Genomic DNA, 70,545 nt, shown 5'->3' with positions numbered 1-70,545 from the left:
ATTAGGTGACATACTATAATGCCACAAGTGTTCATAGTCATGGCTGTCAGTCTGTCCCCTGATGGCCACACACTACTGACCCTGTGAATCTGGGGAACGTGCCGGATGGACTAGTGACTAGGGTGGGCCACTCCCCCAGGGCCTTCCCTGCTCAGATTTGCAGCGATGACGGCCACTGATGGCGGTTTTGTTCGCACTGGTGAAAAGAAAGACGCGAAGGTGTCCCCTTCTCCAAGCGAGCACTTTCTAGGCCCTGAGGGTAGGGTTGCTGGAGGAGATGCCCTCTCCAACCCGAACCCGAGGGGTAGGAGGTGCGGAAGTCCAGCCGTTTGGCGCCTCAACCACAAGATGGCGCGCAAGAGCAGAGAGACAGAGGGACATCCGCGAAATGAGATCTACAGCCAAAGTCCCGCTCTTTCCTCCTCGCTCTGCTCCCTGGGAACCTGAGTCTCGGTAACCACCCCTGTCCTCAGTGTTTGTCAGCCTGAAGAGGAAAATTTCAGGCCAGAGAACGCTAATTTGGGCCTAAAAGAAGCAAGGCAATAAACCTGCTCATCAAAATAAGGCAGGGAAAGAAATGCAGCTCAGGATAGAGTGCTGGCCTGGCCTGCGGGAGGCCCTGGGTTTGATCTCTTGCGAGTGGGTCAGGGGAGGGAGAGGGAGAGGGAGAGGGGGAAACTGGCCGATGAACAGGATTTCCAGGGCCAGCACTCACTAGGCCCCAGCCTTGAGTACTGGTGGTTTTTACAGCCTCCCACAGACAAATTGTGAAGAAGAAACTTGGCAGGAGACTTGAGGGGTGACAGAGTTAAAAAAAGAATGAAACAAGGCCCCTGGATGGGCAGCTTAAAAGAAACCCTGAGTGTGGCCTAGAGGCCAGGAAGGAGACTGAAGACTCTTACCTTGACCTGGTCGAGCACCACAAGAGGCCCATTGACGCTGCACACGGTCCTGTAGGCTGGGGGAGGGGGGGAGGGGGTCAGCGTCTCACCTCCAAATCCCACTGTGTTCTACCTCCACGGAAAATGTATGCATGTGTGCACATGTGTGCGCACACACCCGCACACACACACACATTCACCGAGACACATTTACTGAGAGACACACACATTCACACATACACACAGACAGAGAGAGAGAGAGAGAGAGAGAGAGAGAGAGAGAGAGAGAGAGAAGCATCCTGTCTCCTGCCCTCTGTGCACCCCCACCTCCTCCTCAGCCTGGGCCATCAGGGTCATTAGCTGTGACAGCGCCAGCCACCATTGCTGTAAGGGTCAAGCCCCTGCCACAGACCCCCCACTGTCTCAACACCTGCAGGATGCTGGAGGAGGGCATGAGGGCAGAGGCCTCCTCAGAGTCCTGCCCAGGCCTGCTGAGCCCTCCACCCCGTGTGCTTCCCCCCTGGCCTCAGCCCCCGCCTCACCTATTCCCTCTTCCCAACTCCACTTGAATGTTCCAAAGGCGTCTGGGGCACAGCCGTGGCCTCCTGGGCCCTTCCCCAGGCCCCCATTGCCATCCCTTCACCCTGCACTGATGAGCCCTGTGGGGTGAGGGGTGCTGCCCCCCTCCACTTCCTCCACCAAGCCCTGGCCAGGTCCCACCAGCACACTGGGCATCCTAGTGGGTAGAGGAGGGTGATACCAGGAAGACACACACACACACACACACACACACACACACACACACACACACCCCACACTGAGAAGAAAGCTCAGCTCCAGGGTAAGATCCAAGGACAGTCAGCTAGGAAGCCTGTCTCTGGTCTTCCTGGGGTTAGCTCAGGGGCTCTGAGGAGGCTGTGGTCCCTTGATTGGCAATGGAGTACAAAGCTAGTCTGTCCCAGGGATTCTATGGAGCACCAGTAACACAGTGGAGACCAGTAATTTGCCCAAACCGGATGCGTGGGGTGCTGAGAAGGAATTGGGTCACTCAGACCACGGAGCTCAGGGGAGGTGGGCACCATGGGCCTGGGACTGGCATGCTTGTGGCACATGTTGGGAAGGGGCTGCCCTGGGCCCTCCATCAGCCCACACTGGCCCACAGTGTGCCTGACCCCAGAAGAAGCCAGTGTCCCTGTCCACGCCTTCCCGGTCACCAAAGCTGTCTCACAGCACATCCACCAGAAAGCAAATGCACAAGGCCATTCTCCCGCTGGTCTTTGCAAGGACCCTGCTACTGTAAGGACTACCTGGAAAACTCAAGGCTGAGCCCAGGATTGCCCGAGTAAGACGCTCCGTTCCCTCCCAGAGCTACCTACTACCCCTGTATCATCTCCCTGCTGTCTTCCCTCAGCCCCTGAAGGATGTCCACCTTTATCTGAGGCAAGGATCCAGGAGAAGCCCCTCCTGGTGAAGGGCTAGCTCCTCACCCTGCATTTGTCTCTCAGGCTAGCCCTACCACCCATGCACAATGGCTCCCTCTCAGCCCCTCCCCCTCCCCTGCGCTCACTCTCACAAGAGGACTACTACATCATCAGGCACATTCCCCTTCTTCCATATCCAGGGTCCTTGGAAGAAACCCACAAGGTCCCCCACTGAAGGGCTTCTTACAGATCAGCCCAGGCTCTGCTCCTTCCCTCTCACTTCCTGTTCCCTGGGAGTCTTCCCTCCTCCCTTCCTTTCTTTAAATCCTAGCTGTTGAATGCCATCCAACTGCTGCTAGCAAGGCAGATAAAGGACAACTCAAATGTAGAGCCTAATGTCCAAAGGCAGGGACAGAAAGAACATGGCATTGTGAAACTACGAGAAACTACAGGGATGTTTAGGTGGGAAAGATCAGGATGGCCTAGTGAGATGAAGGTGGGGTGCATGGGCCACATGGAGGGCAAGATGGGCAGGTGAGGTTGGTGCAAAGCCAGGAGGCAGAAGAGATGAAGAATGGGATGGGCCAGGGACCAGAGTGAATGTTCAGGGAAGAGGCATTCTCAAGTCAGGGGACGGAGTTAAAGGGAGCCTTCCAGCCAGCCCCAGCGAGTTGAGGGAAGTGCCCATGGCAGAGTTGAAAGAACCCTGATTGCTACCTGCTCAGTGCCTTAGGTGACAGAGAGGAAGGAGGTGACTCAGGACTCCTCTAGGCTGGCTTCTAGTGTGGGGAGAGCTGTCAGATATGGTCTCTGCCATCCCTGCTCAGCACAAGGCTGGCACTCCGTACGTTGGGCTGACTGAGTTCCGGAAGGCACTAACTGGTTCTATCAGTTCATTATTCCCTTATGTCCCCATCAGACCAACAGGTATCCCCACCTTAGCCTCAAACCGAATGGGGGTCCTGATGCCCAGCACAAGGGCCACACCCCCAGCTGCTGCCTGCTGAGGACCACAGAGGAAAAGAGGAGAGGAAATATGTACAGTCTTGAGGGTGGTGGTTTGGGGGGCCACGACAGACACTCTGATGGAATTCACACTGTGAGGATGGTACAGAGCGGAGCTGGTGACACCAGCAGAGACAGGGCCGGGACCAACACCCGACCAGGGTGGAGAAACTTTTGGACTGGCAGGTGCGTGTTTCCAAGCCTGGGGAGAGCTGGCATTTTGCTAGATCCACAGAGATGGGGAAAGACAGCAGTGAGTCTGGAGTCAAGAGTCTCCAGGGTGTGTGGGCCAGAGTAAGTGGCTTGTCTCCAGAGAGCGAGAGCCACAAAGCCCAAAGGGATCACTTTTGGTTTCACAACCTTGGGAGACAGCCTGCTCCCAGACTTCATGATTCACGGCTCATCCTGAGAAATCTCTGTTAATCCTGAGGTCCAGCAAGTCCACCTGGAGAGAGGGTACCTGGAGATGGAGGTTAGGGGCTGGAGGCTGGGCGCCCTGCCTGATGCCAAGGGGGAGGGACAGTGCTGGGTGGCCTGCCTGGCTCTCTGGGAGTCAGGTTGGGAGATCTTAGCTTCCCTTAGGCCAGACCACATGGCGACCACTGTGAGGTCTCTGAGTCTCCTCCACTCAGCACCCCAGCCTTCTTTCCAGACTGCAGGATCCACCCTAGCTCAAGGCAGGAACGGCAGAGTGACTGGAGGAAGGCACAGCTCTCTCTGCATTGAGGCCCTCACTCTAGAAAACTCAAGTACCATTTTCTATTCAACACGGAGACTGCAAATCCTTCAGGCCGCGCCCTTGCCTACCTCCTGCAGTGCTTCTCACAATTCCTCCTCTGGAAATCCCCAAGACCACAGACTGGTACCCTGAGGGATTGTAGACCCCAACACAAGACCAGATCTTTTCTCAGAGCCATCGGGTTTTATTGGATTTTTTATTTTATTTATTTATTTGTGTGTGTGTGTGTGTGTGTGTGTGTGTGTGTGTGTGTGTGTGTGTGTGTGTGACAAGGTTTCACTCTATAGTCCAGGCTTCCTTCAAACTCACTCTTCTATCGCAGGCTGACCTCAAACTCGTGGCAATCCTCCTGCCTCATCCTCCTGAGTGTTGGGATCATAGGTGTGCCAGCACTCCCACCTTCGGGCTGTCCAGTTAGGACTCGGGCAAAGGGAAACTGAGCCACGGAGATGCCTTTGACTGGTGGGCACCCTGACTGTGCCCCTTTCGTGGAGAGGCAAGCTAAAGTGGGCAGGTCCAGCTGGCGCTGGGGCCCTCGGGGATTCAGGCACTGCCCACCCAGGGATGTCCCACTTGACCCTGAAGACAGACACAGGGTGATGAGCTGCCAAGAGAGCCCTGGCTCCGCTGACCTCAGGGCATTCCCTCAATGGGCTTTTCCCAGACTTAGCAGACACTCTCCCCCCTCAGCTCACCCCCTCCCATTGTCTCTGACACTGGGGGCTGCAGTGTGGAGGAGAGCTCCCTACCCCCACCTCCCCACAGCCCCGTCAAAGGCTCAGCAGGGCTCCTACTCGGTCCTAATTAGCGCCTGACCAGCTACACCTGCAGTGTCCGGTCTCCCTCCCCCAGCAGGCTGGAGGCCAGGGTGGGGGCAAGCCTGGGGCAGCAGGTCCTGCTCCTCCATGCCCCCCCTGTCCCAGCTGGGGGGACTAGGGGAGGGGGTCCCTACTGGAAGATGGGGGTCTTAGAGTCAGAACCTGCTTGTTCAGACTCCACTGTAACTACCTCCCCTTTGGCTCTCAAACCCTGGAGGAATGGCCGGACCTGGCCCCATCCCTCCAACTAGGCTGTCACTTGTCCTTTTGCACCTTTGCACGAGCTGTGCTCACCCCCACGTGCAATGCTGCACATCTACCCAGTGATCCCATGAAGCCGCACTCACTGCCTCTATAATAAGCCAAGGAAGGCACTCGGAGTCTGGGCAGTTCCGCTGAAGGAAGGCCCTGCTTCTCAAGGTGGCTGTTGCCAGCACTCATGTCCAATCCCAACTCTGCCCTCCTCCTCCTCCTTTCTGGCCAGCTCTGTCCCTCAGCATTAAGTCACCCTTGCAGCTGCTGTGCCCTGGGATGACCAGACTACCTCTATGCGAGACTACAGGAGCCCTGGGGCCCCTGACCTCTGCACTGGCCCATCTCCTAGGCTCCCTCTCCAGTTCTCCAGCCTGAGCTTAGGGCCTGGAGTTTCAGAGTAAAGGGCCTGGCTGGAGGAGGAGGAGGACAGAGGGGGCACAGCATCCTTGTTTTGGGGGGGCAACAGTACTGGGGAGGGGACTCCAGACACTCCTACCCTTGGGCTCATTCTCCTAGGAAGAACTCCACCCAGGTACCCAAGATGGATGGAGGGGTATGGGGAACTAGGCTGAGCCAGGCTAGGAGGGTGTCCTGGAGGGCTAGCCCAGCCCCTAGGCTATCCACAGCCTTTGCTCTGTCACTGTGGCTGTGATCTTGTTGTCTTGGGTTGGGGGGGTGGGGGGGTGTCAGAACCTGCAGGGTGTTGACAATAAATAAGTGGCTGCCTGGAGGAAACCGGTGAGAGGCTGCTCTAGCTTGAGCCCTCCCACCTGGAAGAAAACGTGGGGTGAGGGGAGGCAGCATAAAGGTTGTACCCGGAGATCCTTGCAGATCCCTGCAAGGCCGCATTCCAGAAGGAAAGCTGAGCCTGGAGGTCCAGGCCCCTGCCCCACCCAACCTGGCAGCTCTCCTTTGCCCACAGGTGGTTGGGCCTGCAGGGGCAGGGTATCACATGGCCCAAACCCTGGGCATAATGAGGCCCCCTCTCGCCACTGATTTCTGGGCCCTGGTGACTCAAGTTTTTGCCTGGGGGGCTCTCTCTAGACTCGGTATGTCCATGAGGCAGGGCCTCCAGGCCTCCTTGAGAAACCTGGCTTGCCCGCTTTCGTCTTTTTCCCCTAGCTGGTGCGTGCTGTGCCTGTCTCGCTCAGCCTCAGCTGGGCTGGGCACCCAGGGCTCTGCTCCCTGAAGGCTGAAAGGCACTTTACTTGCTCTGAGCTCAGCTGGTGGCTACCCTGTATGTGTCCACACCTCCCCTGTGGGGCCGGGTAGCTTTGCAGTCAGGGTGAAGAACGGATGGCTGTGTCTAGCTCCTTCCCCTCACCCAACGAACACACCCTGTTAGGAGCCTCAGGCTCTGCTCAGCCGAGGCCACTCAGGCTGGTTTACTCCAGTGAGCTGGGCTGCCTGAGACTTTACCAGGCTAGGGAGAGTGACCTTGGACAAGAACATGGGGGGTGTTGGAACATGGGGCCCTGTGGACCTCGCCAGGTTTTCTGTCCCTGACCTGGACTTGGCTCACCCTTACAGATCAGACACAGACAACGTGAGAAAGACACGCCATGTGTGAACAGGTCCGTGCTCTTACCCCAGCCGAATACACAGATTGCCACAGCTATGTGTGTTCTCATACACCATGTAAGCATAAAGCCACGCGTTCTCTCCCCTTGGACACACGTGCACACCATATCCAAGCGTGCACACACATACACACTCACCTCACCTCCACCCTGTGTGTACAAGCATGCACACACACACACACACACACACACACACACACACACACACACACACGCCGTTGCACACCCCGCCCCCACTCCCCGGTGGTGGAGAATGCCCTTCTAGTCCATGCTTCTCTATACAGATTCTCTCCCCTAGGAAATGATGCAGGCACAGCACACTGGTTACAGAAGTCCTCAAGCCAAGTGCCCACTGACAGTACTGCTACATATGTCCCTGCACACCCATTTGCCCACTCATACATGGCCACATGTGTTCTTGTTCCCTCCCTCCCTCTCTCTCCTGTCTCTGTCTCTCCCTCTCTCTCTCCTCTCTCTATCTCTGTCTCCCTCAAGCTCTCTCTGGACCTTGGGTCTTAGACAGGATCCTGATGATAACAGTTGCTCCTCAGCCCTCTCCTCCGCCTGAACGGGGGGCTCCATCCCTCCACCTGCAGAGGTGACCTGGGCATAGGCTGTGCCACCACATGGCTCCCCTGGACCCAGAGGTACCCCCCCCCCGCCCCGGTCTCCTTAGGTCTCGGTCCTCCTTTTCAGAGGCAAAAGCGTGATCCCAGCAGCCCTCTCCCCTCGCCAGCTGGACATGAATACTCACTGACACGGGGGTGGGTGATGTAGTTTCGGGTCACAACCTGCACATGCTCTCGAGCTGTGACTGGGTCGCAGCCATTGCTAGTGAATCCCCCAGGCCTGGTGTCTGCGTTCGTGGCCATGGTGTGTGGAGAGCTGGCGTCAGTGCCTGAGAAAACTGGTGGCGACTCTAAGACTTCAGTTCCAGCTGGAGCAGGCTGCTCAGCCTGTGCCAGCGGCCACCCCTCCCTTCCTTCTGTCCCTGCTCCCCCCTCCTCTGCCAGGTTGACTGTAAACAGGGAAGCTGGCACGCACCAACTCCGAAAGTTTCTCAAGCACAGGCTGAGCAGATCCTGTAGTGGCTGGCCCCCGGGTGCCAGGTGCTGAAGGCTCACAATGACAGACAGAGCGAGGTGCACAGCATTTTCTAACTTCTATGCCCCCTGCCCCTAGTTCCCACAGTGAGTGTGGCTTCAGCATTACCTACTTTCGGCAAGTCCTTGTCCCTCACCATATCACTCTTTGGTCTCCTCATGCTCTATTTCTGGCAGATTGTCTTTTCACTGTCCTCACAACCTGCACCCTTTGTCCTGAGCCATACTGGGTGCTCCTTCCTCTCCAAGTCCATCACCTTGTCATCTGTAAAGGCTCATCTCCTGGCCAGTCACAGGCCACCTCCTGCAGGAAGCTGCCATGTTCCCTGGTCCATTTCAGGTCTCTGCTCTCTCTCTCTCTCTCTCTCTCTCTCTCTCTCTCTCTCATCCCATTATGTCAAAGAACTCTTCTGTTGAGGGCTGGGTGTGGCTGTGAGGGATCAGCGTTCTGACTGCATGCTTCCACGAGGCTACACCACAGGTGAAATGATGTGAGCTTCCGCCCGTGGTCCCAGCATTACTTTTCTGTGTGATAAACGCTAGGTATTAAAAATTGCTACCATTGTGGGCAATTAGGTGTGATGGTTAACTTTGACGGCCAGCTTGACAGGACTTAGAAGCATCTAGGAAATATACACAGCCCTCCCAACTCCTGCCATCCCCATGCCTTTCCTACCATACCGCAATCTCAAATCATGATCCAAAATAAACTTTCCCTTCGCCAAGTACTTCGTCATAGCAATGAAAAAGTAACTAATACAGAAACTGGCACCGGGAGTGGAGTTGTGACTACGAACCTGGCCACATGGTTCTTAGACGTCTGCAACTGGTTTGTGAGAGGAATGCGGAAGAGTTTTTCAGCTACAGTCTGGAGGAGCCCTAGATTGGTGTAAGGAGAGTGACATTGGCCATTCTGGTGGAAGACGAGAATGCTGAAGAGACACATAGACAGTTGAATCCCAGCACATGACGTGTCAGAGGGAAACAAGGACTTTATGATGAAATGGGCTAGATGTGATTCATATTATATTCTGGAAAAGAATCTGAACGTATTCTGCCTGTATCCTGAGAATTTGAGTGAGACTGAATTTAGAAGTGATGGATTGATCTGTTTGGCAGAGGAAATCTCATGGAAGGTATGGTGGTTTGAATAGGAATGGCCCCTGTAGCCTTATATGTTTGAATGCTAGGAACTTAGTTGGTAGAACTGTTTGGGAAGGATTAGGAGGTGTGGCCTAGTTAGAGGAGGTGTGTCACTGGGGCTGGGCTCTGAGGTTTCAAAAGACTAGCACCATTCCCAGTGTTCTCTCTCTCTCTCTCTCTCTCTCTCTCTCTCTCTCTCTCTCTTTCTCCTTCTTCCTGTTTGTGGATCTGTGTATGAGCTTTCAGCTGCTGCTCCAGCACCATGCCTGTCTGCCTGCTGCCATGTACCTGCCATGATGGTGATGACTCTAACTTTGCAACTGTGAGCCCCAAACAAACTCCTCTATAAATTGCCTCTAGTTGTGGTGTCTTATCACAGCAATAGAAAAGTAATTAAAACAGCAGGACAGCATTCAGGCTGTAGCATGGCTACTGCTCACTGATCTTATGCAGTGAGAGAGAGCAGCATGTATGCAGAGCAAAGATACGAAAAGTGTACAGTTTGTCAAAGGGAGAGAGTTTAATGTTACAGTCAAAGCAGGGTTGGAAGCAGCTGGGGTTGTTAGAGAGGTTAGGGCCATCATAGAGAAACATGGCACTCTGCACTGGAACAATAGGAAATGGGCTCTGACGGCAAGACCACCCACCCACCCAACTCTCCAACTTATAAAAATGCAAATTCATTTGAAAGAAGAGAGCCTGAACTGAGGAACCCCTACAAGTTTTCTGAGATCTGACTGTGGAAGAGCACAGAGGCCACCACAGCATCAGCAGAAGGGGCCAGACCACATCTCAAGCTGATAGCAGAACGTGGCAGCAGCAGCCATCTGTTGCTAGTTTGAAGGGCATGCAAAATGCAAGGGCTATACAGGGCCACGGAGGTTTGCACCATGGTCCTAGAAAGCTGTTGAGGCCAGGTCACGTGTGGCAGGTTTGAATCTCCTTCAAGGAGGCCCTGAGAAGCTGTTGCATGGAACTCTGAGGGTAAAGCTTAAGTTGTAATGGAGGTGCTAGGGCCATGAATATCTGTTGAGTACAGTTGTAAGCACAGCATGGAGTTAGCTCAAGACAGGTGCTTACGTGTGCTGCAAGTGGCGGAACGAAGAGACAGAGCTACCTAAGCCCGTTGGCACCTCTGTATCCCTGCCTGGATACCTGGTCCCAGATGCCAGAGCCCCAGGATGTGTTTCCTCTGCTGGGTTCTGGTCCTGCCTTGGCTCATTCTTTCCTTCTTGTGTCTTATGCATCCCTTTTGGAATGGAAACACTTATTCTGTGCCACCATGTATTGAAAGAGTGTCATTTTTAAAAGTTGGCTCTTTCAGTCAAGAGTTTGTCTGATCTCCACACTTTGACCAACTATGGAATGGTGAAGACTTCAGGAACTCATGGAGATAGACTAAACACATTGCACACTGTGAGATGAACATAAGCATTTAGAGACCAGAGCTAGAATACTGTTGATTAAAAGTGATGTGTTTATGTGCCAAGTTAGTGGGGTGATGCTGCTGAGTAACCTCGACTGTCACCTTGATGGGAGGGGGATGATGGATAACCTCAATCGTCAAATTGATGGGGGGGGGGATGCTGGATAACCTCAAATGTCACCTTGATGGGGGGGAGCTGGATAACCTCGACTGTCACGTTGATGGGATTTAGAATCACCCCTACTATATTCATACCTCTGTGCAGAGCTGTCAGGGCATTTCCCGAGTTTTAAATAAGGAGGGGAGGGCGACAACAATCCTTGGGCTGGGGGCCCAGACTGAAGAAAAATGAGAATGTGAACTAAACACCAGCGTTCACGCCAGCTTCCTGACTGAGGCTGCAGTGTGAACGACCACCTCACTTCTGGGGCTTCCCACAGATGGACTTTCCCACCAAGCTGAACTGCACCTTCCTGCAATCAGCTGAAATAAATCTTTCCCTCCTCACCTTGCTTCTGCTACACACTTTGTCCTGGGAACTAGAAAAGCCAGTGGCACAGTGGGTGAACGACTCCCCAAGAGTCTATGATTATTACAAACAAAGGTTCAATGGAAGCACCATGAGCAGAATGGGACTTTTCTGAGTGCTGATGCTGCAGAGGCCTCTCCCCAGTCCAGCCTTGCTCCAGCGTACCTTTGATGCCCTCTCAGACCTCCTTCCACCTTGCACCATCCACCCCTTGAAGGACTTACTGCCCACCCGAACAAGTATTTTGAATTTGAAAGAAAAGCTCCCATGGGAGAGAGCTTAACCAGAGAAAGCACAGATGTTGTGGGGCTGTGAGTCCAGATGAAAGCTGTGTAAACGGTGGACCCACGCCTGTGACACCAGCCCCAGGCCCACCCCTTCCCTTTTGAGGTTCCCATTTTGCTGCACATTGAGGACAAGGACAGAAGGGGGTGAGTTGGTGCTGCTGGGACCAGTTCCCTTCTTTATTTCAGTGAGACACACACGCACACACATATGCACACACACACTCACACGCACATGACACACACATCAGAGAGTACGTTGGGACCAAAGTCATTTGGTACAGTCTCTGAGCTGAGGGCGGGTGGAGAGGAGCATGCTGTGTCCACTCCTTCTCTTCCAGGCCTGCTCAGTACAGTCCACAGGGGCCAGGAGGTTGGGGTCGTGCTGTGCTGGGGACTCAGTGTCACACGGGGACGGGACTCTTAAGTGTCAGCTTTCTTGCCACTTTGGCCAGGGCTGCCTACTTTCTGTTGTTCTAGCCTGATGTAGGGCTCAAACGCTGAGGACCCCAGTTTGTGGCTGGCAGGCAAGTCCAGGAGCGGAGCTGTGGAAAAGCAGATGGCTGGCAGAGGGGACGATGCTGAGGCCGAGGGCACTGGATTGAGGCTTGGGGAGGAGTTCCTGGGGTCACCCAAGGAGGTGCCCCTGTGGCAGGCAGGAAGGCCTGGCAGGCCGGGGGTCAGTGCCAGGAGGCTGGGGGCCCTGGGCACGGAGAGCAGCCGCCCCTGTTCCAGAAGTCGCAGAACGCTGGAGGTGGCAAAGGCCTCAGAGGCAGAAGAGGATGCCCGCTTCTCCAGGTCTCTGCTCTGGTCCTTCTTCTGCTTGGTGCGGCGATTCTGGAACCAGACCTTCACCTTGGGGGAGAGGGCACACGGGGATTCCGGAAGGGGCAAGAGGAGGAGCAGGAGGCGGAGCCAAGAGAAAAGGAGAGGGAGTTCAGAGGTGGGGTGGGGTGAGAGGGCACAAGGGGTAGGGGGGAACAGGAGGAGAAAGAAGGGCAGATTGTTAGTGTGCCTCACAACAACCTGGACTGAGGAACTGACTGGAGACCTCAAGTCTCAAAGTATAGACACCCCTTCGCTGCTGCTCTGACTCTGGCCAATGGGAGCATATTGGCAGACGGGAGGTGGAGTCTGGGGGTCCGCTGAAGGATTGGATTGCCCCTTCATTGCCAACATACTTTGCTCTTAGCCAGGTATCTGGTCTTAGACATCACTTATGTGTAGGTAATTCCCAACACTACCTTACGCCTAGACCTCTAAACTGAGATCCAAGCCAGTCAACCAACTGCCACGTATTTATTTGTATTTATTTAGACGGGGTCTCATGATCCCAGACTGGCCTTGAATTTGCTATGTAGTTGAGGGTGACCTTGAACTTCGGAACCTCCTGCTGGGATTACAGTGCTGAATTATAGGCCTACACCACCGCATCCAGTTGTACACATTGCCAGGGATGCCACCCAGGGCTCGGGGCACGCTAGACAAATACTCTGCCAGCTGAGTTTCTGCCACAGCTTCGCACACATGAGCAGGGACAGTATGCGGAGGAGGAACGGTGGCCCCGAGGCCCCGGAGGGAAAGGCTGGGGAGATTTTCTCAGCCTTTCCGGCTTTCATAGGACCTGGGGGGGGGGGGGTGTCCAGACACTTGAGTGGCTCCAAGAGAAGGAAGTGAGAGAGAAAGAGAGGCTCCCAAGTCACGACTCCTGTGCCGGGGAAGCTGAATGTCTCACAGGGAAAGGTACGAACCCATCCGGGGGTGACAATGACCAGGGGTATGGCGAATGCAGAGTGACAAAATTAGGGGACCGTGGTCCCCACTGCACCCTGCCGTGGCAGAGTTCTATGAGCAGAAGGGGAGGAAGACACGGGAAGGGTCTCCCAGCAGGCAGGCTCTAGACACGAGGAGAGAAGGCTAAGCGGGGCTGGGCTGAGGCTGGGACCTGGCATTCTACCTGTCACACGTGGGCTCTTAAGCCTGGCTGCGCACAAATTTCCTGCGCACATTGTAAATCCTAGTGCCCAGGGCTCATTCCAAATCCTTTCTGTCCAAGTTGGGTCAGGATGGAGATATCAGGATTTCTTTTTTTCTTTCTTTCTTTCTTTCTTTCTTTCTTTCTTTCTTTCTTTCTTTCTTTCTTTCTTTCTTTCTTTCTTTCCTTCTTTCTTTAATTTTTAATTTATTTTCTGTGCATTGGTTCAGTGAAGGTGTCAGATACCCTGGAAGTAGAGTTACAAACAGTTGTGAGCTGCCATGTGGGTGCTGGGAATTGAACCCAGGTCCTCGGAAAGAACAGCCTGTGCTCTTAACTGTTGAGCCATCTCCCCAGTCTCTCCTGCCCTGGTGTTGGGAGTTCTAGAAAACCCTGTGGGTGATTCCAGTGTGCTGCAGGTAGATCGCCTTCAGGACCCGAGCCTCTGTGTTTCTCCTCATCGATCCCAGGGCCCCTGGAGGCTGGTTCCTGGGGCTCAGTGACTTTGAGACGAGCTCGCCAAGAAGCCTTTTATTCCTCTGGCCGCTTGTACTGATTCTTTCAGACTCTGCTCTGTCTCTCTTCTGGGAAGCCATTGCTGGCAGACTCCTGAAGGGCCAGGGCATGGCCCTGTTTCCCAGGAACTGACTGCCCTGCTGGGCTCCTTAGTGCTCTCCAGAGGTTCTCTGCAGGCTGCCATCTTGGATCCCTGGAGCTCAAGGAATGCTTGGTGACTTCATGTCCTGCTATTTTGCTGGGCCACAGCAGGGGCATAGTTTCCAGGACTTTTTTTTCTGGGAGAATATCTCCTTGGGCCTGAGGTTAGGGCTCGATTCTAAGGCTTGTTCATTTGAAAATGAAAATGCCATTAATAATTTAGAAATCAGACAAGGTCTCCCTGTGAAGCCCATGCTGGCTTTAAACTCTGCATCCCCCTGCCTCAGCCTCCTGAATGCAGGGATGATAGGCATGCACTAGACCTTTGTCCTTCAAAGGCCACTTCCTGAGACCATGGGCTCATACAGAATCTGGAGTGTGAAGGCGGCTTGGTTTTTCCTGGCCTATGTCCCTCTAGTCCGCTGCTTTGGGCTTCCAGGGCAGGGACAATGTACTGGGACTGCAGACGATTGCCGAAGAGCCGTAGTAGCACTTATTTAAGCCGATGACTCCGTCAGTCCTGAGGTTTGGCACTTGTCCTTAGCCCGTCCCTTGGCCAGTTGAGGGAGAGGACCACCGAGTCAGGCTCTCTCACCTTTCCTTCCATCTAAACCTCATCTCTTCCCATTCCCGGTTCTGGGCTTGTTTGTTTATGTGGTTTGAGACAGGATCTCATGTAGCCCAGACTGGCCTCAAGCTCATTTTGTAGCCAAGGATGACCTTGAACTTCTGACCCTTTGGCCTCTACCTCAAGAAGGGTAAAGAGACTCTCCTTCTCTTTCTTCCATTTCCACATAGGGACATGGGGATTACAGATGCTCACATTTGGATTTTCAATGGGTCCTCTGGGGATTCGAACTCAGGTTGCTAGGTTTGCCCAGCAAGTGCTTTTACCCACTGAACCTTCTCCCATTTTTCTCCTTGCTTCTTGCCTTCCTCTCTTCCCCTTTCCTTCCTCTCTTCCCCTTTCCTTCCTCTCTTCCCCTTTCCTTCCTCTCTTCCCCTTTCCTTCCTCTCTTTTCTCTCCTTCCTCTCTTTTCTCTCCTTCCTCTCTTCCTTCCTCTCTTCCTCTTTTCTTCTCTCTTCCTTCCTCTCATCCCCTTTCCTTCCTCTCTTCTTCTCTCTTTCCTCTCTTCCTCTTTCCTTCTTCTCTCCTCCTCTCTTCCTTCCTCTCTTCCTCTTTGCTTCCTCTCTTCTCTCCTTCTCTTCCTTCCTCTCTTCCTCTTTGCTTCCTCTCTTCTCTCCTTCTCTTCCTTCCTCTCTTCCTCTCTTCCTCTTTCCTCCTCTCTTCCTCTCTTCCTTCCTCTCTTCCCCTTTCCTTCCTCTCTTCATCTTTCCTTCCTCTTTCCTCCTCTCTTCCTTCCTCTCTTCCTCTTTCCTTCCTTTCTTCTTCTTTCCTTCTTTCCTTTCTTCTTCATCTTTTAAATTTTGTTGCTCTGGGATAGGGTCTCGCTGTGCAGTCCAGGCTGGCTTCCAATCCTTTATACTTCAGCCCCCACCCCCTGAGTGCTAGGATTGGGGGGCATGTGTCACCCCTCACAGCCCAGCCCTCTTGTTGACACTATTGGCGCTGCCTTACCTGTGACTCTAAGTTTTCCCCTCACGTGTGTATGTTCCTCCCATGTCATGCCCCCCATGTCAGCTCTTGGCCTCATACACCAAGACAGTCCCCAGATACCAGCACCAAATGGCGGAAACCTGGCCTGACTCTCACCTGGGTCTCAGAGAGGTTCAGCTGGCGGGCCAGCTCCGTGCGCTCTCGGCCCACCACGTACTGGCAGCGCTGGAACTCCATCTCCAGACGATACAGCTGCTCTGCCGTGAAGGAGGTGCGGGTCCTCTTGGGTCGGTCAAGGTCCAGGCCCTTGGGCAGGACAATTTCTCTAATGGTCCCCTTGGCATCTGCAAGGGCCATGAAGGGAGCCAGGTTAATTCACTGTGTTAGATCATCTGAGGGGTTTTTTGTTGTTTTTTTTGTTTTTGTTTTTGTTTTTTTATTTCCTCCTCCTCTTCCCCCATCTTCTTCACAGGGTTTCACTGTGTAGCCCAGGCTGACCTTGAACTCATGGCCTGGTAAGATCCTACCAAGAATCCTCAGGTCCCTGTCTGAATACTTGATCTCAGGGAACTTGCTAAGCCTCTCTGAGCCAAGCTTCCTCATCAGCCCCATGAAGGGAGTCAAATGTCATGGGTATGGAGAAAAAGACAGATGGATGGATGGATAGATAGGTAGGTGGGTAGGTAGGAAGGTAGATAGGTAGAGATAGAGGGAAGTCGAGGGGGGGGGGAAGGAGGTGGGAGAGTGAGGTTGGCCATCATGGCCTGGGCAGGAAGGACTCACTGTGGCTCACCCCGGATTCTGTTCCCTTTGCAGAGTAACTAGCTGGGACAAAACAGACCGAGTCCTCAAGTCCAGAGAAGATGGATTAGAACTGAGTGTGGTCAGTCACAGAAGGCTTTCTGGAGACACGGAGCCCTGGTCCCTCCTGGGGTCCAGAAGGATGTTAGCTGATATGATACAGAGGGCAGAAGAGAAGCTGGAAACCCCAGGAGGGGCCCAAAGGCTGGTACCACCCTGCTAGGCTGCTGGGTTATCTTCCCGCCAGGGAACTAACCCACTCGCTGTGTCCCTGTACAGCTGAGCCAGCTCAGGCTTTAGGCCAATATCTTTCACACAGAACCCTCTTTAGTACTTTGGGGTCCGTTTAAGAAAGGCCAAAAGCCTACAGCCCACGATCACCACAGAGGGGAAATGCTGTAATCTAAGCTCCCCACCACTGATGTGAAACCTGTTAGCACAGGGAATAATCAGACGGTGGGACAAGGCAGCACTGTGCCGGTGGGATCCACCAGGCACACAAGGAGGTCAGCTGCAGTTCCCCGCAATGGAGGAGCAGCAGCCTGGAAAGCTGGCCACCAGCTCAGCAGGGCACGGTGCTGCATGCCTGCAAGCTCAGCACTTGGGAAGTGGAAACACGAGGACCAGAGGACCAGGCCAGCCTGGGATACAGACCCTGTCTCCAAACAAAACCAACACCCGACAACAACAATTGAGCGACTCTTGCTCAGGAAGCCCCTGCAACAGGCCATCTCCTGCAGCTGCAAGGATCCTCATTTCCACCAGGGGGCGCAGAAACAGGTTTTGCTATGTGCTGGGAAGCTAGAGGCTACTAAACAGGCTTCTTACACAGTCGTCCTAAGAAGGCGGAGATGCGGCTGGAGATACCGCTCAGCAGTGAAAAGCAACTGTTGCTTTTGCGAAGAACCTGGGTTCTGTTCTCAGCACCCACATCGGGGGACTCACAACACCTGTAGCTCCATCGTTGGGGGATCCTACACCCCCTTTTGGCCTCATGGTATGATACACATGTGCACATATGCCCCCACAGACACATACCCATAGTTAAAATATATTTGAAAGATATGAAAGCAGGAGACTTGTGGGGAAGAGGGAGCCCAGAGGTGTGAGGGTGGGGCTGGCAGGGTAGTGGTTTTAGTCCTAACACATTGTGTACACGTAAACAGGCAACAGTAGCAACAAAGGGGTCAGGTTCTTCAGCCCCTGCCCTGGGCCGGGGGTTGGTCTTGAGTTTGAACCTTCCCAGTGTCTCCACGGAGATGGAACTGTCATTTCCCTACTCTATAGACGAGGAGCAAGTTTTAAGTGACTTCTTGAAGAAACACCCTGATTAGCACACTCCTGTAATCCCACCACTACGGTGATGTTAGCAGGAAGACTGCAAGTTCGAGGCTAGCCTAAGCTACACAGTGAGAACCTTCTCAACAAACAATAACAGCAACAGCAACAAGCAGGGTCTGGAGATGTAGTCCAGCAGAGCGCTTGCCTAGCAGGCACAGGGCCCTGGGTTCAATACCCAATGTGCAAACAACAGTTCCCAGTCACTCTCGTCTCACTTCATGAACATGCTGTGGGACACCCTTAACATAGCTGATAAGTTTCAGGCAAGACTTTAGCAATGGGCAAGAAGCGATCTTCTGGAAAAGCCCATTGTTCCCTTGGAGAGCGTGAGACAGGGTGTCTATTTGGGGCTGCTGCCTGCCTTGCAGCCCCCAAGGACTGTAGTCTTCCTTTTAGAACTTCTGCTCCAGATAGGTAGCCTCAGCCCCTTCTTCCCACACCCATGGCCTGGCCTGACCCTTACAGCTCCTGTTTGCTCCAGTGGCTGTTCAACCTTCAGGGTGTGCTCTGGCTCTGGTCCCATCTTCATGTGCAATCAGCCTTGGAAGCAGGCGAGTGGAGGTGGGGATGGGATGGTGTCGGGGAAGAAGGACATCATTGCTCAGAGGGGACCAAACCCTGCCAGCCCAGGTCCCATCCAGGCTCGGAGCCCAGTATGTCTGATGAAGGTCTTGCTATTGGTGTGTTGTAGGGACCATGGGCCTCTTGGGACTCTCCCTCAGGGCCACTACACAAGAAAAGCAACCACTGAGCACCACCCGGCGTCAAACCACACAGGAGAACCCAAGGAAACGTGTTCCACATCACCAGTGTTTGGGGAAGCGGTTTAGAGCCACAGTGAGGTGTGCCTTTTAGAACAGAAGACATCACGAATGCTGGGGCGCGGGGGGAGCAAAGAGGAAGAGAAAGGAAAAGGATGCTGAGCATGCCAAAGGCCACGGAGGATGCAGACACCGGATCTCTGGTAAAAACACGATCCAGCCACTCTGGAAGCCAGCCTGTGGTAACTGAGAGAGTTAAAGAAACAACCAACCAACAACCCGGTGACTGTGTTCCTGAGTGTTTGTCCTGGAAAAGTGAAACCTTATGTCCACACAAAGACCTTTACACAGCGGCTTTTCTTTTTGCCTTTTTTAAAATTAAGATTTACTTATTTTTATTTCATATATGTGAGTGTTTTGCTTGTATTCATACATGTGTGCCTCGGAGGCCAGAAGAAGTATTTGATCTCTTGGAACTAGTGTTGTGAGCTGCCATATGGGTGCTGGGAATCGAACCCAGGTCTTCTAGAAGAGCAGCCAGTGCTCTTCACCGCTGAGCCATCTTTCCAGGCCCTGTTTGTTTTTGAGATGGGGGTCTCATGATTCTAGGCTATCTACAAACTCTCTAGTAGCTGAAGATGACCTTGAACTCCTGATCTTCCTGCTGGAATTACAGACATAATCCACCATGCTTGGTTTGTTTGGTGCTCTGAATTGAGTCCAAGGCTTCATGCATGATAGGCAAGCAATCGACCAACTGGGCTACACCCTGGCCCCAAATTTCCTTTTGATGGCTGTGGTGGTAATCTAATTGTATTGAAATATTATTTTGATTTGTACTGGAATATTAATTTGATTGTATGTTAATAAATAAAGTTGTCTGGGGGTCAGAGCTATTAGAGCCATAGCAAGAGTGTGGCGGTGGTGGCACACGCCTTTAATCCCATAAGATATCTGTGTGTTCAGGGTCAGAGCTATTAGAGCCATAGCAAGAGTGTGGCGGTGGTGGCACACGCCTTTAATCCCATAAGATCTCTGTGTGTTCAGGGATACAGCCAGCATTGGAGACATATGTCTTTAGGACCTAGGGGGCTGTACATTCAGACAGTGACGAGGCAGTCATGTGTTTGGGTTTACAACCAATGAGAAGGCAGAACAACATACTTTAAAAATACGAACCGAGAGGAAGTAGGTCTCTTTTCGCGAAGCTGGGACAGCAGGAGGAAGGGTGAGATTTTAGCTCTGAGCTCTGACCTCTCGGCTTTCTCTTTTACATTGTTTCTGTGTTTCTTATTTAATAAGACGGTTGGTTACATCTACAGATGGCCTCCAAAGGGGACTAAGCAAGTGTTTTTTCAGCAGCGGGCTGGTTGGAGAATCTACTTAGAAGTGAAGAAGGGTCACTGTTGACAAAGTTGATGTGCTCAGGGAACACAGTGAAGAAGCCAGAGCTGGAGAGGGGGCTTGGAGCTTAAGAGCACTGGCTGCTCTTCCAGAAGATCTGGGTTCGAGTCTCAGCACACCCAGAGCAGATCACAATCTTTGGTAACTAACTCCAGTTCCAGGGGGATCTGATGCCTTCTTCTGGCCTTCTAGGCACTACGTGCATGTGATAGATATACTTGCAGGCAAAACACCCATATACATAAAAAAAATAAATGGAAGCCAGTTCCCAGATGTCATGTACACAAGCTTTTGTTTATATAACATCAGAATGACGAACTGGTGGAGGGGGGTGGGGGCAGAGCAGTGACAGCCAGGGCCTGGGGCAGGTGAACGATTTGACCACACAAGGGGAGCATTGCAAAGCCCTTGTGGGCCAGGGGTGGTGGTGCGTGACTTTAATTCCAGCACTTGGGAGGCAGAAGTAGTGGATCTCTGTGAGGTCAAGGACGGCCTAGATTACACAGTACAATTCCAGGACAGCCCAGGCTTTACAAAATAAAAAAATTTTAAAAAAATACAGAAAGACTGGAGAGATGCTCAGCAGTTAAGAACACTTGCTGCTCTCCCAGCGGACTTGGGTTCGGCTGCCAGCAGCCGGTTCACATCTCACAACTGCCTGTAACTCCAGCTGCAAGAGAACTGGCACCCCTGGCCCCTGAGGGCACCCACATTTCTGTGCCCATACCCACACACAGATATCTGTAGGATTAAAAATAAAATAAGTCTTCAATTTTTTTAAGAAAGAAAAGAGAAGCCCTTTGTGGTGGGGGCAGTGGTTCTTTATTTCAGTCATATTCTGAACCCATGCATGTGACAAGGCATCACAGAACTATGGCAGACAGAGATGAGTGACGCCACACACAGATGGAGCTCAAGGAAGGTCTATGGCTCAGTTTCTCAGACTAAGCACCTGGCAGTTTTCTGTGTGATTTTCTTCTTTGTTTTTTATTTTGTTTTGTGTTTTTGAGACAAAATCTCCTGAAGTCTAGGTTACCCTGGAACTCTCTATGTAGCTCGAGCTGGTCTTGAACTTTTGACCCTCCTTGATTCTGCCTCTGCGCTGGGATTGTGTGCTGGGATTGCGTGTGTGCCACACCACTCCTGACTCTCTCCTGGATCTGATAATGTGCCGTGGATGTTTGTGAGACACTCCCGAGGAGGGGAGCCAGGCTGGCTGGTGGCTACTTCAGATCTTTCTGCACTAATCCTGCAACTTATTGTGGGCCTGTTGTTGATTTCGAAATATGAAGTTAACCACCACAGAGACAAACTACAAAGCCAGCATGGACTGGTGTCAGCCAACGCACAGATTCACCAACAGAGAGAGAACCCGGTAATGGTTCCCTGTGTCTCTGTGGGCTGTAAGATGATTTAAAACAGCACACGCCTGCCATTTCAAAACTTATTTTAATGTTTACTAGAAAAAACTTAACCCCTGCGTAGGTTAAATTTGAATGAGAATAGCTCCCAGGGGCTCAGAGGTTTGAATACTTAGCCCCCAGTTGGTGGCGCTGTTTGGGTATTTGGGTAAGTTTAGGAGGTGTGGCTTGGCTGGAGGAAGTGTGTCACTGGGGGCAGGCTTTGAGGCTTCAGAAGAATCTGAGAATTCTAGAACACACTTTCTGCCAAGTAAGTGGTTGCAGTTCAAGATGTGAGGTCTCAGTTTGCTAATCCAGCTGTCGTGCCTGCCTGTGGCTATGCTTCCCTGCCAGGGTGGTGATGAACTCTAATTGCTCTGGAACCACAAGCCCAAATAAACCCTTCCTTTAATTAGCTGCCTTGGTCATGGTGTCTTATCACAGCAACAGAAAAGCAACTAATGGACCATGATTTTACATGGCTGGGTGAGGCTAAAGTGAGTATTTAATTTTAGAGGTGTAGAGACGATGGCTCAGCATATAAAGTTGCTTGCACACACACACACACACACACACACACACACACACACACACACACACACGGTGGAAGAGAATCAGCTCCTGAAATTTATCCTCCGACCTTCACATATGCCTCCCCCGATTAATAAATAAATGTCAAGAATGCACTATACTAATATATTAAGTAAAGAAGTGGAGTGTGAGTGTGACAGGAATGGAATGGTGTTCAATGGCAGTCCTGGAACAGGCAATCGGATGGAGGGCACACTCACTGTCAGACATGTGTGGACAGCAGTGGAGCGGTGGTTAGGGCCATTCTAAAACTAGCCACGGCCACCCAGCCCCGCATGTGTGTGCAGTGCCCACAGAGGCCAGAAGAGGTTGTTGGATCCCCTAGAGCTGGAGTTAGACGCGGTTGGTTGTGAGCCACTCAAAATGGGTGCTAAGGACTGATTTTGGGCCCCCTACAAGAGTGGCGAGTGCTTTTAACTGCTTAGCCATTCCTCCAGCCTGTAAGGGACATTCCAAATGAGGACAGGCTGCGCTTATAAGAGAGCTTAAATAGACTGGTGGCCACAAATCATCTATTTGGAATAAAATTAAGTGAAAACTTTTTCTCACACCAAAAATATCAAGTTTCAAGTAGGTCACAGAGCAAGTGACCTATTATAAAAAGGTGAATTAAAATGGTAAAAAAAATTAATATGGTAAAGACATTACAAAAATATGGCAGGTATTTCTTTTTTTTTCTTTCAGATTTATTTTATTTCATTTTTATGCGTATAAGTGTTTGGCTACATGTATGTCTGTGTACCATGTGTGGACCTGGTGACCTAGGAGCACAGAAGAGGGCATCAGATCTTCTGGAACCTGAGTTATAGAGAGTTGTGAGCTGCCATGTGGGTGCTGGGAATTGAACTCAGGTTTCTGTTCTTAACTGCTGAGCTGTCTCTCCATCTCCAGGACACTTTCCTATGACCTTGCTTGTTAGGAGCTTGCCTGTTTTTTAACACAGGGTGTCTTAGCCCTGGCTGTCTTGGAACTCACTCTATAGACCAGGCTGGTCTCAAACTCACAGAGACCCGCCCGCCTCTGCCTCCAGAGTGCCAGGACTAAAGGCATGTGCCACCATGCCCCATTCTATTAGGAGTTTACTAAGCAGACAGAACACAAGAGACTGGAAGAAACACAGAGGATGTGTCTGACTCCATTAAAGTCAGTCTGAGCAAAACACCAAAGACCAAAATATACAATAAACTCTTGGGTGGAAATACTGTTGAGCAGAAATTGCTCCATGGGCAAGAGGAGTGCTGAACGAGATGGGGACCTGAGTTCGAATTCCAAGCACCAATCTCGGCAGGAGTGGGGGCCTAGACAGGCAGGTCCCTGGAGCTCACTGGCCAGCCAGCTAAATAAATTGATGAATTCCAGGTTTAAAACAAGGTGAAGTGGCTAGAAAGAAGGCTTATGAGTTAAGAGCACTTCCTGCTCTTGGAGAGGACCCAGCTTTGGTCCCAGCACCCACATGGTGGCTCACAACTATGTCAAGTTCTAGAGGATCCAAAGTCCTCTCAGGCTTCTGTGAGTTCTCTACCTGTGTGGTGCATGTATATGTATGTAGGTAAATACTCACACAAAACAAAAGATAAATAATAACAACACATGGAGAACGATTGTGGAAGATATCTAATGTTGACTTTTGGTCTCTACCCATGCATGTATGATACCCCATAGCCACACATACACAAACTAAAACCTCAAAACATAGGCTTGCATGGCAGTGCACACCTTTAATCTCAGCACTCAAAAGGCAGAGGCAGGTGGATCTCTATGAGTTCCAGGCAAGCCTGAGCTACACAGTGAGACCCAGTTTCAAAGAAACAATGAAAAATTCTTTTTCAAAGTACCCTAAATGTTACCCACAGGGAGATGACTGAACACACTGTGACCCATACTATAAAACATCTGGTAGAAGTGAGAAAGAGTGAGGGAATGGTCATGTGACCTGACACAAAGTGCAAGAAAGTAACATAAAATAACACATTTAGGGGGCTGAAGAGATGGGTCAGCAGTTAAGAGCACTTGCTGCTCTTGCAGAGGACCCAGGTTCAGTTCCCAGCACCCACATGGCAGCTCACAACTGTCTGTAACTCCAGTTCCTGAGAATAGAAGCCTCTTCTGACCTCCCCAGGTACTCCATGTATGTGGTATACATACACATATGCATAGTGCAGATGCATACGCACATGCAAAGCTGTTATACATATAAAATAAAATATTATTGAAAAATACATTAAAAATAAATAACATGTACAGTATTATCCCATTATGTAAATAAGAAAAGTCATATCTATTTATTGGAGCAATAGATCTTTATCAATGTGCCATGCACTGTTCTAGAATCTGAGGTCATAGGGACCAGCAAAGTAGACAAGGTTCTGTTTCCAGAGGTCCTGTGTGGGCAAGGAGGAGAAGTAATAAATTTAAATTAATTTTAATTCAATAAAAAAATAAAATTTAGACAAAACAACAAGGTAACAGTGGGAGCAGAGAAGATAAAAAAACAAACCTGGAAGTTACAAACCCACTCTCCAGGCCAAACAGAGCCCCTCTGACCCCTCTCCCACGGGACCCCCGACCATGGCTCTCCCTTGCTTCACTTCCTACCTCGCCCCAGGAAGGCCCCTTTCTTCAAGAGGCTGCTTGTGTGTGGCTTTGTTGTTATTCATTTCCATTTTGTTTTTCTGAGACAAGGTCATGCTCTGTAGCCCAGACTGGCCTTGAACTCAGCAGTCTTCCTGCTTCAGCCTCTGGAGTGCTGGGTTTACAGGCCCATACCACCATGCCTAGCTTTAATGTGTTGACTTCTAATTGAGACAAGACTCTCCCTACCTTGATCCAGAAATAGAATGTTGCCACTATAAAAATTCCTTGTAGAGGGGGCTGGAGAGATGGCTCAGAGGTTAAGAGCATTGACTGCTCTTCCAGAGGACCCAGGTTCAATTCCCAGCAACCACATGGCAGCTCACAGCTGTCTGTAATTCCACTTCCAGAGGATCTGAAACCCTCATACAGACATATATTAAATAAATAAAATAAGTAAATAATAAGGAATTAGAAATAGTTTTAAAAAATTCCTTGTGGAAAATTCACTCTCATGTTTACTGTGGAAATTTAAATAGTTAAGGAAAAGTCTTTCAAAAAGAGGCAGCTGGGTGGTGGTGATGACGGCAGCGGAGGCGTACACCTTTGATCCCCGCACTGGGGAGACAGAGAGGTGAATCTCAGAGTTCGAGACCAGCCTGGTCGAAGTGCCAGGACAGCCAGGGCTACATAGAGAAATCCTGTCTCGGGGAAAAAAGGGGCAAAATTTAACATGTTGGCGACCCCTGCCCATCCAATTTTATTGCAATATAGCTGGCCATCAACAGATGAATGGACAGAGAAAATGTAGTGGATATCCACAACAGAATTTTGTGCAGCCTGAAATAAGAATCAACTTACAAAATTTGCACGAAAATGGATGCAAACAGAAATCATTTTGTTAACTGAAATAAGCCAAATTCAGAATCCTCATCTCTAGATATATATTATGTAGATATATGAAAGCATGTATGTACATATAAGTGTATACAGGATTAAAAGTAGAAGCATGGCTTGGGGAACAAATGGGAATAATTGAAGGGAGAGAAATGGAAAGGAGGGAGAAATTGGTCAAAGTCCATGATCATGTATATGAAAATGTCTTTTGTATATACGTATGTGTGGATATTCAAGTGTGTGACGGCCAGAGGTCCATGTCAGGTATCTTCTGCTATTATTTCCACCTTAGTTTTTCAGATAGAAACTCACAATGAACCTGGAGCTCATGGATTGGTTAGACTGTTGGCAAACTCCAAGGATCCTCCTGTCTCCACTTCCTGGCACGGGGGATCACAGCCCCCCTTTGCCCCCGCCATGGGTGCTTTACTGAAAATCATCTCCCCAGCCTCAAAAGAAAATGGCACTGTGAACCCATCACCATGTACAGTGTGACCATGACAATAAAAATCATCCAACCAAAGCTGGGTGTGGTGGCACACTTGAGAGGCAGACTCAGGAAGACCTCTGTGAATCTGAGGCCAGCCTGGTCTACATAACAAATTCCAGGACAGCCAAGGCTATACATAGAGAGACCCTGTGTGAAACAAATAAACAAATACATGTTTTGTATTTACAAAGTTACACACACACCACCACCACCACTACCACCACCACCACCACCACCACCACCACCACCACCACCACCACCACCAACAGAAAGAGGAGAGGATGCCTACACAGCCACACAGCAAAATCTGTTCTGAATCCAGACTCACTAAAGTGGTGTGACTTCGAGGACAACCTCGAAGCAGATCCACATGCCCTCAGGGATCCTGAATATTCTACAAAGATGGCATTTCAAATTAGTTGGAGGAAAGACAGGACTGTTAAAGACGTGGGCCTTGGACAGTTAGCTCATTGTTTGGAATAAGGCGATCCATCTGACATTGCATACAGTACCAAATTAACACTTAAATATGAAAAAAGGAGCTTCACAAATCAAGGAAGAAGACAAAAAGCACTCAGAGGAAAGCAGTGGCCAATAGAGTGCTTCTGAGCACTTGTTTCTGCAGGGAGTGAGAGGGTTAGACCCAGACCCAGAGAAGAGTCTGGAGTCAGAACACACCCAGGGCCAAAGCTGGCCAGTCCGTGGAAAACTGAACACATCATCCAGAGAAGAAGAAACACAAGTGGTTAATTAAAGTGAAAAGTGCCGTGTGGAGAGATGGCTCAGTGGTTAAGCACTGGCTGCTCTTTCAGAAGACAGGGGTTTCATTCCCAGCACTACATGGCAGCTCACAGCTGTCCGGGACTCTGGTTCCAGGTTATCGGGCACCCTCTTCTGACCTCCATGGATGCTGCACACACGTGTGGTGCACAGACATACATGCAGGCAAAACACTCATATACATAAAGTAAAAATAAACAAATCTTTAAAAATAAAGCAAAAAACGAGAAAGTGCTCAGGCTCGCGAGTCACAGAAGGGACCGGGGGAACAGCTTGAGGGTCCTTGGGACTTTTGAAACATTGTATTTCTCAGACGAGGAAAACTGCTGGCCAGAGTCAGAGTAATTAGGTTCTCTGAAGCTGCTAATAGAAACACAAGTGGATACAACATGAAAAGTACTTGGGGGTAGGGGGGCGGTGGACTGCAGCCCCATTCACAATAGCTAAGATACAGGATCTGCCGAGGTGTCCATCAACAGATGAACAGATAAATAGAACATGGTAACACAATGGAGTTTTATTCAGCCATGAAGAAGAATTAAATTGGGGGCTGGTGAGGGCTCGGTGGGTCAAGGCATTTGCCACTGGGTCTGGTGACCTGGTTTCCATCTCACAGATCCACACAGTGGAAGGAGAGAGCAGACGCACAGGAAGTTGCCATACAAGTGCTGTGGCTTGCCACACATGCACACAGAGATTTATAAAAAAAATGAGTTCTCTTTATTAAAGAAGTATGCTTAAAATTAAAGACGTCATTTGCTGGGAAATAGATGCAGCTGGAGGTTATTGTATTAACTGAAGTTAAGTAAAATAAGGCGGAATCAGAAAGACAAAAAATACTTGTTCTCTCACACTTTGGGGTCCTAGAATCCTTCAGACACACTGGAAATTATATATGTATGTGCACACATACACACACACACACACACACACACACACACACACACACACGACATGAAAGCAGAAGAGAGCTCTTCCAGCCTCTTTGGTCTCGGTGGCAGAAGCAAGGAACACCATCCTTTGGAAAGCGTCACAGTAAGATGCACACACGTGGTGCCACCTCCGTGGCTCTGCGGCCTACCACCTTCAGAAGCCGACCTGTGGCAAATGTGGCTATCCTGCCAAGCGCAGGAGAAGGTATAACCAGAGTGCCAAGGCTAAGAGATGAAGCACTTCAGGGCTGGGCGGATGAGACACCTAAAAGTTGTCTATGGAAGATTCAGACGTGGATTCCGTGAAGGGACATCACCTAGACCCCAGAAGGCGGCTGTGGCAGCATCCAGTTCATCTTGAGGATTTCAGTCAGTCATAAAATAAATGTTCTGGTTTCAAAAATGAAAAAAAAAAATCAGAAGAGAAGTAAGAGGAAATCGGATGGCAGGGGAGGAGGAGAGGGAACTGAGGGTGTACTGGAGAGCTGTCGTCTGTGCGAAACCAGTAACATAAAATCAGTACACCCAGTAAACAAGCAAACAACAGTACATACGAGGCCCTCCCAGAACCCTTGAAGAGCCTCTGTTCTAAAGAAATGCTGGAATTTGATGAAGTCAAATCCACCGTGATGTAGTTTCATTAAAAAGCAAAACAAACAAAAACCCTCAAAAGCTTGATAATAGACTGGTCAATGAAACTAGTGATTTTTGGCTACTCTAGAGCCATTGGTAAGAATGAGGAATGTCTTCACCTACTAACCTGGATGGACATTCACCAGATACTGTCAACTGCAACAGCAAGTCTGTGTGAGGTTGTGTATATATGTATGTGTGTGTGTGTGTATCTATGTATGTGTGTATGTGTGTATGTATGTATGTGTGTGTATGTATGCATCTATGTGTATGTGTGTGTGTATGTATGTGTGTGTGTGTGTGTGTGTGTGTGTGTGTATTTATTTATATATTTGCAGAGTAAACTCCCATGTGTTCCTGTGTACTCACACAGTAGCAAGTCTGGCTTGCAAACCCCCACCCCCACCCCCGCCTTCTGCTCCCTCTTGGAACTAGAAGTTGATCAGAGAAGGAAAATTTCTTCCACCATCCTTTGTATAATTTTTTGAAGTATTTAGTTTGCTTTGAAGGCAAAATAATTTCCCCCCAGTACTAAGGCTGGTGCCAAGAGCCTCGAGCAAAGGAACAGGCGCTCTCCCACCATCCTCCAGCGTTCCTCCCGACTCGGAAGATGTGTGTTTGCGCATATTCAAGGACTCAAGCAAATGCAGATCAATGTTTAGTTAGGGATTTCTTAAACAATGCAGTTTAACAACTATTAACATAGCATTTGCATGTCATTGAGTGCTGCTGGTGAAGAAAAACGCCAGGAGGGTGTGCACGGACCAGTGTGCCCAGCACCCTTTGCTTTCCCTTGCTCCCTTGCTCCCTTCCCTTCCCTTCCCTTCCCTTCCCTTCCCTTCCCTTCCCTTCCCTTCCCTTCCCTTCCCTTCCCTTCCCTTCCCTTCCCTTCCCTTCCCTTCCCTTCCCTCCTCCTCTCCGTGTCCTCCCAGCCTCAGTATGTGTGCTGCTGAAGCAACACCAGCACCGTTTTCTATAAGTGACTTCAGTGTCTGCATGGGGTTGTGTGGGATGGATTCACCCCTCCACAAATTCGGGATTTCCACATTCTGATTCCCTCCCTCCCATCTCCATTTCTAATCAGGAACTAAAATCTAGAATCCCCAAAGGAGACAGCCATTAGATGTGATGACAGTTTCAATTTCAAGTTGCAAACAAAATAAATCTCAGAACGATTTAAAAAAAGAAAAAGACCGGAGGGATGTCTGCAACACAAGCCACAAAGGGGGTTTGTCTCCTCGGTGTATAAACAGCCCTCTCAGGGCTGGAGAGCATCAGCCATTGGGAGCAATTCTAATCTAGCAAAGGCCCAGGTTCCACAACCAGCACCCACATGGTGGCTCACAAGCATCCGTTGGCACACACAAGGCACACATACACACAAGCAGGCAAAACACTCACACGCACAAGATAAGTAAATTTTAAATTTCTAAAAAGAGCTCTTTCAAACAGAAGCCAATTCAACACAGTTGTAATTATGTGCACAGCCGAGAAAATAAAAATGCAGAATAAATATTACCGGGTCTAGCCTCACTAGCAGTCGGAAACTGTGAGGGTTTGGTTTTGGGTTTTGGTTTGTCACTTGAAAACATTTTACTCTAAAAGCGCGACTCTTAGGGAAGGAAGCAGTGAGGTGACACATGCATTTTTGCTTGCTGGGCATGTGAGCTTGCACGTTTTGGCATGAAATATATAAATACCTATAATAGTTTTGTTGTATTTTTAAAAAAAAATTTTTTTTTTTAGTTTCTCTGTGTAGCCCTGGCTATCCTGGAATTTACTCTGTAGACCAGACTAGCCTTGAACTCACACAGCTCTACCTGCTTCTGCCTCCCGAGTACTGGGATTAAAGGTGTGCACCACCACTGCCTGGCATGTTTTTAAATTTTTGCTTCTAAAAATTTATCCTGTAATTATAACCATACCATGTATATGTGAATAATTTCAATTATTGTAAATATTTTGTTATGATAAATTTCAAACATATGCACATTAAACAGAGTAGTATAACGGGTGTTCACTGTCTCCCAGTGTTCACTATTATTATCTCAGAAATAGTTCTATTTCTTTGGTATGGCCATACTTGGCAAAACATCACATTACTTCACCCACAAAAAGACCCCTCTAAGACACTTAACCAGAGAACTATTACTGCAATAAAAATGAACAACAATTCCATGCCAGGCATGGTGGGGCCAGCTGCCCCTCCAGCACTCAGGAGGCAGAGGAAGGAGAATCCAGGCAGGTTCAGAGCCAGACACCACTTTAACACAATGCAAAACAGACCGACAACCACAAAAACCAAAGTGACAATTAATACAATGCATGATCCCACTGTGGTTATATTTTCCATAAATGAGATTTTAAAAAACTGCTTGTTTAATTAAGATGCAGCCTTGGGGCTGGGGAGATAGCTCGCTGGATAAGAGAGCTTGCTCTGTAGGCTCAGGGACCTAAGTTTGAATTCCCAGCACCCACAAAGAAAGCCAGGCTGTGTGCCTGAAGCCAGAGACAAGTGGATCTGAACTCATCAGCCAGCCAGCCTGACAGAAATGTGCAGCTTCCAGTTCAGTGAGAGACTGTTTTAAGGCAATGAGACAGTAGGAGATAGGGGACATCTTGCCTTGTCCTGCTCTGACCTCTGCCTGCACTTGTACTAGGTGCTTAGGGCATGTGCACCCACATTCCCACAAATAAAACACACACACACACACACACACACACACACACACACACACACACACACCACAGAGTTTGGAATTGTGAAAAAGAACCAACCTGAATACCCATCAGCAGAAAATTAGTTAAATAAATAACATGCTAGCTACACAATTGCACACTGTATTGTTTATTAAAAAAAAAAAGAATGAAGGGATTCTAGATATATTTCCACACAATATTTACTAAATAAGAAAAGGAGTTTGTGAAAACATTTTCTGATTTTGCAATACATAACTCGCACACTTCTGTTTTTCGGTTCCTAGGGGCATCCTTGGAGTAGACATGACCATGCAGGGAAACAAGCAAGCTTCTCTCTGTATATACATGGCAAGGCAAACCAGCTGGACGGACTACATGATTGAAAGGACATCTTACACCAAAGAAAACAAAGGCCATCATAAAATTGAAAAGCAAGCTATAAACTAGAACAATCACAATAATATTGCGAGTATTCGGGTGACTATAATACAGGATTTCCTCGGACTAATAAGGAAAGAAGTATTTGAAAATATGGTCAAAAGGAAGAGTCAGCAATTGTCAGCAGAGGAGATGCTCCTGGGCTCACGGGTGTGGGAAGACACCCAGCTTCACTAACAAAGAAGTTAAATGCCAGCTACTCCAGGGTCTAAATGATCCACAATATTTAGGGATGAGGCACAGGGAGGAGTGTGAATTACTAGACCTCTTTTGCAGAATAATTTGACAACAACTATCGATCTGTAAGCAGGCCAGGTGTGGTGGCTCTCATATACAACGAGGAAGTGGAGATAAAGATTCCAGAGTTAAAGATCAAGTTCAGATACATAGTAAGTTCTAGGCCAGCCTGGTTACATGTACACAATGTCTCAAAAACCAAAACTAGGGGCCAGCCAGATGGCTTAGCTGGTCAAATGCTATGCTGCCAAGCTTAAGGACCTGAGTTCCATCTCCTGGTTCCACATAGTAGAGAGAGCTGACTCCTATAAGTGGTCCTCCAACCTCCAAATACTCACACTCATACTTACAATAATAAATAAATAAATAAATAAATAAATAAACAAAAACTAAACCAGAGGCTGGAAAGAGGGCTTAACAGTTACTAGTGAGTACTACTCTCTTATAGAAAGAGTATATGCTCTTGCAAAGGACCAGAGCGTGATCCAGTTCACAACTGTCGGGTCTGTAGCTCCCACTTCAGGGGATCCAACAACCTCTTTTGGCCTCATATATGCACAACACACACACACACACACACACACACACACACACACGAATAAAATTATAAAGTATTTAACAACAGCCAGGCAGTGATGGTGCATGCCTTTAATTCCAGCAGAGCCAGGTGGATTTCTGTGAGTTCAAGGCCAGCCTGGTCTACAGAGTGAGATCCAGGACAGGCACCAAAACTACACAGAGAAACCCTGTCTTGAAAAACCCCAAAAAAGAAAAGAAAAAAATATTTAACAACAATAAACCAACCCTAAATCAACCAACCAACCTGACCAAACATACAAAATAGCTCTAGAGAAGGGGACCGGGGAACAGTTCAAAGGCAGGGGGCTTGCCCCGCACCTGAGGTGCAGAGGGGATTTGGAAAGAGTAACTGTCCAGCATTCTTGGTAGCAATATAAATTGCCACCACCAAAGGCAATTAAAGACACCCTTTGACCCAGTAACCCACTTTGAGGAACTCCCTCACAGACATACCCAGCAAATGAAAATAACCAACCAAGCAACCAACAAACAAAAAACCCCAAGTTTATTAACTGCAACATGTATGGAATAGCAACAGAAAACAGTCCAGTGTCCACCAGCCATGTGACAGAGATCCATACGAAGAAACACCATATATTTGTTAAATACAAGCAAGGATTCTTTATGTCTAAAATTCAGTGGGAAGAAAATAAATACACAGCTGTACAGATGTGCAAAAACATTAGACAACCTAAACAAAAATGGCTACCTTCCAGCCACTTGAGGGCTGAGCCAGGGGGCACTGCTAAGAAGTGTGTGTGTGTGTGTGTGTGTGTGTGTGTGTGTGTGTGTGTGTGTGTGTGTGTGTGTGGTGCCTTAGACTTTAAAAAGGGGAAGGAAAGATTTGGGGCTGCTGAGAAGGCTCAGCAGGTCCTAGGCAGAGATCTGGGGAGAGACAGCCTGAGTTCCTTCCCCAGGACCCAGATGGTAGGCAAGAACCAACTCCTGCAAATTGTCCTCTGACCTCTATACATGAGTGAACACATACACATCAAAAAAAAAATTGAAAGAGGCTATTTATGAAGGAAATTTTTGATGAATTCTCTACTTGACAATTAAGTGAAATGTCTTTAAAATCGTGTAAGCCTTTCAAATCAGCAGTTTTGCTGCTCGGAATTTATGTCACTGAAACATTTAAAAAAATCTACACAAAGCCTGGGGGCCTGGGAGTTCATTTCTCTGTATTTACAATAAATTAGACCAAGTGCAAGTCCTTCCTGGTCTACACAATTAGCTCACTGCACCGTCAAAGGACACGGGTCTGGTGGATCTGCACTTTAAGATTTTTTAAAGATGAATTTCAAAATAGCACAGGGAAATCGCCTGGAAGGGGACAAGGGGACGCCGGAAGCTGCTTCTGGCAGCCTTTGCTGCCTTTGGTTCTGTTTCCTGTGAAGCTTGTATTCTGGAATTAAAGCTCTCCATGGGCTAGTGGATGATGTTGAGTGAGGCCGGCCTAAGCTGGACCTTGAGAGTGTGGGATCCTCCCTGCCAGTCCGGGAAGGCATCCCGCAAACCTCAGCGTTAGTGAGGAGGTCAAACCTGGGCAAAGAGAACAGTTCCATTTTTCTAAGCCACTTGTGAATTGGCAGGATGCAGATTTATCTAGTGGTTTAAGCTAGTTCGTTGTTAGAATTTTTGTTGTTGTTGTTTTGGTTTGTTTTCGTTTGTCTTTTTTTTTTTTTTTACTTTTGGTTTTTGATAGACTCCGAGGCTGACTTTGAACCTAAGGCAATCTTCCTGTCTCTGCCTTCTGGAGTGTGCAGGCATTACCAGCTCTTGGCCACCACTCTGGACAACCAATTTAGGCTAATTTTTCTGGTGGAAACTTACCAGCGCATCCATGGTGGCCCTGCACTTCCTATGACCTTGCAAGAGACTCCCTGATGCCTTTCCAGCCCTATGATCAACACACACACACACACACACACACACACACACACACACACACACACACACACACACACACACCCGCCAGCCCATGTGCGCAACAAAAGAAATTAAGGTTGTTTGGTCTTAGTTTTTAGCGATTCCCAAAGCTGGGAATTTGAAAAGGTTCTGGCGACCTCGTACTTTAACAGTTACATAGTATGCTCCTCCTGTCCACCCTCAAAATAGGAATTTCCGAACGTCCGTTGGGGAGTGGTCACTAGTCACTTCTCGCCTAGGCAATAGGTAATAGTGACAATGGTCTTCTTTCATTTATTTGGCAAACATTTGAGTGCCTGCTGTCTGCTGAGAAAGAAAAAAATGGAGTGGGCTTGGCAGACATGGTGTCCACCTCCCAGGGTCGCCAAGGGACTGGAGAATCCCGCTCCCTGCTCTCCTGACACCCCCTCCCCCTTCCCGCCATTGCGCGATCTAGGATCCCAGTGCTGGGTCCTAGAGTCTCCGCAGCAAATCTCCAGGTTGAGGCATCCCTGGCTTCAACCATTCAGGTTCACAGGAGTGCTCATTGGTGTTGTGGACTAAGTCAAGAAGAAAGGAGGTCTCTGCTCTGAGAGCAAATGGTTAGAGAGGGCACCGCCCCTGCAGGCAGACACCAGGCTGCAGGTCACAACAACGAAGCCTGGATTTCATTGCACCCACCCTTGGCCTTCGAGGCCAGCTCCCCGCCTGTCGCTGCCCCTTCTCCGCTGTAGTCTAGGCCGCTGGAAAACCCAGGCGTCTGCAGGTGGTGGAAAAGTCCTAACCGCCCTTCAGCCCTTCTGCACAAGCTCCTGGGCTACCCTGGGTCTCCGGGGGAGGGCTCGCTGCTTTCCATGCCCTTCCTAAGATCAGCTCCACCTGCGGTGCAGAATAGAGGCTTACACAGCCTCCGGATCCCCCGAGAACCAGGCCAATTTCTCTCATATAAAACAAACAAGAAAGAGAAAGCAAAAAACAAAAATAAGAATAAAAACAAAAACAACAATCCTCATAGGCTCCCGCTGTCGCCCCCGATTAAAATGGAATGGAAAGAAACAGGAGGCAGAGGCAGTTGAGCAATGGCGTCCAGGCCTGCACGATACACAGATGCCATTTCTAAAGGATGGTGCTGGAACCCTGAAGGTGAGTTTGGAGCGGAGACCGCCTTGCGACACGCAGGGAAGTCACATCTCGATTTTCCGATTTTCCCCAGCCCCAGCGATCCTCACCCCCAGCTCCAGCTTTCCAAAGATTTGTCCTCAGCGCCCCCTCATTGGGTCCTGTAGATGCGGAAATCCACCGTGACTATGCAGGGGAAGAAAGCTCGAGAGAACAGAGCCGTGTAAATGGTCGCCATCGTTCTCTGAAAATGAGGTTGGTTGGAAGGGCAGCAAGAAGGCCTCATTCTGCTGCCCGCTTCGGTTTCCTGTGGGGTGGGAGGGTGATTAATACATAGAAAGGAAAATACAGAACCAAATGACTGCCGCACAGACCGGCGGTGAGAATGCGGTTCTTCTGCTGACAAGCGACGGAAAAAATACAGAACGAAACAACCACTGGAAAAAAGTTTAAAGTACTCTCCGCAAACACTAAAATTTAAAAAAAAAAAATTAAATTCCAAAAGTTCCGAAAGTTCGGTTTTCTGAACGAGTCCTCTAGGGCTCTCAACATCTGCTTCAGGCATGTGTTGGGCCAGGTTTCCAAAGGCATCCACAGACTGGGATATGGAGATCCCTGCCCCCGAAAGAGGCCCAGGATTGGGGCTTTGCCCAGCTCTCCGCAGTTCAACGCGGCCCTGGCTTTGCTTCACCGCGCCTGCTCAGCCAGGCCGGGCCTGCAGCCTGGAGGTTTCCTCAAGGACCGGTGGAAACCCAGTGGAGCCTTCAATGCTGGAGGAAATGTCCGTCCCTGCAGCTAGTTGTTTGGAGGCACTGTCTCTTGGGCGGCTTTTCGGGTACAACTGTAGGAGGCAGACCAGCCCCATGCAACCTTTGTACTGGGCGCTACCACCGGACTGGCTGCGTGTTTTGAAGAGCCAGATCGTGCTCAAGTCGTTTCAAACCATTTCAAGGCAAAGACCCAGTGTTCGCAGGGGGGCCTCCAAGCACCGGGTGCGCGTCTGTCCAGCTTCCTCTTCAGGGCGTTTTAGCCGGGAAGATGACCGGTGCGTCACTCCTCCGAAGGATTTGCCATGTTGGGAAACGGTTCTTAGAAAGGCTGGGGTGCAGACCATGAGTCTTGGCTAGTGTTTGCAGACCTGCCGAGGAGGCAGCAGGCTCCAAGGGGGCACCTCTGACAGAGTAGATTATTGGTGCCTCCTGGCATTGACCATGGAACTATGGAGCATTCTCAGATCTATCAAGACCAGTTAGATTCTCATCTGGATTGAGACGGAAAGCACCACTGGTCTGAGCCAAAGGTGGCGGCAGGCTTGGACTACCAATTGCAGGGATCTGTGAATTAGGCTGTCTCTCTTCTGCCTGTCCCAAACCCTCTCCACTGAAAGAGTCAGCACAGGGTTGGCCAACTGCAGGGTGAGGTTAGAGCTTGGAGGCCCCACGCGTTCCGGTGGCCTCCTGCCTCCACTGGCCAGCCCCTTCCAAATTAAAACAAAAGGTTCCTTCCACACTACCCCTCCTTTGGCCAACGGCCTGGTACAACTGCACAGGGGATGTCTAGGGGCCTTAGAGACTGGAGTCCGGGAAGAAGCCTCACTGTGTGGAAGCCCGTGGTGTGCCCATGTCTGTCATCTTGGTGGCACAGTATTTATGCCAGCCGCTGGAGAGAACGCCTCCATTTTGAAGGCAGGGTGAGCAGAACAGGGGGGCCTCCAGGGCTCCCAGCTTTGTTTTCTCTGAGGAAATCTGAGACATTGGTCAAACAGGGTTACCCAGAGGACAGAGGAGAATCCCACTGCTTGTTTGCAAGATGGTCTGATTTTCTTTTTATCAGTTGTTCTTTACCTCTAAACTGCTGACTTTCCACAGCAACTCAGTCCTTGGGTCCATGGTGTGTGTGTGTGTGTGTGTGTGTGTGTGTGTGTGTGTGTGTGTGTGTGTGTGTGTGTGGCAGTTAACAGGGGCTTCTGACTACCAACTCACACCACCCAGCCATTAGACAGGTTTTGTAGGTCACCCAGGGCGACTCATTCCTTCCCTCAACAATATTTATGGAAAGCCTGCAGAGTGCTCTCTGTGTGCCTGGCAGCACCCTGGATCCTTAGCAAGCTTCCTGGAGGTGGGGGCAGCAAGGCCAGAGATGAGACACCAATTCTGCTCACCTCTGGCTCCAGCGGTCCTTGGACTTTCCAGTGCTAAAGATTTCTCTCAAGCAATCCCACAACCAGGGAGGAAGAGTGAAAGATGTGGAGAGAGTGGAGCCATTTTTTTTGGAGTGCCCTAGCCTCACAGCAGCCAGGGCAGATAATCCTCATAATCTTGCACCTTTTTGTTTTGTTTTGGTTTTTTTGAGACAGGGTTTCTCTGTGTAATTTTGGTGCCTGTCCTGAATCTCGCTCTGTAGACCAGGCTGGCCTCAAACTCGAACTCACAGAGATCTGCCTGGCTCTGACTCCTGAGTGCTGGGTTTAAAGGCGTGTGCCACCACCACCCAGCCTCCCTTGTACCTTTTAATGGCTTCCCTGGAAGACACGAGGGGGGTATGTCTTCAGAGTGCCAGAAGACAAGGGTAAAATGTGCTTAGGCCTTATGGGAGGCTGTTTATTGTGGACAGCGAAGGCTTCCCTTCCTGAGTGTTGGGCTGGCTTCACTTATGGAAGCCTCCACCCCTTGGTAGAGGCTTCCATAAGTGGTGGGGCTTCAAGTAATTGAGCAGTGACTGACACCAGTGACCCTGCCTAGGAGGGATTAGCAGTAAAAGACATCCTGGGCATTTCAGGCCTGTAATAACATCCTTGTCATTAAATGGGGGAGGGGCAGAGGGATTTGTGAGGGCTGCATTTGCTTTCCATTTCACTCAGGTGGATAACTGTACTTCATATTTCATATTTCCAGCATGCTTTACAAATGTAAGAGAATTACCTTTGTGAGTACATTACAGAAGTGTATCATGAAGATGTACCAGAGCAGCCCCACATATGTGTCTCTGTCTGACTTAAGTGGCTCTATCCCAGAGGAGAGAGGGTCACTTCTTACTCCCACCTCTAAGAGTCTGCACCAGAGACAATCCCACTGATGCCCATGAATGAGATTTATTTGTTCTACATAAAGGTTGGTAGAGTGGTAGATCATGTTTGGGCTCAGAACTCAGTCATCTTGACAAGAGGAAAACCTGCTTTTAGGTTGGTGTGATGCATAATATTGGCAAGGACTCGACATTACCCCGGAGCTGGAAACATTAGACTGTCTTTATCTCTAGAAGCCTTGCAGATTTCTTAGTGAAACTCAACTGGTGTTCACTTCTTGGACTCAGAACCCCTCAGATGACAGAATGGCATTCTAATTTAACTCCAAGTGACCAACAAGTCCTCATATCTTGGTGGTGTAACTGCCTTAATCCATTCGGGTCCCTAGAGTGGCAGTGGCCACCCAATTTTCTAGTGACCACACCTATTCCCAAGAGTATTTCTTTATGCAGGTTCCCTTCTGGATTCAAGTCAGCTTCCTATGCCTTCAGGTAGGCTGTCTCCATGCCCTGCCCTAGCTGAATCTCAGATCCCCAGGGCCACTCACATTCGGGAAACGGGATTCAGGGAAGTTGTACTCCATCTGCTCCAAGGCGAGAGAAACCTAGGTTCTCCTAGGCAGAAGAGAGGAAATTGGGTATGGTTGGTGGCTTCCTGAGGCCTGCAGGTTCCAGGATGGGTACATGGGATGAATAAGTTCGAGAAAGGGCAGCTAGGGGAAGCCAAGTGAGCCAATCCGAAAACCCAGGATGGCGGAGGACAACAGGCCTCAGGCCCAGGATCCAGACTTTCTACCTTGGAGAGGCCCAGACCCAGGAGGCCTGGGGGCCTGGGTCTGGATGGGCGATGGCAGGAGAGTGCTATGAAGTCGAGTTCGGCCGCAGGGACCGGACTGGGAAACTGGGTGAAGGCGAGTGGAGCAGAGGAAGAAAGCATCAGCCAGGTTGGGTGGAGGGGCGCCCAGAGTCCGCGACCAAGCTAGTGGGAACTGGGGCAGCGGAGCCGCGGCGGGCCAGCCTACCTCCGCCCACCGAGCCCTCCCTTGACCACCAACCCATGCAAGGCCTGGTTTCTGGGAAAGATGGCTGGGCTGAGGCTGGGAAGCACTCCGCAGGCCTGCGGGGCCGGCCTTCTTCAGCAGCTGCCCACTCGGGTCCCTCCCTATCCTGTCCCTGCGGAGCGCGCGTGACACTTTCTCCTCCCTTGCTCTGAGAACCGTTGCGCGAGGGCCCTGGCTCTCGGTGTCTTGCTTCCCCAGCTGATTCGCATCCTTACTACAGCAACCAGCCGGAATGGGCCTAGGGAGAGAGAACCAGCCCCGAAGGATGAACTGCAGGACGGAGAAACAAGGACTCCTTCCAGCCTCTGCTTTGTCCCCTGCGTTCAGCTCAGTGTCCCGCACACAATAGGCAGTCGGAATAATTGCTGTATGTACTGACGAATGAATGAACCAATATATGAACTGTGAGATGGACGCTGTAGAGAGGTCGGAGGCCCCAGGAAGGGTAGCATGGTGACCCAAAGAACCAGAGCCGCGGCTGTCCCCTTACCTCGTACCAGGATGCGGCGGCAGTGGTCCGTCTCACCGAGCGCCGGCTGTCCGTCGCTGTCTGCGCCGCTCTCCCTGGAGCCTGCGGGACTGGAGACCGAGGTCGCCGCAACCTCCCTTGGACTCCTGCTACCCGTGTCAGCACGCAAGTCTTCCGCTCCGTTGTGGTCGCCGTGGCGTCCGCTCCGGCCACCGCGCTTGGGGCCGCGGTCCCGCTCCGCGCCCCCATCGCCCATGCCCGCCACCACTGCTGCTTGGGTCGCAGCGTTCGCTAGCCCAAGCTTGGGGTAGCAGCTCCTTCCCCACCCCTCCCTGCCCCTTCCTCCTTCTGCCCCGCCCCTCCCACAGGCCCCGCCCCCCTCGGCGATTGGACGCGAGCTAGGGTTCTGGGATTCTGGGTGGATCTCCCGGGCGCAGCGCAGCGGGAGATTGGGGAGGGAGGAGGTGAAGAGGGAAAGGGGGAGGGAGAGAAAAGAAGGAGGATGGATAGGAGGAATAGAAAGGAGAAAAGGGGAGGGGGCGGTGTCCTTTTACCTCCTCGCGTGGGGCGTTGTTTAGAGCCTGGCAGTAGCAGACTGGACCGCCCAGACGTAGAGAAGACCGCCCCATACCCTCAGCTAAACTTAATTACTCCCCACTGGTCCTTCTAACCGCCTCTTCTCTGGGTCCCCTGTATCCTCAGGGAAATGTGCCCAACGCTTAGGCTGGCTCCGCTAGATGGATAATCCATTGCGCGAGGGAGGCGACCCGGCACAACTCTGCAGAAAACAAGAGGTTTGCTGGGCTCCAGCACTTAGTGGGTTGGTGGGGGGGCGGGCGGTGGAGACTAGGATGCAGGCCTGGGGCTCAGAGCGCCTGTCCCGCTCCCAAGCTCATGCACACTCAGGCGCACAGAACGCTACTTCTTGCGGAACTCGCACAAGTTTGGCCAAACAAGCTCAGGAGGTCGACGCACTCTCCCTGGCCCTGGTGAGGTGCCCAGCTGGACAGGCAGACACCCAGGTCCCACCGGAGTGAACGCTGGCTCTCCCGCAGTTCTGAGGTTGTTACTCCCGGGATTGACACCTAGAGAATGAGTTTTTTGTTTGTTTGTTTGTTTTCCTGTCTTGGAGTAGTCCCTTGCTTGCTGCTGCCTCGGGCTATGAGAACTAGACTGTGAGCAGAGCCCTGGGCGCGAGCCCGGCGATTTCAGGTGTCCCCTTGGTTACACTTTCTGCAGAGTCCAGCTTTTCTAGAGATAGCGTCAGGAAGTGTGGGGACCAGTTTCATTTTATTTGGCTCAAGTTCAAAGAGACTTGGGGGGAAAGATTGAGAGAGAAGACGTTTGTGTGACTGAGGGTCCCTGGCTTTTTCTAAAGGCGGGAACCCCTCCCAGACCTCTCCCTTCTTCCACCTGCAGAGCTGGGATAAACCAGGAACCAGGAGTGAGCCAAATGCTCGGTGTGAGTTCAAGCCAAGGTACTTCAGGAGGCCTCGAGGTTGAGGGTGTCTGTGACCACCGGGGGTAAGCTTGTTGGGTCTCTGTCTCTCTAGCAGGGCTGAGTGTGAATAGGTATGTAAGTGTGATGAGTCAGTCAGTGCCTTGGCCCACGTTCTCTGTGTGTGAAAATAGCTGTGTGTATTGTCCAATTCCGGTGTCCTTAGCCAAAGGGGAGGTTCGCAGAGATGCACCAGTGACTGAGTGACGACTCTCACTTATCCTTGTAAAGTGTGGGAAGGGAAGGGAAGGGAAGGGAAGGGAAGGGAAGGGAAGGGAAGGGAAGGGAAGGGAAGGGAAGGGAAGGGAAGGGAAGGGAAGGAAAGAGGGAAGGGGGAAGGGGGAAGGAAGGGAGGGGGTAAAGAGAGAATGCCTGCTGGTCCATAAGAGGAAAGAAAGGAAGGGGAGAAGACCGGAAGGGTGGGAGAAGGAAGAAGACACCGCCTAATGCTTTGAGCAGTGACTACAGAGGAGGAATGTCTCCCCTGGTATGTGTGTGGACTGCAGAGGGGGAGCAGTGTGGACTAACTGCGGGTGCCTGGAGTTCACAAGGAGTTTGTGGGAGGGAGAGAGAGAGAGAGAGAGAGAGAGAGAGAGAGAGAGAGAGAGAGGAAGAAGGAGGAGGAGGAGGAGGAGGAGGAGGAGGAGGAGGAGCACCAGCGCTTTAGTTAAGGCTGGCTCTTTGCCCCTCCCCCCCTTATATCGTGGCCGTGTGGCCAGCCCCACACTGGTTCCCCCCAGCTTGGCCTCTGGAGTGCAGTAGGACTTCTCAGCAGCCCCATCGGGGGGTGCCCCCCTACACTGGCCACCTTACCTGCGCCATCTGCATTTATCTCATCTCTGGCTCTCTGGATTTTTAAAATTATGTCTTATAGCTAGTGTAGAAAAACACAAACAAAAGAACAAGCTAGCGGCAGCTAGACCTCACTCTAAGCCCAGGCGTTCCCTCCTGCCTCCTATGAAGCTGTTTCTGTGCTGATAGAATTGGAGGGGGGCACCTTCTGGATCCTTCCTTTTCACAATTTTAAATCTTCATTTCACTATTGGAAGGAAGCTGGTCTTATTCCATGAGCCTCTTCTGGGGTCAGTCCCCAAGTGAGCTGGGACATTCTTCCTGGAGAGGCTGAGTGTTTTGCAGAGTGCTTTGGAACCAGGATCTGGAGGTATAGGCTGTTCTGGGTTCCCTAGTGATCTGCTAGCACTCGGGTGATTGGTCCCTCGGGGCCACTGGTCTCTTGCCAGTGTGTCCTTCCTCTCAGGGAGACTGCATTCTTTAGTGCTGTCCTGGCTGAGGAAGTTTGGGTACACTCGTGCTAGTCGTCCCTTGGCCAGTGAGTGCCACAGTCTGCGGTGGGTGATAAGATGATGTTGGCTTCTTCTGAGTGTCTGGGTGTGTCCTGGAAAGGGGGCACCTGTAGAGAGGCGTGGCTCAGAGGATCCCTTCTGCTCCCAGGGCTCACAGCAGGGGCTATCTGAGTTCTATCTGATGAGAATTCAAAGTTTTTCTCACACAAGTTAGGGAGTCAGGAGGCCTGGGTTTTATTCCCACTGTTCTTTCCTGGCCCGTTGTGCCCGCCTGCTGCCTCACTCACATCCCAACCCTGGCCACAACCCCGAGAATCTCTCTTCCTTCTCCTCCCCCTCCCCTTCTTCTGGCTCCTCCTTCCCCCTCTTTCCCTCCCTTCCTCTTCAGGGTCTCAAGCCGCACAACCTGGCTTCAAACTCACAGCTACGTAGCTGTGATCGACCTCTGATCCTTCTGCCCCACCGAAATGCTGGAATTATGGGTGTGTGTCATCACACTGGGGTCTCGCAGGGCTGGGGATCAAACTCAGAGCTTCCTGCACACTAGGCAAGCGCTCTTCCAACTGAGTTCCATCAGCCTCCCCTCTGAAACTATTGAAGAATCCCAGTGAGCCTGCTGCAATTACAACACAAAGATGGTGGATTTGGGAGTCCTCTCAAAGATCCCTGGGGAGGTCCTGAGTCACATTTTTGCATTGTCCCCAGAGAATCCAGTGCTTAGATTTGTCACCATGGGAGCTTGGAGTTTGGGCTAAGCAGGGAAAACTGCTTGTAGACCCCCCCATGCTGGCTCAGAGAGCGAGCAGAGCTCACAGAAAGGGTCTACCCCACTCACCTCCTTTTCCAGCCTCCCATCTGGGAGCCAGACCTCTGTACCGACACGCTACAGGAGAACCCACTGTCCTGCCCATCCCCTCCCCATAGGAAGATGATGACATCTGAGCAGAGTGGCCATGCTGAAAGAGAAGGGAGCAGGGGTGGCCATGAGCTCTCTGGCAGGTCCCTGTGGTGCTTTGAACATGGTGCCTCACATTCTGGTGCCTAGTCTCCTCCTGAATTGAACCCTACAGGCTCACAGACACATTACAAAAAAAAGTTAAACACCCCACTGTGTGTCATATGTACTGACACACACCTTTTTAAAAAAAGATTTCGTTTTATGTATGAGTGCTTTGTGTGCATGTATGTCTGTGCACCATGTATGTGCCTGGTGCCTGCAGAGGTCAGAAGAAGGAGTTGGATTCCCTGAAGCTGGAGTTACTAGAATTACAGATGGTTGTAAACAGCCATGTGGGTGATGGGAATTGAACCCAGGTCCTCTACACCAGCAGAAAGTGCTCTTAACCACTGAACCATCCCCTCCAACCTCTACTGATACCTTTTAAGCAACACAAGATGATGAAGGTGTGTCTGTGGCCTGGGTTCTGCAGGGAGCTGGACCCTTGTGCTGTAGGACAATGGGAAAGGGCACAGCACATAAGAGGTCACTGCTGAGGCTGGGGCAGAAACCAAAGTAGACTAGGGCTACTGATTCCAGCTGGGGATACCAACTATTCCAGCCAGCTTGTCACCTCTGGATTCACCACGGGTCTGCTCCCTAGTGCTCTGCTTTTGCTGGCCTTTGTCTACAGAAGTCCCCAGTGGGCTGAAGTGCTCTAGGTCACAGGGCAGGTTATTATTAGTCCAGTGTTGCTGTATTCTTCCCCTGCAATACTCTTGAGTTCCAAGATGTGGCTCCGACACAAGCTGTCTCTTGTGGGGTATCCAGGCTGTTCTCCCCTACTTCGCTCTGTCCATTCAGCTCTTGCAGGAAACCTAGCCAGGCTGCCAGAGTTCCATGTGCCAGGCTCTAGCAGGGTGCTTGCAACTTTCCAGAGCTGCTGAGTCCTCGGGCCTTGCCTGGAGACTACCCTGTGGAGACTGTGGGTCCGCAAGAAAGACACAGTAAGGGAACAGGTGACAGGTGAGGTCCGACACAGTAAGGACACCTGGTGACAGGTGAGGTCTGATAATTGCCTCCATGCATCAGGCAAGTGTGGAGCAGGCAGCATTCATTTTGGCCCTAGCTTTGACATTAGAGTCAGAGAACTTTAAGGAAGAGGGCATGGGGGGGGGGCTCTTCAATAGGAACCCACCGAGAGCACCTAGAATAAAATCTCTGGTGCTCAGATGCAGCTACATGGTTACCCAGAAGTTCCTCACAGACATACATAGACAACCTCCGGGTGATTCCCACCCGAGGGCCATAGAGCTGGGACAAGAGTGGTAGAGCTGTGTGCGATGGTGGCATTTTTATTGAGATATAATTCAACGATCACATAGCTCACCCTCTTTCAGTGTATGGTGTGGTAGATTTGAAGGTATCACAGAGAAGTGCAGCCATCACCGCCACAAATACAGCATTTTCATGGGCTATGGATGCAGTCCAGACAGAGTGCTTGCGTAGCAAACAGAAAGCCTTGGGTTCAATTCCCAGACACCTGAGACCAGGTGTAGTGGCCATGTCTGTAATCTCAATTCTTGGGAGATGGAGATGAGCCGATAAGGAACTCAAGTCATCCTTGGCTTCATAGCAAGTTTAAGGTCAGCCCGGACAGACAAGAGACCCTGTGGGGAAACTCACCCTACAAGCTCCTATTCCCTCTCAGCTCTGAGCTGTGACTGTGGATTAACTTGTTTGGGGTGTCTGGTATGAGTGCGTACCCCTGTGGCTGGCTTCTTTCTCTCAGCGTGTTTCAAGGTTCATTCGTGTGTAGCATGTACCAGCACTCCACTCCTTCCTATGCCAACTAGCACCCACTGTATGACAGTGGCACTTTTGTGTGTTTACATTGTGTGAGCCTTACTGATTCTGGGTGTACAGCCCACAGCTCAGCTAGGAGGGGAATTTCTGGGGAGTAGACAGAGGAGAGGCTCAGGGCAGCCTTGCTAGTCACCTGGCTGTATGTATGCCTTCAGTCACCTTCTGGAAGCGTCCTTTTCAAATCTGTCCAATGAGGAGGGATTTCGGGGCTGCTGGGCTTGCAGAGGTGATGGTGTCTGGAGAGATAACTCAGAGCTGTGCGTCTTGACTAATCCTTGCTGTCACCAACTGATACCTAGCTTCCAGAAGTGCCCTAGGGTCCCCACCTATGTAATGGGGACATCTGTTCCACCCTAAGGAATTGTTATCACAAGTAAATTAATTAGGAGAACACTTGTTCCCATGCCTGTAGTCATTGGTGCCAGAGAAAAACAGATGTTTGTGTTATTCAGGTGTCTGAGCCAAGTGCACACCATAGCTCCTGATGGTCCCCCCTCGTCCTCCACCAGAGGAGGTTATGGTGGCCAAGAAGGATGGGGAAAATTTGTGGCGCATGCCTTTAATCCCAGCACTCGGGAGGCAGAGGCAGGTGAACCCTGTCTCGGGGAAAAAAAAAAACAAAAAACAAAACAAAAATCTTGCAAAAAAATATTTGTGGTCTGTCACGGGTTGAATGAATCCAGTAAAACAGCATGTTAAACGTGCTTGATTCCAGTGGGCTTGCAGGGAGATTTTGCTTCTAGAGCAACAGATTGAATTGAATTTCCTCTCTGGATGCTGTGCCTTCTGCACTGGCAGGAACACTGCCCATATAAGGCCACCAACCATCCTCTTCCAAGTCTCCATCACTGAGGATCCAGAAGCCCTGTTGTTTCGGGGACAATCCGAGGCCTCTCTGCTCTCTGGCCTATGGCTGAGGAATTTCTAGAGAATCCTAGCCTGGGGTGACAGGGACCCCATTGCACCCGCCCCATTGGGGATTGAACACAAGATCTTTTGCATGAGCTACACGCTCAGTTCTACTCTTGACTCTGGGAAATGACTTCCAAGATGTGGAGTTGAACAACAGTGTAACAGCCCTGTGAGGTGCTTGCTGAGCTTCCTGGGGATGCTTGAGGATGCCAGCGATTGGCTGAGCTCCCCATTTCAGGTCTCAGCTTAAGGACTTTCTAAGAAACCCCTAATGACTTTCTCATTTTTCTGGGAATAGCTGCTTGCTCTAGAAGACCCTTCATCTGTCGGGCACCTTTGGGAGCCAAATAGACCCAAATCCCTCTACAGACAGACACGTGTCTCTGGAGATCGCCAGCTTTGCCCTGGACAGTAGTCAAATGTGTTGTGTGATGCAGAGCCAAGGCTGGGGATGTCAGAGGTCCTGGTTGGGTCACCCCACCAGGTGGTTCACAGATGTGCACCAACCAGGCCTAAGCTCGGGTTTTCAGCCTAACAGAAGATACATTTACACAGCCGCTCTTGCTCTCTCGGAGGACCAGGAAGGAAGCTCCTTGCCTCAGCACCTTTCAGCTACAAAACAAAACTAACAACTTCCAGCAAACCTGCAGACTCACAGCTTGGGCAGGTGTGCGAATGTGGACTAATTTACCAACGTTTAAAATAATAACCAGTTTTAATTTTTACAGAGAAGACACTAGATGGGAAGAATTATAAGAGGGCAAATTAAGAGTTCCCGCAGACTCAGGCCCCATCTCTAGGACTTACCTCATCTCAGACCTAAAACTCCCTCAAAACCTGGAGTGAAGTCGCTAGATCTGCACTGGCTCTGCGTTTCTTGCAGCCTTTCTGGCTTTGGGGGGGCCCCCTTCCCCTTCCCAGGCTCCACTGCACAGCCACTTTGCCAGATTCGTTGCCGTTACAGAAGACTGTGATATTTATATGGCTATTATTTTCTTTAAACGAATTACATTAAGGAGAGCCAAGAGGAGAGGTGTTTGTAGCTGAGGCCGTTTGCTTTGGTATGGAGCTCGGGGCGTGAGTCGGGGACACCGTGTGGAGCCCTGGTGGTGCCCTTCAGAGTCTCGGGGCCGGGGCCGAGAGGGAGTGGGGGTTGCGGGGCGAGCGGGAATTAGCGCGTGGAGCGAACGTCGGGCAAAGAGTTGGGGTGGGATTAGCGGGTTCAAAAGCAGGTCAGGGGGAGCTAAGCGTGGCGACCAAGTCCCTGATAGGTCAAGGTCCTTGGCAGAGGCAGGCTGGGGGGATCTGCAGGGAGCCGCACAGGCCTGGCGTTGCCTAGCCAGGGACCCCAAGCTCGCCAGCGACAATTACAGGACCCCATCCAAGCTCCCTAGTTGAGCGGTGCCCATCTGAAGGACCGGGTTTCCCTATTCTTTTACATTTTAAGTTTTTCTCTCCTTTTTTTTTCCCTTTCTGTTTGAGACACTCTGTGGCCCAGGTTGGCCTCCAGTTCTCAGCCATCCTTCTGCCCCAGCCTGCCGAATGCTGAGATCACAGGCGTGACTTACCACGTTCTGCTTCTTCTTTTTAGTAGTATCCCTTTTCTTTCTGGCCAGATAAATATATCGACCCACATGCAGGTAAAATTTTCTTCTCAAGATTCTCTTTCTCCCCCTTGTGGAGCAAATGGGGTGGGTGGGGGCTTCTGAGACACAGTGTAAAATAATCGCATCCCTCTTTCCCGTTCATCTTGCGGTAGAGAGCGAGAGCGGGGAGGCGCCGAGACTCAGGCGTCTTCTCTTTCCGAAATATAAAGAAGTGTTTGTGTGACTCCGAGCCCGTGTGCATTCCTCCCTTTTCTCTCTAAAGGCCCCTAAGTTCTCATGGGGTACAAACGTAGCGCTACCGCGGAATTCGAAATCCTGGCCTTGTTGACCACCTAAGAAAAATTCACAAAGCAATCGGGGTAGAGGGATGAAACCTCAGTGTCTCCGGGTGAAGGTGGCCCCGCCCGGGTCGTCACCTCCGGCGACTCCAAGCTGCCCACAGCCTGTACTTGGGACCTAGCGTCTGTCTTTTTTTCCTGCTTTCCCTCCCGCGCTGGGCCGACTGGGGAATCGGGTCCAGCAGTGGACTAGGTCTTGTTGAAATCCCGCGGGTCTGGACCCGGTTCCCGTTAGCTTTTTGGAGAAACACCAAGTGGACTCCCGCAGGGGAGAAATTTCTTATTTCCTGCACCCTGGGGACCCAGACCGAGGTGGCGAGGAGCGGTGGAGAGCCGAGGTGGCTTGGGAGAGGCCTGGGCTGTGGCGCCGAGGGGATCTTGGTTTCGGAACGTGGAGCGTCCGGCCCCAGCCCCGCAGCCCTCGTGCCGGGCGGCTCCCGGGATTTCTCGGAAATGCTTCCTCACTGCAGGCCCTGGGTGCCGGCTCGGACCTGCAGGCTGCAGACTCCAAATCCGTGCAGAGAGAGGGATTCGGATGGAACCGCAGCTCGTGCGGGGCTTGGGTCCGAGTGGAGTCAGTGGACGTGGCTAGGCTCCGGGAAACAATGCAAATGCCCTTCACGGTTCCCAGTTCCACGGAGCCCCGCAGCTCTCCACTGGAAAAGCGCCCGGGGCCGAAGGCACGGTCTCTTCATTCTTCAGCGGTTTAAAGGAGGCGGGTTTCCTCTCAGCGCTGCTTGCTATCTGGCCATCACAGCGTTCCGGCGGCGCCCCAGAAATAATGGGGCTGAAGGCAGGAAAGCCTCCCACTGATTCCCTCCCTGCGCTCTTCTGGTGTCTCCCCCCCCCCATCCCTGCTCATCCTTGTTTGTGAATAAATTTACCATGAAAGTGCCTTTTTGTATGTAGCCCTTTCTTTTTAAAAACAAACTAGATTTTTTTTAAAGGATTCATTTTATTAGTTTTGTGTGTGTGTGTGTGTGTGTGTGTGTGTGTGTGTGTGTGTGTGTGTGTACTTGCACACAGTCACACTCGCGTGCAGATGCTGGTGGATGACAGAAGAGGGCATCGGATCCCTTATAGCTGGAGCCAAAGAGTAGCGCTCTTAACCTCTGAGCCATCACTCTAGCCCCCTTAACTACCATTTTTAAAATTCCACCTATTTATTATGTTTATGCGCACCCGCAAGCCTGGAGTCGGAGGACAACTTTCGGGAATGAGTTCTTTCCTACCACATCGGTTCTGCGGATAGATCCGCTTGACTGGCGGCTGGATCCTTTACCCACTGAGTCATTTTTCCATCCCTTTTTTAAGTTTTTGAGACAAGATCTGGTGGCCTAGGCTGGCTTCCAGTTCATTATGACCTTGAACTTCCGATCCTTACTATGGTAACAGACCGGTGTCCCATGTCAGGTGTCTGATTTTGGGTTTTCCTAGGTTAGCTTATAAGTCAGTAAGTGGGCTCAAAAGTGTCCCTTTCCATGCCAGTTAATATCCTATTCTACTTTGCTTAATTGTTCAACTGTAGACGTCTGGGACATTCATTTAGCCAGCGCTGAAATAGCCCACAACCAAAGCCATCCGGTCTGCAGCCTTCTCCACCCAGAACCTTTGAATCATTATTTTACAGACTCAACGGCACCAAGAAATCTCAAGCGTCGGGAACCCACCACTGCTCTGCTTTCTAAAGGAGCCAGCAAAGGCATTTACTTTGGAATTTGTTTGGTAAGAGTCAGGATCCTAGACGCCAACACAGTGTCCCCACTCTAAAACACCCTTTATCTTCCGAACCTATGCAGGGGTGTCCCTGGAAGAGCACAGGTGGAGAGTCTTACTTCTAGAGAGGAAGAAGATGCAGCCAGGGAAGCTTGGAGCAAGCGCTCTCTCTCACATCTGGGAGGTACAGGAAGGCTGCTCCTCCTGGAAAGTCCAGACAAGTGGCTGAAGGAAAGAAACCTGGGGATCTTGGCCGGCACAGATCTCTTGGCTCCGGGGTTTGCAGACACTCTATAGCTGTGGATGCATCTCAGAGAACAGGTGGGAAAGCCAGCGAAGGCCACCTCTGACCATCCTGGTCAGGGGGCTGGGAAATAGGTCTCCTCATCCCTGGACATTAGTAGGATTTGAGAAGGCTAGAGTATCATTAGATTACATAATTACTGTGGTTTGGGCTTTGTTGAAAGAGACATTTCCTTCCTGAGAATTGTCTTCTAAAAAACAGTTTCTTCCCGAGCCACCCTGACACCTATTTCAGTTTCTTTCTTGAGACACAGTCTGGAGTTCAGGCTGGCCTGGAACTCTGATCTTCTTGCCTCTACCAGCCAATGCTGGGACGACACGTGTGTACCCATCTCCAAGCCATAGTGTAACAATGCAAGCATTGAATTTTGTCATAATCAGAATATGTATGTGTTGTAAGATTAATTTTAAAATTAGGACTCAGCAGAGACTCATACCCTAACTAGTCACAAGTGTGTAGAAGTCTCTCTGTCTTTGCTCCAGGATCCGCCTGGCTGCAGGAACACTGTGTTCGTGTAAGCCAAGCCTGGCTGCAGGGACACTGGGTGTGTCTAAGCTATCCTGTTTTTTCAACAAGGTTTCCTGCTACTCCAGCCACTCTGTGTCTTGGTGGCACTCTCTGTCATCCAGCACTGGAGATGTGTGTGATGAGGCAGGGGGGTCAGAAGTTCAAAGCCACCATTGGTCACAGATTGAATTTCAAGCCACCTTGGGCTATATGAGAGAGAGAGAGAGAGAGAGAGAGAGAGAGAGAGAGAGAGAGAGAGAGAGAGACTTGAGGGTTGTTCTTCCAGATGCCCTCTCTAATCTTTAAAATAACAATAATAATGATAATAATGGATAGTCACTTTCGCTGGAGTATTCTTCCTCTCTGTCTCTCCTCCCAAAACACTGTGTTTAGTGTCTCTATCTCTGTTCCCACAAAATACGCTGTTTTGTGTGTCTGTGTCTAAATTTGTGATTGTGGCAATGTTTTCTCATTTAATTTTAGTTTTTGTTTCAAGAAAATAAGCATTTCAAATTTATGAAAGTTACCAGAAGAGTAGACAGGCCACAGCACAGCGGACTCCACCACAGCTGGTTTATCCATTTCCACCTCTTCTATGGTTAGTGTTGTGGCTGTTTGCGGGTAAATCACAGACAGCCATCATGTCCTTGCTCTTCATTACTACAGTGCGTCTGTCTCCCTTGACAAGAATGACTTCACCCACCTCAGTGCTGGGGACAAAATCAGGACAATTTAAGATTGATACAGCCTCCACATCCTATCCAGATTTTATCAACTATATCAATACTATCCTTTCTATTCTTTTTTTTTTTTTTTTTGGCTCAGATTTTAATCCAGTATTATCCATTGCATTCTGTCTTAAAAATCCTTTTAGTCTCTCTTAGCAAGAAACAGTTCATTTATTTATTTTTGTTTGTTGTTGCAACATATTTTGGAAGGGCACACCCTGTTTTTGCACAACTTTTAGTTTTCTAATTAACTAATTGATTGATTTTTTTTTGAGACAGGGTCTCACTACATAGCTCAGATTAGCCTGAAAATTCATGGTTTTGCTGCCTCAGCTGCCTGCTCTTGTAGTGTAAGCGACCTGCCACAGAAAAGGGCTGTGCAAAGAACCCTGTCCTGACCTATTTGCACACAAGTTGCTGTCACAGTGCTTTATTTTACATCCTAATAAACGAAGACTTTCTCTTGGGGTCACGATGCAGTCACCAAAATCGGGAAACCTGCACTGACCCCCGAGTCCCCAGCCCTGGGAAGCCTCACCAGTGTTCTGGAAGCGCTCCTCATTTATGAACCCAGGTTCTTAGGCTTTGTATTTGGTTGTTGTTTCTCTCTGGTCCTTTTCAGTTTGGGGACACTTAAAGACAGTCTTTGCCTGACCTTCATGGCCAGTTGTCCCGTAGAATGTCCCTCCGTATGGATTTGCCTCATGTGTCCTGGTGACCAAACTCAGATTGTGCCCCTGCGGTGAGGACATCTGTGCAGTTAGTTACTCTGAGGTCTCCTTGCATCCTCTCACGTAGCACGTGATTTATCCCTTATTGAAGAAGCCACCTGATGGTTGGAGAGAGACGGCATTTGCTGAGGGCGATGGTTAGTTTTGATTGTCACAAGCTAGAATCACCTGGGAGGAGACTCAACGAGAGCTCTAGATCAGGTTGGCCCTCAGCTTGTGGTGGGGATTGTCTTGATTATGACAACTGATGTGGGGAGACCTAGCCTTATGTGGGTGGCTCCATTCCCTGCGCTTAGATCTAGAATTGTAGAGAGGAGAAAGTGGAGCTGAGCAGTCACGCGTTTCTCTCTGCTCTTGACAGTGGCAATGTGTGACTGCTTCCTCCCCGCGCTTGCCAAGACGTCTCCACGAGGATGAACTGTGACCTGGAACTGTGAGCTGAATAAACCCTGCCCCTCAAGCTGTTTTCTTTTTAAGGTGCTTTATCACAGCAACAGAATGAAATGGGACACAGGCTTTCTCCCTGAAAGTTACTGTGTTGCTTTGTAATTAATTAGCACCTTACGGGGGGAAGAGTTTTGAGACTACATATTGGATGGATTCCTGCTGGGCTATATTGATTACTGGCTGCCATCTCTATTTATTTAATTCTTTCCAATGCTGGAATCCTGTAAGGTCGTCTTTTGGTGACAGCTTTATTGAGGTCTGAGTTACTTGTCATTGAACTGGTTTGGGTAAAGTGCACCGTTCAGTGGATTTGAGCAAACTCTCAGAATCACATAGCCACCATCCTCTGGTCAGTTTTAGAATGTTATCATCACCAAGAAAAGGACCCCCGGGGCCAGGCTGTGGCGCACTGGTAAATGCTGCTTGGAGTGTGTGGGGCTCCAGGTTTCCTCCCAGCACCAAACGAAAAATAAGAAAAACCTTGCTTCCTTCCGCCCAGTCTTAGCACTCTCGGAGGCTTCCTTGCTTTCTCGCACAAGATTCACGCTTCTCATGTGGCTTTCTGGGCTACAGTTTTGACTCAGCCAATTCTTTCTCCCGAGAATCTTGGTTCTCTAATGTAGCATGATTTAGAAGGCGGGGTCTGGGTTCTGGTTTTGGCCATATTGCTGGGGAGTTCAGGTACAAGCCTCCCCAAGGGCGGAGTCTACCCACACATTCACAGTTTCATTTATTCAGATTCATAAGTTCGCGCCAAGGACGTGTCAGCGTGTCCTGCTCTTCCTTCTCCTCCTCTCCTCTTCCTCCTCCCTCCCCTTTCCCTGACCCTTCCCCCCTTCCTTTAGACAGGGCCTCACTACATAACTGCCCTGAAACTTACTGTGTAGACCCACCTGCCTCTGCCTGGGTGCTGAGATCAAAGGCATTTGACACTCTTCTCTTTATTTTTTGAAACAGGTTTTTACGTAGCCCCGGCTGGCCCCATGTTATATAGCCAAGGACGACCTTGAAATTCTGACCCTCCTGCTTCCACCTCCCAAGTGCTGGGGTTATAGACGTGAGCCCCCACACCCAGTTCATACAGTGCTGGGGGTTGAAGCCGGGACTTTCTGCAGACGAGGCAAGCACTCTGCCCCCTGGGCCCACCCCCTCTCGCGGTTCCCCTTTTCCTGTTCACTCTTCTATCTGGCGCGGAGAAAGCTTGCTCCCCTGGGCTTGACTCCATCGCCCCCCTGCTGTGTTATTACGTTCTCCGTACTGCCCCGTCTGAGGAGTATGGACCCTCGGGTGGGGCTTAGCCACCCACTCCGGACACTGTGCAGGTGGCTCTCTCGGCCATAGGTTGCTGTGGGCACACACCCTTCCTTGCTGGCAGGGAACCTGGCCTGGTTTGACTCCACCTCCGGGCTTTTGAGGGGGCTTTTCAGGAAGAAAAAGAAGCGGTGTGCTTTAAAGATCACACTCTCTCCCTCAGACTGCAGTGTGGTGTGTGACCGCTCCCGCTTCTTGTTCTCTCCAGAAAATAAGACTCAGGTGACCCCACTCATCCGCCCCTGTCACCTCAAAAACCACCACTACAAGCCTCCTTGTGTAGATTGTCCTAATCACCCGCAGAGAAGAAGCTCTGAGGTGTCGGAGCAGCGCCCCTGGGTCCAGGAGAAGGCGGTGTCTGTCTGATTCAGCACTCCGCGAGGGCTGTCTGTCACACTCACTCGCGTCCTTCTCACCTTCAAGTGGGGAGGAAGCCCTGGATGTTGTGGAAATCCCTGTGTAGACCAGGCTGGCCCCAAACTCACAGAGATCCACTTGCCGATGCCTCCTAGGTGCTGGGATTAAAGGCGTGTGCTGCCACGACCAGCCCTGTATTTTCCTATTCTTAAGTTTTTAAAATACATACTTTTCTTTAAGAATTTCAGACATATATACAATGTATTTTGGTTCTGTTCACCCCCTCGCCTCTAACTCCTGAATACGAGTCCCATCCCCTGCCCCCCAAGTCTCCCTTCCAACTGGGTGCTACCTCACACTCTTCTTCCTTCTCCTAGCCTACTGGGCACAATTACTGCATTCCACTTACGCCTGAGTGTGGAGCCACCTAGTGGAGGATGCTCGACTTACCGGGGCACCGTTCTTATTAAAGAAATCCGACTCCCCCAGACCGACCTCAACTGTGAGCAGCTCCTCAGCTAGAGGTGTGGGCTTGTGGGACCCTCCCTCTCAGCGCTGGGGTGTTGATTGACTTGGTCTTGTCCAGGCTGCCGGAGCTGCTGTGAGTTCGAGGTCCTGATATGCCCAGAAGACCCTGTTTCACTCTGGTCCTCCCCAGGTGTGTACTGTCTTTCTGCCTCTTTTTCCCAAAAAGTCCCTGAACCTTGGGGGCGGGCAGGGGGAGGTGTTTGATGTAAATGTCTTATCTGTGGCCGCTCTTCTTACCTGTTGGACAAGCTAAAGTTGAAGGAGCTTTTGTTGTTGCTTTGATTTCCCTGCTTCTGGTTTCTGGTAATCTTGGGTGTTCTCCCAACATGTCTTAGTAGGCTTTGTTTGAACACTTAGCCACAAAGGGCCTAGAGTTGCTTAAAACCTACATAGGATCAGCTCACCCTTTTATTCTCCAGCTCTTCTCCTCACTAAGAAGGCTTGAAAAGCTTTTTATCAGATGTATAGAAATCCATAGCTTGTGCGGCCCTTAAAGCATTAGACTAGTTTTCTGTAAATGGGCACTTCGAAAGCTTTCCACTGACACCCGTGCATACCCACCACACACATACAAACACGCGATGCTCCCATAACCGTCCTTAGTTTTATATATTTGCACCCACACCAGAACTCCTTTGAGTAAATCCCCACGAATGGTGTCTGTAGGTGTGAGACACACATTTGAAGACACTGTACTTGGCCATGGCTGTGTATCTGCACTCACATCTGTAGTGGACGGCAGGCATCCCATCAGGGATGGAGGGCTGGTGAGAAAGGCTGCCACACAGAGAAGAACTCTCTACTTCAGAGATGGGAGGAGCCCTTGAAGCTGGAGGTAGGTGGTGAGGACATCTCCAGGAGAAACTTGAGTGCATGGGTTGGCCAGAGGTGCTGGCCATGGTATGCAGGCAAGGCAGGGTGCAGGAGGCCTCAGCTTCTGGGAACTGCTCCCTCAGATCCACCGAGGGGAGTCTCTGCTGATGGGAACATGGTCAGCCCTTGTGGCCCAGCATGTGGAGGGTGCAAGTGGACATTCACCTGATGAGAAGGAGATTCTTGGCCCATGAGATTGGCAGGCTCTGCCACGTATACTTTGCAAGTTGTGCCCAGGCAAGGGGACCACATTCAATCAGTGAGCAAAGGCTGAGCTGCTTCTCCAGAGATGCTGTGTGGGTAGATGTGGCCCTGACTCTGAGCCACAGTAAGAAGACAATGCCCAAGGCTCCCTGACCCCAGAACAGCCACGTGAAGCCACCCAGTAGATATTGTCAGGGCCTCTCTCTCCTGAACTATCTCCTGAAGGGGAAATACCCCTTCCCAGCAGTCCCCAGTGAGGCAGCCCTCGATGCGATGCGTTGAATCCTCACAGGCTTTAGGTTGGGGTAACTGGGTGCATTCTTGGAGGGAGAGGAGGGTAGAGAGGGCAAAGAGAAAGAGATGATACGTGTCAGTTAAATTAGCGATAAACTCCGAGTCACCAACAGGCATCAGTGTCCCATCTGTCTGTTACATTAGTCTGAATCTGTGTCCCTGGGCCTGCATAATGTCAGCTGTCTCATCTGTCCCTAACAAAGGGCTTTGCTCTTTCTATAGACAGGGCAGAAGGAATGAGGGAAACTGTACAGAAATCTCTAACAGAGTTTTACAACAGATTGAACTTTTCTGACTCCAACTGACCCAGAAGCACCAAGAAAGGCAAATATTCATGTATCAAATAATATCTGCATGCTGTTTTCAACATGCATGGCTGATATTTGCTGTATGAGGCCGCTTTCAACTGATTTGCTGCTTCCAGCATTTATTACCTTAACACGCAAACACACACACACACACACACACACACACACACACACACACACACACGCATTCCTCATGGGTCAGGGGTATGGGAGAGCATATAACTTAAGATTGCAGTTATGCATTAACTTAGGTTGTAAAAGCTGATTACACGAGAAATCCAAGGCAAGTAAGGCTGGTTATTACACTGTTCTCTTAAAGGCGGGTGAAGCAAGCAGGCATAGCACACAGCAGGAGAGCAGTCTTAAGTCTTAAGTGACCTCAAGGTGTATTGTTAACTGGGCTGTCAGGTCCAGCAAAAGTTCCAGGACTTTAGAATGTAGGAAATATTTGCATAATAATGCATTGCTGTAATGGTGTCCCCTGTCCCAGACTGAACCCCAGATGCAGTGACAGAAATGGATGGAGATCCAGGCAGGCGTCCCTTGGGTACTTGGGACTCTGAGGAGGTGGGCTGCCAAGTGGACACAGCTGGGGTTTGAGAGCAGCTCTTCCTTTCTCTGAGCAAAGGTCAGACTCAAGGATGCTCTGTGGAGCTGGAACCTGAGGGTTGGACAGGACTCAGGGGGCTAATCCTGCTTGAGATTTGAGCCAGGGACTGAGGGCCAGCGAGGGCCTGACAGTTGTGTCCTTGTCTTGGTTACTTTTCTAGTGCTGTGGCAAAACACCGTGACTCAGACATCTTACAGATGAGTTTTGGTTTTGATTTACCGTTCCAGAGGGATAAGGGTCCACCATGGGGCAGAAGGAGCAGATGAAGCAGTAGGCATGGAAGCTGAGAATGCATATCCTTTATCATAAGCACAGAGCAGAAAGAGTCAACTGGAAGTAGATAAGGCCTCTTTACTTTTTATTTATTTATTATTTATTTATCTATCTATCTATTTATTTATTTTTTAAATTACACTCATGATATTCATTAATTACACTCATGATATTAATCACATTTGTGGTATTCATAGATTACATTCGTAGTATTCATTCAATTATATATAAAATTTTAAATGTCATTTCTTGAAGAGGGGAGGAGGTCTTAAATACAGGCTTACAGCACAATGGGAGGACCCTGGAGGGCAGAAGTTTGCTACTGATGTTTTACAATCTTGCATCTAAGCTGTTAACGCCTATTATTCAGGGTACACAGACAAGGAACTTCATTTAAGCATTCAGGAGGGTGGAGCCTGGCAGGGAATTAGCATAGGGAGGATATCAAGGTCAAGGTCTGTGTAAGGCAACAGTTACCCAAAATGGGGGCCAGGGCCCTACAGGTCCCCCTTTTATTAAAAAATGAGCTTTTGACTTGGGTTGCGTGGGACGTCAGCAGGTCACCTTACCCGTCATGGAGACGCCTGCCCAGGCCACACATGTGCTCTGTCTCAGGTTGGTGAGTGCCCCCCAGGCATTACCCATCTCTGAATACTCATTATCATACAGGCTTAATCGTGTGTGAGCTGCATAGCTAACTGCTGCCAAGGATCTCAAAGTGGCACTGGGCTTGCAATCTGTGTGTTCGATACAGAAAAGACCAACAGAGGTCCTATCTCACCTATAGCCAGTAGGCTAAAGGCAACTGAGCCATTCCCTTCCTTAATGAGCCATACTGTATGTTGGAGTCCTTGTAAGATGGTATCCCAAAAGCAACTGGAACTTGAGTTTATAAAATTATAATTTTGGGGGGCTGGAGAGATGGCTCAGAAGTTAAGAGCACTGACTGCTCTTCCAGAGGTCCTGAGTTCAATTCCCAGCAACCACATGGTGGCTCACAACCATCTGTAATGAGATCTGGTACCCTCTTCTGGCCTGCAGTCATACATGCAGACAGAACACTGTATACATAATAAATAAATAAATAAAAAGGAAAAGAAAGCATTATGCCATGCAGCGGTGGCTCACACTTTAAAAAAAATTATAATTTTCAAAGCCAATCGAGATGTATATAACTACTGATTTAAATTTATCATGCCCAATAGAATGAAAGATTATCTAACTGTGGTAGCTACTTTTGTTGCCAGGGTCTCCACTGTGCTAGCTGTAGTAAGCAATTATGAAATGGTAATCCCAGAAACAGTAGCAGTGGTTTGCACCATTGTTATAACAGCAACAGCGGCAGCAGCAATGTCAAATTCTCTTCTGGATTGTGTGGACATCCACTGGCATGGATACAACTCCAGTAACACGAACTGCCAAGGCCCGTTTTTCTTGATCCCAGCACGACTTTAGCTGGCAGCTTTTTTGGAGAATCCAATCTCATGGCTACAGTTCCTAGGCTTACATTAATGCTTGCCAAAGCTGGCCATATTGGGCTCTCAATCTCCATTGGCATCAGAAGGGTAGATTTTTTTCATGAAGACCCATTAGGTCTCTGTCATGTTGGGGTTCAGCAGCAGCCACAGGGCACGTTCAGTGCTCAGGAATCCAAAGAGGAACCTCATTGTCTTGAGGAAAGACATAAACAGAACCCCGGGGCCACACCAACACTAGAGTGGGTCTTCTCCACGTGCTAATAGAAAGATCTTTCCATCGCTCCAGAGGGTGATTTGCAACAGGAGCCCTCCAGTGCTTATCTGTATCGGATCCTTCAGCAGAATCTACCAATAAACTCCAGTGGAATCCACCGATAAAAAAGTTTAGAATAGCCGGGCGGTGGTGGCGCACGCCTTTAATCCCAGCACTCGGGAGGCAGAGCCAGGCGGATCTCTGTGAGTTCCAGGCCAGCCTGGGCTACCAAGTGAGTTCCAGGAAAGGCACAAAGCTACACAGAGAAACCCTGTCTCGAAAAACCAAAAAAAACAAAAAACAAAAAACAAAACAAAAAAAAAAAAGTTTAGAATATATAAAACAAGGGAAAGAATAGACTGTGAAGAGGAATGATGAGTCCCTAGTTCTCCCCTTTTTTTAACTTTAGTAAAATGTTTGTTTGTTTGTTTGTTTGTTTAATATTTCAAATTTAAAAATATGGAACGCTTCACAAATTTGCGTGTCATCCTTGTGCAGGGGCCATGCTAATCTTCTCTGTATCATTCCAATTTTAGTATATGTGCTGCCGAAGCGAGCACGCCTCTTTACTTTTAAAGCCTATCCCCAGTGACTCACTTCCTCCAGCAAGGCTGCACCACCTAAACCTCCCCAAACGCCAGAGACAATAGGGGCCATTTCTCATTCAATCAGCACAGCCTTGCTTAGCCTTTGGGCTGTATATCAGCTCCCTGGGCAGCCATCTCCCTCTGGGACAGTGCTGGGTCCTGGCAGGGCCAAGATGACGGACGAGAGTCATCTACCCAAGGAGCATCTTGAAGAGAGAGATCCCAAGGAAGTTTTCCCAAACACCTAAGCCAACTGTGAAAGGAGGGACTCTAGCTCCCCCTAGTGGAAACATTCTCTCCTGCAGGGAGGGAGGTGCAGAGGACTCGGGAGGTTCCGGGGACACACAAGGCTGCTCCCCAGGATCCTATAAACAGTACGATGGCTGGGGAGAGGAGACTCTCCTGAGGAACTGGCTGAAAGCTGGGCAGGGAGAGCCAAGCTTGCAGCCTTCCCAAGTTGTCGCCCACCCTGGGGTGCCCTTTCAGTAATGACAAGTGCTTTTAGGGCACCTGTACTCCCATAAGTAATCCAAATAAACTCCTTGGTTCACCCAGGTAGATTTGGGCGGACTGGCCACTTTGATTGTGTTTGCTGCCCACTCAGGAGTGAATGGCCCTTCATGTCTCCCCAGAAAAGGACACAAAACAGATGTTCATTCAGGCAAGTGTGGAGTGTCAAGAGAAGTGCTAAGGGGCTGGAGAGATGGCTCAGTGCTTAAGAGCACTGATTGTTCTTACAGAAGACTTGGTTCAAGTCCCAGCACCCACAAGATTACCTTACAGCCATTTGCAACTCCAGTTTCAGGGGATCCAATCCCTCTTCTAGCCTCCAAAGGCATCAGGCATGCATGTGGTGCACAGATCAAACACCCATACTCAATAAAGAAAAGAAATGAAAAATCGCAAAGGGGTTCCCCTGGTCAAGCCTGTAGTCTTGGGTTCTTGAGTTCCCTAACCATCCAGGGAGTCCTAATCACCCACTGAATAGATGGGGGATGTCAAGGCTCAGATGGTGCAGACAGCTTGTCCAGAGCCACACAGCCATGGCAAAGCCAATTTCCTCCATCACCAGGCCAGATGCCTAGATGTGCTAACTGTGTTAGTGGAGAATGGAGCTGGTAACTTCTCTCTCCTGAGGACCAGGCATGTGTTCCAGGCTCAGACCACTGGGAGTAATTTCCCCTGACACTAGCTGCAGGGGTGGTCTTTGTGGCCACCATGGCCAGGAGAGTAACAATCCTGGAGGCAAGAAGGCAGTTTGGTTCAACATGGGCTAAGTAGCCAGTGCTGGTTCAAACCTCAGGAGTCTGATTCCGAGTAGTCTATTTTAGACATATTTGAGCACAGAGGAATTTGGTGGAAAATTTCCAGGTGATAATTAACTCAATCCTGCATGCACAAAAAAGCTCAAGACATGACTACATCAAAACTCTTTGTGGAGTACCTGTGACGTCTTCCATAAAGATGGGTTCTATAGATTGAATACATGTGACACCTCCCATAAAGATAGATTGACAAGCTCATAGTAAGAGTCGGGGGAGAATCCAATGAGGTCTTAGCCACACAGATAGTGCAAAGATCACCAGGCTATTAACCACATGTGGTGGTATTGTATTCCCTGAAATATTGTGCATGCTAATAAACTTATCTGGGGTCAGAGAATAGAACAGCCACAATATTAAACATAGAGGTTAGGCAGTGGTAGCACATGCCTTTAACCCTAGCATTCCAGAGGCAGAGATCTACCTGGATCTCTGTGTGTTCAAGGATACAGGCAAGTATGGTGACTCACTCCTTTAATCCCAGAAAGTGAGCTCTAAATCCCAGGGAGTGATGGCAGAAAGCAGAAAGGTATATAAGGCGTGAAGACCAGAAACTAGAAGCTTTTAGCTGATTAAGGTTTTAGGCTTTTGAGAAGCAGTTCAGCTGAGATCCATTTGGATGAGGACTCAGAGGCCTCCAGTCTGAGGAAACAGGATCAGCTGAGGAATTGGTGAGATTCATGCTACAACCACGCCTGCCCCAGGTCTTCTGGGCAGAAAACAGGATATACATCCCTCCCTTGGAAGGGACAACCTCGTGTGTTTATCTGTGGGCACAAGGATCTCTGTACGTCCCCCGACCAGTGCCGGTTTCTCTCTCCTTGACACCCCGACTGGTGCCTGGGAGCTTCCGTGCCTGGGGGACCTTCTGGAAAGTGCACTGCTGATCACTTGTGCACACCACAGGCCCTCTGGGTGGGGCTGGAAAACTGGTGGCTGCATCTGCTATGTGTTCCAGGTACCCTTTCTCCAATTCCACATCATCTCAAGGGGTTCATTAGTGGAGAGTGGGACCAAATTCTAAGAACATCTGGTTCATTCCAGAAGCGGTTTCTGAGTAGTGAGGGGGTTCTAGGATGATAAAACACACCCCTGGCCCAGGCCACCTGGCTTGACTTCCCTGTTCTCACAGAGGCCATTGAAGAGTCTGCAGGGGAGACAGACAGGGCAAGGTGACAAGAGGTAACACAGAATGATACATGGCTAGCTAAGCACAACGCATGAGCTACACTCGGGAGGGTCACAGAGACAGCCCCCGAGCCAAGCTGGGTGGAAGGGCCAGAGCTGGAGGGAGTTTAGGGGTGAATGACTCTGGCATCCAGCCTCCAGTCTTACATCTGTGCAGACTGCTGAAGAACAGGTGTTGGTTATTTAGCGGCGCTCTTTGTTACGAAACTCGACAGAATCCACTAACAAGAGTTTTATTAAGATAAAAGAGACAGACAAGTGCTCAGGCTTCGGAGAGACACGTGTGTAGGGAAGAAGAAGGGAGGAGCTGGGAATATGGCGCTGGCTTATAAAGGCTGGGTGGCGCACGCATACACAGGTCGATGTGGCTACTCCACGCATGCGCAGATCACATGGTTGTACTGCACGCTCTTAAGCAACCATGCAAAGCCACAGGGTCCTGGTCATGCGAGATGCCTTCACCTGGAAATGGCTATTTTGACCTGGAACTGGCTAGGCAGAAGTGTCTAGGTCCGCTGGGCATGTGCAAACACGCCCAACCGTGGGGGCATGTTGTGAATCCATCAACAGGCCCTTCTAGACCACCAACAACGTGGTTTTTTAAAAAAATTATATTTATTTACGTGTGTGTGTGTGTGTGTGTGTGTGTGTGTGTGTATGTGTGTGTGTGTGTGTGTGTGTGTGTTGGGGGGTAAGGCATGTCAGAGGACAACCTGTACGGATTGGTTTTCTCTTCACATTCAGATCCTGGGGCTACATTTCACATCAGCTAAATATCTTGGATCCTGGTCTAGGGAACAAAGGGCGTCACACAATCATTGGTATCACTCGTTCTCTCCTTCGCTCTTCCTTGTCCCCCCGCCCCCTTTTTCCCCTAAGAGGTTGTCTTGTAGCCCACATTGGTTCTTAGCCTCACTGTGTGGCTGAGGATGACCTTGAACTCCTGATCCTCCTGCCTCTGCTTCTTAAATTCTGGGATTACAGGAATGTACCATCACAGTGCTGGGGAATGAATCTAGGGCTTCCTGAATGGTAGGCAAGCACTCTACCAACTCAGCTGCAGCCCCAGCCCAGCCCGGGCCCGGCCCAGCCCCAGCGCAGCCCCAGTTCAACCTAGCCTCAGCCCCAAACCTAGCGCCAGCCCCAAATCCAAGTTCAGCCCCGCCCAGCCCCGCCCAGCCCCGCCCCAAATCCAGCATCAGTCCCAGCCAAGCTCCAGCCCCAGCCCAGGCCCAGGCCCAGCCCCGCCCAGCCCCGCCCAGCCACAGTCCCAGCCCAGTCCCAACCAGTTCATATTCCCAGCCTCATGGTCTTCTACTTTCTTGTCTCCCCTTTCACTGGATGGAAGTGGATTCTGCAATTAGTTGGCTCCTGGCCCACACCACTCCCCGAAACCTGTGGGATTATTTGCAGATATTTCCCTTCACTCCTTTCTGGTAGTTTTGATAAAGTATGAGGAAAGATTACCTGCCAAGGTTTCAGAGAGGGACCAGTAAGAAAAGTGAAGACTTAAGGATGGAGGTGAAGGGGCTGGAGAGATGGCTCAGTGGTTAAGAGCGATAGCTGCTCTTCCAGAGGTCCTGAGTTCAATTCCCAGCAACCACATGGTGACTCACAACCACCTGTAATGAGATCTGGTGCTCTCTTCTGGTGTACATGCAGGCAGAATACTGTATACATAATAAATAAATGAATCTTAAAAAAAAAAAAAAAAGGATAGAGGTGAAGCCACCCGGTGATCATGCACACCATTAATCCCACAGAGAATCCCTGGCTCAAAAAACAAAACCATGTAACCAACCACACAAACAAACAAACAAAAGAATGGAGGTGAAGGTCACCAAAGACAAGGAAAAGCCAGTCCCCTCTGAGCCTACATGGTCACCATGGCCCTGTCATTCACAGTGAACCCACCAATGAAGAAACCCAGCTACACAGAGGGGACCCAAGCTTAACAACTTAAGTTTTAACTCGGGGGTGGGGGTGGGGTGGTGGAATACACATTTCAATGCAAATATTGTTCCAAGGTATCAAATTATTGAGCAATAACTGTGTGGAATTGTGGACTTTGAAAGTTAAAGTTTATACTTAAAAATGGAAATAGAGCCTGGAGAAATGGCTCAGTAGTTAAGAGCACTGGCTGCTTTTGCAGAGGGCTGGGACCCAGGTTCAGTTCCCAGCACCCACATGGCAGATCACAACGATTTGTAACTTTGTTTCCCGGGTATCTGACACCCACTTTCTTTTGGCCTCCACGGGCACCAGGCCTGCATGTGGTGGACATACTACATTCAGACAAAATATCCATATGAAAACAAGGAAATACATAGTTATTTTTAAATATGAGCCAGCTACTTTACTCCTGGGCACACAGCCAGAGAATGCCACACCTACCCCAGAGACACTTGCCTATCCATGTCTACTGATGCTTTATTCACTACAGTAAGGAAATGGAACCAACCTAGATGTCCTTCAACAGATCCCTGGATAATGAAAGTCTGGTACACTTATAAAATGGAATGCTATTCAGCTCTATAGAAAAACTAAATCACAAAATTTTCAAGAAGCTAGGGGAGCTGAGTGTAGAGTTGCATGCTTTTAATCCCAGTGGGGCAGGCAGATCTCTGTGAGTTTGAGGCTAGCCTGGTCTACAGAGTGAGTTCTAGGACAGCCAGGGCTACACAGTGAGGCCCCATCTCAGGAGAAGAATGGAAAGAAACCATGGGAAAGAACTTAGGATATTTTCACTCCACAGGACTTTTACAAGTTTTGAAACATCACGTGGTTTTTCCATAAGCACATACACTTAAAGGATGCTGACTCAGCAGTCTGGAGAGATGGCTTTATCCACCAGGAAAATGCTTGCAGCTCAAGCATGAGTCCGGAGGTGGATAACGAGCACCCGTATAGAATGAGGCACAGCTGCAGTCCCAGCACAGGAGAGGCAGTCACAGAAGGATCCCCTGAACTCTCAGGCCAGCCAGCTTTTTCTCTCTCTGTCTCTCTGTCTCTGTCTCTGTCTCTCTTTCTCTCTCTCTCACACACACACTATTCATTTTTTTAGACACAGTTTTGTTTTTTTCTGGGTCCCTGCATTGTTGGGGGTGTCTCATGGGCAGTTCTCTTGTGCATAAGTGATGTCTCTTCTGGCCACCTTCTAGCCCCTCCCCCAAACCCTACTGTCTGGTGATCCAACCACCCACTCTTCCAGGTGATCCTTGTCGCACAGCCTGGGAAATGAACTGAGAACAGCTCCCTTCCGTGAGTGGCCAAGTCTGGTCAGTGACAAACTTTCACTCAGTTTCACATTTCTTCCCTGTCCTTTGTCACAACCTGTACTTTGGCACACTGCCACTGTTCCTTGGAAATCCATAAAGAGGGACTCATTTCTAGGGCCAACGGAGACCTGGAGATGTCCATGTGGAGACCATCTACTTCAGTCTTTCCGTCTCCCCTTCTTTCTGAGGGCTGGGTCTGGAGCTGTCTGTTTCCTGCTGTCTCTCCTGTACCCATCAGCTTCTCCTTCATTTCTCTGTCCTGTCACCAGTACTGGACACACCCAGAGGGGCCTGGGACCCCTCAGCTGTCTGGAGTCTACTGGGTGAGTCCCTATTGTGTTCTATCTAGGGTTCTCTCCAGGCCTGGGGATGGGCGGGACTCCCGACTGACCCTCTCCTCTCATGTATTGACATGCTCTTCCTCTCTCCCTCCTTCCTCTCTCCTCACTGTACTCAGTCTCTCCTCACTGTCCAGTCTGGTGTCCTCCGTGCTTGCTTGATTAGCACAACACCTCCCAAGTGCCGGGATTGCATGCCAGGTTTTACATTACATGCCAGGTTTTACATTACATGCCAGGTTTTACATTACATGCCAGGTTTGTGCAGTGCTGGTCCAGGTCTTTGTGTGTGCCAGGCAAGCATTCTCCCAACTGAGTCTTGTCTCCACACCCTGGAGTCTTGCTTCTGTTCTTGTCAGTCTTGCCCATACTCCATTTGCAAGCACAAGGCTAGCTCATCTTGAGAACGGAAGAAATGGCCAAGCTGGTCCCTCCTCTGCTGTTGCCCAGAACAAGTCTGAGAACCCCAGGAACACAGCCAGGGGGAACAGAAAAATAGGCACAGTTGTCTTTTTCTCTCCCAAGAATATGGCAAGGGGGAACAGAAATATGGGCAGTCATTTCTTTTCTCGTTACGGTGATTTTTGGTCTCTTGAGGTTAAGGCAGAGTTCCTCTTTGGTTAGGAGGAGCTGGTTTGCTCCTAGGAGTGCTGGAGAACTGTCGAGAACTGGCTTCTTCACTCTAAGGACACAGCAGACACCTTGTTGTGTCTGTCTCCTCTCAGGGAGGAGGCCAGGGAGCAGCAGGTAGGGGGTCAGCAGGTAGGGGTCCGCAGGTAGGGATGCTCTGTGAATTCCATAGGAAGAAGGCTTGCACTCACTCCTTCCTGGGGGCAAAGTAGGAAATGAAACTTTCTGTGGCCTGGAACTTTTCCTCCTGAAGCCCCAGGTGTCTCACAAGCCAAGACTCCCTGCTTCTTGCCCTTTTTCACACTGGTCAGCCTTTGGCTCAAAGATCAGAACACCACTTTGGACATGTTTTCATTTGAACTAAATGTTTCCACCCTGTCCTTCCCATAAAGGGGACCCTAGCCTATTGGGGTTCCATGATGCCTCCTGGGACCGCTGGGACCATCTCCAACTTAGCATACAGATCTGTTGCCATTTGGCAAAAGTCATTTATTTATTTATTTTTAATTTCTACTTTTGTGAGACATGGTCTCACTATGTAGCCCTGGCTGTCCTAGTACTCAATATTTAGACCAGACTGGCCTTGAAGTCATAAAGATCCTCCTATGTCTGCCTCTTGATTGCTGGGATTACACACAAAAGAAAGCAATCTTAAAGAAATTTTATTACTTAAGCTTGTGTGTGTGTGTGTGTGTGTGTGTGTGTGTGTGTGTGTGTGTGTGTGTGTAGTATGTTGGGCATATTCTCCTTGAACCCCTCACCCTCTCCTCTTGTTCTTCCCTATTTCCACTGGTCGGTCCCCTTTCATTGAGAGTCAGATTGACCCAAGACTTCCTCAGAGGATGTGAAGAAAGGACAAAGAGAATGTCAATTATGTCCTTGTCTGGAAGTGGGCTTGGCATGGTCCAATCTGGGGTCAGAGCCAGAGCCTCAAAGGAGTCAGGGTTGTGGTGTCTGAGGATTCAGTTCTTCCCCCTGGCCTGTGATTATTAGTCCTAGGAGAGCTGTGTTTGAGCATTCCTGTCTTTGCTAATATTGTCTGATTTAGCTCTCTTCTGACTTTGGCCATTTACCCCCCTCAAATGATATATAGGATGTTATATTTTTTTTTTAAATAAACTTTCTTGGCATAAGTCATCAGCTTATGTGAGACCTCCTGGTCCCAGCTATTGCTTTTGTCTTCTTTATTCCTCAATCCCTGGTCCTCCCACTCAATACCTCAGCGCTGGAGAAGTAGCTGAGAGGCCAACATCTTACTGGCAACAGGAAGTGGTATGTCTGTCACACGGAGTGAAATTTGAGAAATACACTTCAAAGCCTGCCCCAACAGTGACATACTTCCTCCAACAAGACCACACCTCCTAATAGTGACACTTCCTTTGGGCTTATGGGGGCTAATTACATTCAAACTACCATGTTCCCCTCCTTGGCTCTCATAAGCTTACAATAATATCATAAAGCAAAATGCATTTAGTCCAACTTCAAAAGTTCCCATAGTCTATCACAATCTCAACACTGCTTTAAAGTCCAAAGTTCAAAGTTTCTTCTGAGATTCATGCAATCTCTTAACTGTAATCCCCTGTAAAAAAATCAAAATAAAAAGGCAGGTCACATACTTCCAACATATAATGGCATGGGATATACATTACCATTCCAAAAGGGACTGTAGTGAGGAAATATTGGACCAAAGAAAGACCAAAAACCAGCTGTGCAAACTCCAAACCCTGCATCCCCATGTCTGATGTCAAAATGCTCTTCAGATCTCCAATTCCATTCAGCTTTGTTGACTGCAACACACCTTTCTCTTGGGCTGGTTCCACTCCCTGTTAGCACCTTTCCAGGGCAGATGTCCTTGGTGGGTCCACGCCTCAGCTTTCTATGGCTCTGGCATCTCCAACATCTTGGGGTCTCCAAGACAATCCAGGCTTCAACTTCACGACATCATGTAATGGCCTCTCTAGGCCTCTATTCAGGGACACCCTTGACACATGCCTGACCTCAGTGGCTTTCCTTAAATTTGGGGACAAATTCATACCCTGTTTCTAGTAGGTTTCCTTACCCCATAATAGGTTTCTCTGCTGGTGCAGTAAGCCAGATCAAGCCAAATTAAAAAGTAAAAGACCAGGTATATTTGAACAAAGCACTCCTGGGTGACTCTCCAGCCCCCAGAGATGAGGTGGGGGAAGGGGACAGGAGAGAAATCACAGGGCCATTCTAGAGGAGGGGGCTTACATACCCTGTAGGCATGGGGAGATGATGTGTCTTCCACAAGTTGGGTTTGTGCCCAATTATAAGCTTTGGGTGGGGACTTGGGGAGCTGGCAGCCTCAGAGGAGGAGCTACCATGACTGCCAGGAATGTGGAACTTGACTTTTGTTGGTCTTTCTGAGATGGCAATGCTTGGAGAGAGAGAACTGGGGCAGAGCTGAAGATTCTAGCTGAACAGCTTCTTCTATCCTTAATTCTTTTTTTTTTTTTTTTTTTTTTTTACAATTTATTTTGTTCTATTCATTCACAGTTAATACAGAAAATACTTGGAAACATTTCCATATAATGTTTGACACAGAAATCATCAAATAGAAATATACAATGTTGACAGGAGGCAGTACATTTATGATTTATAACCCCAAATGTATTTATAAATTAGAAATGGAAAGATCTACAAATGAAATTATGAAGGTTCACCAAAGTCATTTAATCTGTCAGGTTCTCATTCATTTTTATGTCTTGATAATATTCTATTGTATGAATAAGCCATATTTTATTTCTCTCCAGTATTTGATAGCTATTTGAGTTGTTTTAACTTTTTTACTATTAGCAACACACTGCTGTAAACCTTCATGTACATGTTTCATAGGTGCACATTTTCAGTAGTTTGAGGTTATATTCCTAAGGGTAGAATTGTTGAGTAACAGAGTAACAATGTTTTGCATTTTGACCAACCACAAAACTGTTTTGCCAAAGTGGCACACCATTTTACAATCTCACCAAATCCTTGTTTTTAAGGCTCTGATTTTTGTACAAAAGCATTCATTCTGTCAGACCAAACCAGGAAAGGTAAGCTATAGTTCAGAGCTGTTCTATTCCATTTACTATGCAAAGCCAATCTTGGCGTTTGCAACTCTCAGCCCTTTTGAGTATTCTTGCAGTGTTCACCTTTTCCTCCACCACTTTTTTTTCTGGTTTATTTCTATCTATTACAAATGTATAAAAAATCCTCCATCAACGTTGCTGATAGCAGCAGAACCTTGAGACACATACCTTTGGTTTGCCTCAGAAAAGGAACACATATTGTACTGTAAAGTTTATAAAATTGGCAGGAAAACATTGTAATAATGTTACAATACCAGTTTTAAGAGTTCAGTGACTAATGGGGAGCCGATGGGATACACGCAGAACTGTGAAAGCGATCTCACTTAGCCAGCTGTACACGTAGACTGTAAATCTACATTCAGATCATTTCTGAACTAAGACTATCATCTCAGTTTATCTGTTGAGGTCAACCAGGAAACCCTAGAATATACCTTGATTTTTGCAAAAAAACAAAATAAGGGGAGGGGTTTCTTCAGCATTTCAGTCCACGAGTAACAGTATCCTAACAGTATCCTTAATTCTAAAGCTTGAATCATGTGGCCGAAGCTGCCAAGCTCTGCTGCTTACTGGAGTTGGAACATGGCCCTCTTGTTCAATTACATCTTCACCAACTTCCTGTTTTAGATGGTTAGACCAGGCTGGCCTCAAACTCAAGAGATCTGCCAGCCTCTGCCTTCTGAGTCCTGAGACTAAAGGTGTGCGCCACCACACCTGCTCTAAACTTTTCTCTAGTTACTGTTCACAGGTTGGAAGCTTAGCTGGGTGGGATCTTGCTCTGAGGTCACTGCTCCCTTTACTACATTCTTTAATCCATTTATTTCCTTTAACACAAGATTTAGCTCTATTCCACCTCCTGGTACCCCTTTTCTAAATCTGTATATTTTGTATATTATTTGTTCAGTTTGTTCCTTTTCATTATAAATATTCATTAGAGTTAACACCAATAACCACATGGCAGAGTCTATACTAGACTGTTTTGAGATTTCCTCTGTCAATGGAATTAATCCAAAACTCTTCACATTAGCCTTAGGCAGACTCATCGGACAAGGACAAAAGCAGCCACTTTCTTCACCAAAATATCATAAGAAAGATCTCTAGGCAACATACTAAAGTTCTTCTCTGAAACCTCTTGAGGTATCCCTCCCCCCCCCCCACAGTTTATCAAATTACACTCAGCATCACTGTCTTCCATGCTCCTACTAGTATGGCCCGAGAC

The 70,545-nt window shown here is 49.6% G+C and overlaps 2 protein-coding genes, 1 non-coding gene and 1 pseudogene across 3 annotated transcripts in view; 1 reads left to right on the top strand and 3 right to left on the bottom strand.

Moving 5' to 3' along the window:
* Nucleotides 1-7,702, bottom strand: part of Atp6v1b1 (ATPase H+ transporting V1 subunit B1) — a 16,268-nt gene extending 8,566 nt beyond the window's left edge. The window contains exons 1-2 of the mRNA XM_006991514.4: nt 7,454-7,702; nt 903-958 (exon numbers count right to left, since the gene is read on the bottom strand). Coding sequence (XP_006991576.1) covers nt 903-958; nt 7,454-7,571 — 174 coding nt within the window. The 5' untranslated portion in view covers nt 7,572-7,702. The remainder of the gene's footprint in view (nt 1-902; nt 959-7,453) is intronic.
* Nucleotides 7,703-11,136: 3,434 nt separating this feature from the next.
* Vax2 (ventral anterior homeobox 2) lies at nt 11,137-39,826 on the bottom strand. The gene is made up of 3 exons (XM_006991513.4): nt 39,532-39,826; nt 15,531-15,718; nt 11,137-12,039 (listed from the first exon to the last, which is right to left on the bottom strand). Exons 1-3 carry the CDS (start codon nt 39,764-39,766, stop codon nt 11,608-11,610), a joined length of 855 nt encoding a protein of 284 aa, XP_006991575.1. The 5' UTR covers nt 39,767-39,826; the 3' UTR covers nt 11,137-11,607.
* Nucleotides 16,702-27,703, top strand: LOC102927568 (large ribosomal subunit protein eL37-like; annotated as a pseudogene).
* A 19,521-nt stretch (nt 39,827-59,347) lies between the features above and the next one.
* Nucleotides 59,348-59,454, bottom strand: LOC121828467 (U6 spliceosomal RNA). Its single transcript, XR_006070928.1, has one exon. It is a non-coding gene; the product is annotated as a U6 spliceosomal RNA (small nuclear RNA).
* Nucleotides 59,455-70,545: the final 11,091 nt, after the last annotated feature.

Source organism: Peromyscus maniculatus, chromosome 3 (assembly GCF_049852395.1).
Source record: "Peromyscus maniculatus bairdii isolate BWxNUB_F1_BW_parent chromosome 3, HU_Pman_BW_mat_3.1, whole genome shotgun sequence".
Lineage (NCBI taxonomy): Eukaryota > Metazoa > Chordata > Mammalia > Rodentia > Cricetidae > Peromyscus > Peromyscus maniculatus.
Note: the sequence above shows the minus strand (reverse complement) of the source record. Positions and strands in the feature narration are given on the sequence as shown.

Coding starts and splice junctions, on each gene's coding strand:
- Vax2 (XM_006991513.4), bottom strand. CDS start 39,766: ATGGGCGATGGGGGCGCGGAGCGGGACCGCGGCCCCAAGCGCGGTGGC. Junction 15,719..39,531: donor CCGCCGCATCCTGGTACGAG/GTAAGGGGACAG, acceptor TGGCCCTTGCAG/ATGCCAAGGGGACCATTAGA. Junction 12,040..15,530: donor TGAACCTCTCTGAGACCCAG/GTGAGAGTCAGG, acceptor CTCTCCCCCAAG/GTGAAGGTCTGGTTCCAGAA.